This window comes from Pinus tabuliformis, chromosome 8, assembly GCF_031772625.1.
Source record: "Pinus tabuliformis cultivar Carrire ecotype Pingquan chromosome 8, CPIR1, whole genome shotgun sequence".
NCBI classification, from domain to species: Eukaryota; Viridiplantae; Streptophyta; class Pinopsida; order Pinales; family Pinaceae; genus Pinus; species Pinus tabuliformis.
The window spans coordinates 1,671,624,488-1,671,696,576 of record NC_142294.1 but is presented as its reverse complement, the minus strand read 5'-3'; the positions used below and the strand labels follow the sequence as shown (position 1 = coordinate 1,671,696,576).

Here is a 72,089-nt window from a genome sequence, read left to right as displayed (position 1 = left end):
GGTATTTTATGCATCAAATGGAGATCATATGCCAATGTTATGACCCTAGGAAGTTGATGTACCAATTTACCGAAACAAGGTCCATAGTTTGATGCTTCATCTCCTAGAGTTAGGTTTTTGGATGTTTAGGTTTTTCCAATATTTCTCAATAATAAATAGGTCCTTGAGCCTCATTTTAAGATAGTTTAGAGGCATGTAGCTGCCACCTCTCTTCTCTAACATAAGCTACCATCACCTGAGCTAGTTTTATTTCCATTATATTTTCAAGAATACTTCAGTATCTGATATTAATGAAATGAAGTGTTATTTCTGCTGCATCTTTTTGTTTATGGTTATATCTATACTTTTCTTATGTTCTTATTAAAATTCAGATCAATGGAGCATTTTTTTCTTTCTCTGTTTTTCTTTGCATGTCCCCAACGAGGTTGGGATATAAGAATTTACGACTTGAATTGGTCGAATCTTTGCAAGACCAGTCTCACAAATCTTGACGACCTCCCATGGGGGAAGAAATGAGAGATGAGGGAGAAGGACATCCTATCAAAATATTGCTCAGGAGGTTGTCAAGAAACAAAGGAACGTGATGATGGATAAATTTTCCCAGATCCTTCAATGGTTGCCCACCGACGATGAATCCACATCCAACAAGCACTTTGGAGGCACCACTCCTTTTCAAGGTACAAGTAAAATTTGACATTCCCATATTTGAGGATCAAATAGATGAAGACGTCATAGATAAATGGTTAAATATGCTAGAAGGACATTTTTCTACTCATAATTTTTCCAGCCCAAAAAATATTACTTCTTCTCTTCTCAAATTTGCCCCCCACATTACAGACTGCTGGGAAAGCTATTGTGAGCAAAAGGATGAAATTATACCCTCGATATTTCCAGCCACACTCACTTGGAATTCATTCCGGGACACCATCAAAGAGTAGTACTACCCTATCAGGAGCTATGAGGATAAATACATAATGTGGACCACATTGCAGCATGTAAGGGACCATCATTTCCCAGGGTTTACCAATGTTTTTCAAACACTTTGTACAAAGTCAAGTATCAAGGATTCAGAGAAACATTTGGTACTCAAGTACCGTGGCTACCTACAAAAGTACATCTAGGATGAAATGGAGTTCCTGGACATCTCCTCGCTCAACACAACATACCGATACGCTGTCAAGATCGAGAATAAGCTTAAAAAGAAGAAGAGAGACTTTGGATATATGAATCTGAAGCAAGGGAAACGTGCCCCCAAACCTTAGAACAAAGCACAAAGCCAAGGCGGGGTAGCCCAAGATGACCTGCGAAAGCCACAAGAAAAGAAAAACATGATGAAGCTGAAGAAGGACACGGGAAAGTGGTGTGAGTTCCATAAGAGCTTCACTTAGAACACAAGTGAGTGTTGGGCTAAGTAGTCACTAGTGGCCGAGCGAAAGGCTTCTGAATTAGATGCATGTTCCGACTCTGAGTCAGAACTGGACAAGGGGAATGACAAAGGTAAGTAGGTTATCGGTGCATAGGCCAACACCACTGTTCCCACTACGAAGATCTAGAAGCAGGAATCTAAAGATCAAGAGAAGGAGGAGAGCCTCTTCCACTCCTTGATGTGGGTAAAGGGTTCCCCGATATAGGTCATTGTCGATAGCGAGAGTCAAAAGAACCTCATTTTAGTAGAGATCTTGAAGCAGTTGGGCTTATCGACCACAACACACCCACAACTATACATCATCAAGTGGCTTAACCAAGGATGGGACCTTCGCATCAGACAGTAGTGTTGCCTTCCATACAACATCAATCCTTTCATAGATGAGGTATTATGTGAGTTTTCTCCCCTTGATGTTTTTGATGTATTATTAGGCCAAACATACTTGTGGAAGCAACATTCTATATGAGTCAATGCTTCACATTTTTATTGTTATGTTGTGAAATGCATTGTACAAGATACCATAGGTAGTATTACCTACCGCCATCTCTTTGGTTACTACAAAAAAATGCAGTAATATCATTTCCAAAACTGAGATATTTTTTTTGTAATAATGATACACCCTTAGGGAAAGAAGAAGTTGGTGGCCACAAGCTCTAGACAAGGCCCCTCTACAAGGAAACAAGAGATGGAAAATTTCGTGGAGGAGTATAAGGACATCTTCACCACCCCCAAAAGGGTGCCTCTACACTTTCATGTCAAGCACTCCATCAATCTGACCCCAGGTGCGTCGATTCCTAATGGACCAATCTATCAGCACTCTATTATGTAGAAAAACAAAATCAAGACGTAGATTCAAGAGTTGTTGCCAAAAGGTCACATCTGGCTATGTTAATTGCCCCATGGGAGCCAAATTGTGTTGGTACAAAAGAAGGATGGGACTTGGAGACTTTGTATTGACTATTAGGCACTGAACAAGATCACTCTCTAGAATAGGTACCAGATCCCAGAGATTGATGATCTTCTGGACTAACTCAAGAAGGAAAAGTATTTCAACAATATTGAGTGGAAATTTTGTTATCACCAAGTACTAGTCAAACCCTCTGATGTGTGGAAGATTGTCTTCAAAGAGAAGGAGGGCCTTTTCGAATGGATGGTAATGCCTTTCAGGTTGACGAATTGTCCTGCAACGTTCATAATGTTGATGGATGACATGTTGTATCCATTCACCAACTTATTTGTAGTGGTATACTTGGCTGACATCTTGGTCTTCAACCAAAGTTGGGAAAAGCACCTCCACCACATATGATAGGTTATCCACCCAATGTGACAACACAAGTTGTGTGCCAATTTAGAGAAATGAACTTTTGGCATAACTCAGGTTGAGTATCTAGGATACATTATTGATGAATGGGGGGTGCATCTAGATCCAACAAAGATCCAATTCATTCAGGATTGTCTAGTCCAAAACACTCTAAGAGAGCTCCATAGCTTTTTGGGTCCTCTTAATTTCTACCATAGGTTCATGTTTGGGTTCTCTCATATCACTTGGCCCTTGGGTCAAGTCACCAAGGGAGGAGTGAAATAAAAATTATTTTGGTATGAATATTTTCGGAGCAAGAACCCCCAAGGGCTGTTTTGGGGCTAAAAGCCCATGTTAAGTTAGTGTTTCCAATATAATTATAAAGACTCCACATTTTATGGTCGCTGAGTGCAGAGGTGTTATGTGTCTAAAAGGGTAGTACACCCTTAGTTTTGTAAAGTAAATTGAACTGTAAGAGACTTACACATGGTCCGCAAACCATGGGATTATATAAAAAGAGATAAGCTCTAAGTACTTTAGAAGAAGAAGAATCAATAGATAGAAGGACAAAATATGTAAGAGAGTCATAGCTTTAGAGTAGAAAATCTAAATCTTGGGTTGTAGAGTAGGTAGAGGCTCTGCAGCTGAGTGCACATAGGACAAGGGTAGAATTCCACAACTGAGTGTGCAGACCCCTACAACTTTGTGCACAGGGGGAACAGAGTTTGGAACACTTGGAATATATAAATAAAAGGAGTTATTCTGCAATTTATGTGTATTTGTTTTGTTGATGGGTTTGGATATTTTGTGTGTGAGTTTCCTTATTATGCTTATACGATGCATGAAGGACTGCACTTACATTTAATAATTTAATACAAATATGCATATTTGCTTACTTGGTAATGACTTCAAGTATTTGGCAAGATAAGAAAATCACTTGGGATAACTAAGGAATTTGCACGGCACGCTGCCATAGCAGCGTGAAAGTACCTGAACCATAGGTTAGGGCTACATAATGCTCAATCATATACTTTCACGAAGGTATTGAAGGCTAGAATTGAGGGTTTGTATTAGAATCCCTAGAGCAAGACCAGTTGTGTGAAGGCCAGGCTAGAAGAAATCAAACGACATCACAACCATCTCAAGGTGAAAAAACTTGGTTGCAGCATCCCCCCATACTACTTTGGGTGAGACTTCGGTCTGCGCTCCGCGGGCTAACGACAAAAGGGCCAGTAATGTAGGGATTTGTTTGGCTAATTAATGCTAAACTTGGGTGAGGCCCCCTCAAGAAAACAAATAGTTTCGTTGCCAGGACCAGAATCTGCATAAGGGATGTGTGATGTCTTATCATTGGAATCCAACTAAGAAGGAGATTGGAGACTCGTTGGATAGAATGATCCACGAATTCGCAACACAAGAGAACATAAATCCATGACTGACAAAGGCACAGTGGTTGGACAAATACGTGTATATAGAGATACACGAGATTTTTTTCTGCTCCTTCCCTATTGAGCTATATGAGTGGATCGTGAAGCTAGCAGATAACAAAGGAAGGTGGAAGGTTGATGGTCCTACTGTGTGGACCCCAGAGCTAGTACGAAGGTTGTAAGCATTAGAGGATAATATCACATGTGCTATCAATCATTGGCTCGATCTTGTCATAGGAGGATTTGTGACTGAATTCATAGTCGACACCTCAGTCATCTATAGTGAGGAAAAGTGAAACTTTTTGAAAGTAGCACGAGGTAAGTATGTAAATATTTGAATACCTGGATTAAAATGCTATTGTGCGAAAAATGGGTTATGCAACTACCTTGATGTTCAGGACTACGCGAAGCAGAAAACCTTATAGGAATAAAGGAAAAAAGGGTCCAAAGTAGAGTACCTTGATTTCACCACTGTGAGGTGACGAAGAAGTGATAGCAAAGGTTTCTCCATGAAGTGCTATTCAGTTAATAAGACAAGGATTTCCACAAATCCCAACTCTACCCACACCATCTCCAACTTCACCACCCTCACCTCCAACTTCACCCATACTACCTACACCTCCACCAAGGTTCAGTATGGAAAATAGAGTGAAGTTGCCTTTGTTCAAAGGCTTGGGAAATGATGACCGGGACCAATTTTGGTTTGTTGTGAGGGCTGTATGGGAAGCTCAAGGTGTTACAGATGACCATATAAAGAAGGGGACACTGGTTAGTGCTCGGCATGATTTGCGCTAACTTGGTATATTAAGTACTCTAATGATAACCCGAATGTTGGAGTAGTAGACATCGAGGCAACACTGGATAGGGAATTTAGTAGGCATAAATCTGAGGTGCAATCAATTGTGGGATTCAAAGAGATTGTGATGGAATTGAGAAAGACGAATTAGGAACTAGATCAGAAGCTGAAATGTACAACTCGTGAAGCCAACATGAATTTTATAGATGGACAACATAGCGAGTGGTTTGTGGCTTCGCTACTACCACACTTAAGGAGTATGTTGTCGCAGTAGAAGATAACAACTCAGGCAGAGGCCTTGGAGATTTCCATGAGACTACATGAAACTGCAATGAAAGATCCTAATCTGGGAGTTCAACCAATCAATGCACAGTAGAAGAATATATGCCTTGAGATGCAAAGTCTAAAGGATGATAGGACGGTTCGACCAGAGATACATGAGGAGATATGGTGCTTGAAATGCAAGAGTTAGGATCATGACAAAGACCACTACCTAGTCTTTGCAAACTATATTGCAAAAGGAGGATCGGTGCCCTTAATGCCAGAAGCTCAAGTAGGACCTAGTGCGGGGCCTACATTGTGGTGTGCTATCTATCAGGTAGCAGGAAAACATGCCACAGATAACTGTCACTTGCTACATAAGTATGTACAAGCACCACAATAGCAGTTTTGCAACTTTTTTAGGTTGGTAGCGAATGATGAGCATACTTGCAAGAGCTATGAACTAATGATGGATAGAACTCCCACCTATAGGGTTCAGGCCAAAACACAACCCCTTGACCAAAGTGCAGGGATGGCATGGATAGGATTTTAGGGGCACGAAAGAGGCCGAGGAAGAGGAGGACTTGGTAGAGGTCGAGGATAGTTGATTTGCTACAATTGCAGAGGAGAAAGACACTATGCCCGTGATTGCACTAATCCAACGTGTCCATCATGAAAGTATTTCAAATTGTTTGATCATGAAATAGAAGACTTTCCTACACTAATAACTAGGATACATGAAAAAGGGGTGATACCACCTTCGCCGACTCAGAACCTATAGATGATGAGGTCTGAGCTGCGTGAGGAAGATCCTAATGTAAATATAGTGCTCAGAAGTGGAATAGCGATACGAGAGGAGAAGGGGAAACATCCAGAAGATAGTACGTGGGTTCAAAAAGCCCTGGCAAAGGAGGCTAAGTTCAATCTGGAACGTGCACATGAAACCTTCATGGAAGCTAAGAGGAGCTTCATTGAGGCCTCCACCTTAGGAAGCAAAGATAAACCTGATGAGGAGATAGACCCTTCTATGCTCACAACATTTCTTGAAACTTGTATGAATTTACTCCGCGACAGTAAGGCTATGAAAGGGTTACAAGAACTCATCAATAGATGCATTGGAGCCGCGCCAGGAGAGCTGTGGATAGTACGAAACATTGGCAAGCATAAGACAAGGACAGGGATAAGAGATGAGACTGACTACATAGATAGGAATGTATGAAATGGATCAGGTCATTTTGGATCTAGGTTCGGATGTGAATGTCCTACCAAAGCAAACTGGGAGCGAATGGGGAGACCTACACTGAAATGGTCTCTAATTTAGCTAAGGATGGCGAATCAGCAAAATATCATCCCCATGGGGCGACTGTAGGGGTGACCATGGATATTGAGGGAGCAAGCACGTTGGCAAATTTTGAAGTAATAGAGATAGTGGATGAAAATAATCCCTATCATGCGCTCCTGGGAATTGACTGGGCTACTGATATGAACGGGGTAATCAATTTGAAGAAGTAGAAGATGATCTTTGAGAAGAAATCGTTGCATGTAATAATACCCCTCAATCTTCCTGAATTGCAACACGACGACCTAGTCACTATGTTGTGTGTCGTTAGAGGTAAGAAATCTACCTACTTATGATGGTTTGAATGAGTTAGATATGTTTTTGGATGCATTTGTAATGGAGGTATCAGAAAAGCAATGCTTCCAGGCCTTGGACTGGGCACTTGTGCTACACCCACGAGATGGTGGGGTACGCACAAGGGAAGCTTTGATGATTGGTGTGAATGTGGGAGGATGATAAGAACATGATTCGGGAAGCCTAAGATGCAACTGGCAGATAAGTATGATGGGCAGAATGATCCTCACGTGCATATGGCCAAATTGACCCACGCTTATGTAGAAAAGCCCCAACTTGAGTGGATGTACCTGTTCTGTCATACCTTAGATGTTATCCCCATGGATTGGTATATAGAAACAAAGCTCCACCATGGGACAAGCGAATGGGATATCCTGTGCCAGGGATTCATGATGACATTTAGTTATGAGGACGGGTTTGACAGTATTGATGAAGCACTACAAGAAGTGAAAGCAACAATCTTTAGGATACCACTAGATCCTTTAAACCTGATTCAGCTTGAATGGGCTACTCATCTGAGTCACATGCTAGAGTGCTATAATGTAACTACTAAAGAAGTGGACAAGGATTTGTAGAAGATTAACGTTCTAGAAATAGAAGGTCACCATGAGGTTCGTGGACTGCAAATTGAGAACCCTGATGTAACCATGCCTTTTAGAGCGAAATAAGTGAACATTGGTATGGAGGCAGAACCCAAATTTGTGAAGATTGGAGACTATTGGGATGACACGATGGTGGATAAGGTCATTGAATTACTCCACGAATACCGGGACTTTTTCCATACGATGTTTATGGATCTGAAGGGAATAATCGGGGACCTAGTAATGATGAATATCACGTTAAAGCCCGACGCGAAGCCAATTAAGCAAATGCATTACCATCTCAATCCAAAATATAAGGAGAAGGTTTGCTTAGAGCTAGACAAGATGCTTGCGGTAGGCATCATTGAGCTTGTGAAAGAGTCTAATTGGGTAAGCCCAATGGTGGTGCAAGAGAAGAAGCAAAAGGATGAGATAAGGATATGAGTGGATCTCAGAAAACTGAATGACGCTTGTGTGCATGATCCTTTCCCAACTCGATTCATGGATGAATTTTTGGACAATGTAGGTAGCTAGGAAGCATAATCCTTCACTGATGGGTTCTTTAGGTACCACCAAATCAAAATCATGTGGAGGATAGGAGCAAGACAACCTTCGAAACTGAGTGGGGTTATTTTTAGAACCCTCTAATGCCATTTGGATTGAAGAATGAACCTGTAATCTTTTTGTGTGTGGTTGTTGTGGCATTTAAAGAATTTATTCATAAATTCTTGGAGGTATATTTTGATGACTAGATTATGTTTAGGTTTGTTAAGCACCATGTAGCAAGCTTGTGCTTGATGCTGGATACCTGTCGAAGATACCAGATCGCGATCAATATCAAGAAGTGCCTGTTTTGCATTACTTTTGGAAACCTGTTGGGGCATGTGGTTTGTAGGCAAGGACTGATGGTAGACCATGTAGATATTGTGGTGATATTGAACTTAGAAGTGCCGAGGAGTGTGAAACAGTTATGCACTACTCTACGACATAGGGGATATTACATAAAAATTATCAAAAGTTATGCCTAGATCACCGCACTTATGGATAAAGTGTTGAAGAAGGATGTCATGTTCTACTAGAACGATGACTGTAAGAAGAGCTTGGACATATTGAAATAAAAAATGGTTACAACGCCAATTCTAGTCTTCCCAGACTAGGAGAAATAGTTTAATGTACATGTCGACGTGTCATGTATAGCACCGGGAGAAGTACTGACACAAGCTAGTGGAGAAGGCTTAGACCATCCTATCACATTCGCAAGCCACGGATTATCCAAAGTAGAGAATAACTATTCCACCATTGAGTGTGAAGGGCTAGATATGGTCTACGAGATCTAGAAATATCAACACTACTTGCTAGGAGGCTATTTTAAGATGTATACAGACCACTCGACGCTGAAGTACCTGGTCAATAATTCGCAAGCTGCAGATTATCCAAAGTAGAGAAGAACTATTCCACCATTGAATGCGAAGGGATATCTATCGTCTACGAGCTCTAGAAGTATCAACACTACTTGCTAGGAGGCTATTTTAAGATGTGTATAGACCACTCGACACTGAAGTACATGGTCAATAATCTTGTGTGGAGGGGGAGAATATGAAAATGACTCTTCTTGTTCGAAGAGTATAATTTTGAAGTTGTCATGAAGCCTGGACGATTGAATGCGGGTCCAGATCATCTGTCGCACATTAAAACAGGCAATGATCCTACTAACTTGGAAGAAGGATTTCCTGATGTGAAGCTATTTGCAGTGCGTGTTGTGGATGGTTTCTTTAAGGACATAATACACATCCTAACAACATGAACTGCACCGGAAGGATACAATGTCCAACAAAATAAGGAATTAGTGGAAAATTTCTCTATCATTGCTGGACATCTCTACAAAATGGGGACTGATGAGATATTGCAATAGTATGTACCTGTGTTTGAAAGAAGCAGCATCCTCGCAGATGCTCATGGGGGCATCGTGGGAGGACATTATGTAGGGAGAGCAATCGTATAGAAGATTCTACACACAGGGTTATGGTGGCGAACCTTTCATTAGGTTTCAAAAGCATATTTCAAGGTGTGTGATGTATGTCAAAGAATGGGTAGGCCATTGCAAAGGGATGAAATGCCTTTGAATGCACAAATGATGTTGCAATCCTTCGAAAATTGGGCAATTGATTTTGTAGGACCCATTCAGCGACAAGGAAAGACAGGAGCAAGATACATTATCCCTGTGACGAAGTACTTGACTCGCTGGGCAGAAGCACAACCGATGAAGGATTGAACGGGTGCGACTACCATGAAGTTCTTATTGAGCATGTACTAATGCGATTTGTATTTCCAAAGATCTTGATGAGTGATCGTGGTACCCACTTCTTGAATGAGACGAGCAACGCACTAACGAAGGAATTTTAGGTATATCACTAGAAGAGCACACCTTATCACCCATAGGCTAACGGGATAGTGAAAGCGTTCAAAAAAGTGCTCGAAAATGTGTTGACCAAGGTTTGCAATGCTCAACAATGTGATTGGGACCTACACATACCTACAATACTATGGGCTTATCGAAAGACATGCAAGAAGTTGACCTGACAAACCCCTTTTAGGCTTGTCTATCGTGTGGAAGAATTGATGCCTATGGAATACATCATGCCTAGTCTGTGCATAGTAGCACTCATAGGTATGATAGATTGAGGAGCCCTGGGGGAGGGTCTTGAGTAGCTCAATGAGCTCGAAGAAGAAATATTTTTCGCTGGATTTCACCAGCAAGTCCAAAAGCAGCGTGAAAAGGCATGGCATGATCGACACATCAAGTTGTGCACATTTAAGGTAAATGACCTAGTTTTGTTATATGATAGTAAGTTTGATAAATTTCGAGGGAAATTCAGGATGCACTGGTTAGGGCCTTATGTTATTAAGGAGATTACTGATGGAGGAGCAATATAATTGGTCAAATTAAATGGAGAAGCCTTCCCAAGAAAGGTGAATGGCAGTTGCTTAAAGCCATACACTGGTGGTCTGACCATGTGACTAAATGAAAGAAGCACAGTCTTAGTGCTCCAGGCAGCTAAAAGGAGGTGTGGGACTATAAACTACACTACCCAGGTTGGGGAGCTTCACGATTGGAAGATGGTGTGAAGCAAGGATGTGTCACTCAGTTTGCTACAATGCGGAGGGAGTTGTGCTACCCAGGGAGAAATCACCGGGGTTGGGCAAAACGTCACCATTAAAGTTACTGTTCATGAAAATATGGTAGAAGTGAGGCCAAATGGAATAGGCAAATGACATTTAAGATGAAATTTATGGCTTGTATATGTGAAAATCTATTTCCAATCCAGCATTAATGAACCAATTTTTGGGGAAATGGTTGGATTTGAATTAAAAATGCCCTATAAGTTACAAGAGGCTGCCCAAAAAGAAACACTTGGTGTTTTGAGTATTTTGTTGTTCCACTCTCAGATGCCTATGGACCCAGAGTTCTTCAAGGCTCTCAAACATACACTCCTGCATTTCCAAACTTGCTCGAGATGTTGCGCGCACTAATAGAGAGTGTTATGTTAGCATCCCCAAAAGTTATCAATGCACAACAGGAAGTAGAGGAGCCAACATAGGAAATGGGGAGAGAGGCTAAAGTAGCTACCCCGGAAGTGGCTGAAGTACTGGCAGAGGTCACTGAATTCTTGAGAATGTCGAGACCGAAGCCAACCCCAACCAAGGAGACTATGAAAGATAAGAAGGGTAAGTAGCCACCCATAACGCTGTGCGCATCGCGAAGACATAACCCACCAAAGCCCACTACCCAGAAGAAAGGCAAAGGCTATAAACCTAGAAGTAGAGGAGGAGGATATCGAAGACATCCCCATGGATGATGAGGATGTGGGAGTGGAAATAGAGGATGTTGAAGCCCAGGGTGTGGACCTTATTACACAGTTTCCATAGTATGTCCACCCACACAAGCCTAATTCCAAGGTCCCAAAGGACATTAATGAAAGTAAGATTCCCATGCAAGCCCATCTACTATCGGGTGAAATCTCTTTTGATAGTCTGTGTTTGGCATGGGTGCCCATATTAAAGCTCGAAGACTGTATCTTGGTAGACCACGAGAAGTTCCCACAACTGGTGACTGAACAGCTGATGTGCCACGTCATAGACACAAATACAGGTATGACTGCATTGGAGCCATGGAAGTGGCTCAAAGGCATAGAGAAGGTAGGATTACTCAACCTGCTCTGGGTGCCACACTATAACCGAGCCCCCATGATAGTGTTGGTCATCAAGCAGCTACTGTGCCTGGTGCATGATGGGTGTCTGTGGCTGGAGAAGCCGATACCCATCACCCATATGTTGATTCACCACATAACGTGGCTACCATATATAGGCGAAAATATGGAAATGATCTTTGGCGACAAGGGTGGCGATCAGGCACTCGTAGAATCAATGAAATAGAAGTTCAAACTGGTGAAGAAGCCACATGCATGCACCTTCTCCAACATCTGTGACCTCGCTATGAAGGTGGAAATGAAAATCCTTGAAGGGAAGGTGATGCAGAAGTGTCATGCCAATGTGGTGTTGATGCTTGATGTCGCACTCGCACAACAATGCGTGGAAGGAGTCTAGTTTAACTAGTCAAACTACCTTCGCGGAAAGTTCTTGCCGAATTGTCATGAAGTGTAGGAGAAAAGAATGACCTTCCACTATGTGTGGCTCTTGCTTTCGATCATGCTAGTAGCGTGGGAGCTACAAGAGGAAATCCAATTCCCCTCGATCGTGCCAGACCTTCTTGAAGTAGTGAAGTACACTTTGCTGTGGGTGACTAAGGATGTGGATCACATTTGGGACATCAAGATCTTCTGGATATTGAAGGAAATGAATATCAAGATGGCCATCAATTGCATGCCGCGATTTTCACCCATAGTATATGCTAACCTATAGAGCTATGTTGAATTTAATGTTGATTTCCATCAGATATCAGTCAGGGCACAGAAGGACCTTATGCAGAAGTGGTATGATTCATTGTACCTAGCCACAAATGATGCCATCGATGTGGTGTTGGATAAACGGCCGGTGGAGTGGCGCTCTACCACAGATGTGGTGGTGGGTGGAAGTAAGTATGCTACAAAAAATAAGAAGGAAGTGGCTAAGCTGAAGATGGTGCATCTCGTTGAAAAGAGGAAGACGGAGGCCACTGAGAAGGCCCAGGCGGAATAGGAAGGAAAGGAGGTGGAAAAATAGATAGGGGGCACAGAGCAGGGCTTTGATGAAGGTGCATGGTCACCTTCACCGGAGACCGAAGAGGAGGACATAGAGCAGTACGATGAGGATCCTCAGGAGACATCCACCCGCATTAAGCACCTGAGAGAGTTGGAGAAGGGAGGGTCCAGAAAGAAATCCAAGGGGACCAAGACCTCACTAGACCCTTTCACACTAACAGAGGGTGACTTATTTGACATTGATGACACAGTTAGAGATGTCACCATAGAGGCACTACAACCATTTGAGGAGCAACAACAGATCATCCCAGGCACCATCCAGACCAGGTTGTAGGAGTTGCAGACTAGCGCAACACAAGCTGGTTCGCTATCCACCAACTTGGCTATCGGCACGTCAGAGGTTACTGATATGATGGGCACGAAGGCTTCCATTGTGATAGTACTACCATATGGGGCACTGACCATGGAAAATGAGGCTGAAACACACATTGTCAGTGCCTTGAAGGGAGTTTGCCTAAAGTTGGTAGAGCTTATGTGCGAGGCACTCCACCACTTGCAAGATGGAGTAATTGCAGAGCCAAGGCCCATGAGAATTGTGCCCTCCAAGTGATCAATGAATAGAAGATAAACAACGAGTAGATGGACCTAAAGATGAATGCTTCCATTGCTGTTGAGGCTAAGGTGACCAGCCAAAGAAAGAGGATCATACAGGTCATGGAGGAGGCATGAAAAATGGTCCAAGAGTTGGACACTCTCGACAAGGAGCTAGGTTAGGTCCGCATTCGTAAATTGGCCACACGGGTGCACGACAGTCAGACAGATATGGCGTGGGTTTAGTTGGAGCTAAACCTACAGATTACAGTGGGTGACCATTGTCACAGAAGGAGTTGCAGCGGTGGAGAGTATAGTAGCAGACTGCACACAGTTGTTCGGGCAATCATTTGAGGTTCTGACCAGCTTGCAAGAGGACCCAAAAATCTAGAGGCTAGAGACAGAATTGTGAGAACTCCAACAGAGCTATGACGAAGTTAAGGGCACAGCACGAACCGTCATGCTAACACAAAGGTTAGCCAAGCTACAGTAAGCCATGCAGCTGAAGGAACAGGTGGATGTAGCACTGCACAGGGAAGAACTGTTGAAGGCATGAATAAAGCCCCGGCCAGAAGAAACTTACATAGTCACAGGAAACATTGAAGGCAAGCTTGTGAATCTACAAGAGATGCAACAAAAGCTTTAGGCAGACAACACAGGAGCAGTAACCGAGAAAACCGTTGAAGATGTGAAGCAAGTAGCAGCTCAGTGCACAGTCGAAGTTGCGGTCATCAGGGTCGAGCTGGACGAAATTTGTGCAAAGATCTTTGTCCCTACTGAGTGACTCGAGGGTGAGTCATGATGTTTGTTGGGGCCCTATTCGGGGTGGGATCCTTGAAGGGTAGTTTTGGGGTTAAAGTCTCATGTTAATTCATTTTTTGCAATATAATTGTAAAGACTCAACATTTTGTGGTCATGGAGCGCGGAGATGTTATGTGTCAAAAAGGGTAGTCTACCTTTGTTTTTGTAAAGTAAATTCAGCTACAAGAGACCTACTCATGTTCAACAAACCATGGGATTATATAAAAATACCTAAGCTCTAAGTAGTTTAGAAGAAGAAGAATCAATAGATAGAATGAAAAAATATATAAGAGAATCATAGCTTTAGAGAAATAAGTCTAAGTCTTGGGTTGTAGCATATGTAGAGGCTCTACAGCTGAGTGTGCAAAGGCCTAGGGTAGAAGTCCACAACTGAGTGCGCAGACCCCTGCAGCTATGTGCGTAGGGTGAACAGAGACTGTAACACTTGGAAGATATAAATAAAAGGCGTTATCTTGTGATTTCTATGTATTTGTTCTATTGATGGGATTGGATATTTTGTGTATGAATTTCCTTGTTGTGCTTATATGATAAGTGAATGAATGCAATTACATTTAATAATTGAATGCAAATATGAATATCTGATTACATGGTAATAAATTCAAGTATTAAGCAAATCACTTAGTATAATTGAGGAATATGCATGGAACGCTACCATAGCAGCGTGAAAGTACCTAAACCATAGGTTACGGTTGTGCGAAGGCTGATCATATACTTTTGCAAAGGTATTGAAGGCTGGAATAGAGGGTTTATCTTACAAGCCCTAGATCGAGACCACCTGCATGAAGGTTGGGATAAAAGAAATAAAACGACATCACAACCATCTCAAGGTGCGGAAACTTGGTTCCAGCATCCCCTCATACTGCTTCAGGTGAGACTTTGGTCTGTGCTTTGCGGGATGATGTTGAAAGGGCCAGTAGTGTAGGGATTTTCTTGGCCAATTAACATTCAATCTAGGTCAAACCCCCTTAAGCCAACATAATCTCAAAAGAAGGCATTCATAGAGTTGAAACATCGCCTCTACTATACACCAGTGCTCACATTACCAGACTTGCAACAACCATTTGAGATCAAAACAAATGCCTCTGACTATGCTATTGAGGTATTCCTTACTCAACAGAGGCATCTACTAGCATACCACAATGAGAAAATTTCAAACACAGTTCGGAACTATCCAACTTATCACAAAAAGATATATTCCATTGTTCAGGCCTACTGACAATGGAATCATTACATTTTGGGGAAGGAAACAGTCATCCACATACACCACCAATCCCTTCCATTCATATAGATGCAAGGGAAGTTTCAGAATTATCATCACAAGAAGTACTCCACATACTGGCAATAGTTCCATTTGAATATCACGTACAAGAAGGGAAGCACCGATAATGTTGCAGACTACCTCAGCTGACCACTGATCATGGCGTTAACCATCGTGCTCAACTCCTATGGGTACGAGACTTTTGATTGGCCACTTCTCTACAAAAGTGACTCAGAATTTGACCACACATACCAAACACTCTTGGAGGATCAACAAGTTCCATATTTTCACCTCTAGGATGCATTGTTATTCCACCTTGGACACCTTTGTGTTCCTTCAAGTGAGAGTGCGAAGATGATTTGGGAAGCACACTATAGTCTGGTCACTGGCGATTTCGATGTCGCAAAAATTGTGGCCATACTGTAGAAGTGATTCTATTGGTTGAATCTTCGACACGATGTAGGGAAGTACAACAAATCAGGCACTGTCTATGCCATTGGAAAACTAACCATTTCCTACCCTTAGTCGACCTTGGGAATCCATCTCCATGGATTACATGTCAAGCCTTCCTTCTACTAAGCATGGAAACGACTGTGTTTTGTGATTTTCAATAGATTCTCGAATATGGCCATTATGGCAGCCTACAAGAAGAACATCACAGCAAAGTCCATTTCTAAACTCTTCTTTGAATGAGTGTGGGTACACATTGGGATCCCATAGTATATCATCTCAGATTGGGATAGCAAGTTCCTCAGTACAATTTGGTCTAGTCTCTGGTCAATGTTGGGCACCAAGCTCACTAATTCCACAACTTTCCATCCCCAAACTAATGGCCAGACATAGGTCATCAACAGGATGATCATACACATTTTATGCATGTACAACTCAAAGTATCCATGTACATGGGATGGTAGCCTCCCATATGTCTAACGCGGCTATAATCAGGCTCTCCATTGCTCGACTTGCCACGACCATTTTCAGGTGGGCTTGGGATTCCATTCATTGTGTCCCATTAATGTCGCCATACCATATGCAGCTACTCAGGTAGATTTGGCTCATGTCCAGTCCAATGACGAAAAGGAAAACAACTTCATTGAGCACATCCAACACATCTTCCAGCAGGTCCATCACATTCTATAGAAATCAAATTCCAATCACTATTAAGATCGGGTGCCACACAAGTTTCAGGTGGGTGAAAAAGTCTAGTTTCATTTGCAGAAGGAATGCCTTATTGGAGCTTATCAGAAACTCAGACCACTCCAATATGGTCCTCACACCATTACCAAGGCTGTAGGTGAAAATGAATTTGAGCTCAACATTCCCCCATTCCTTGGCCTACACCCAATGTTCAATGCAGACCCCATTTGACCATACTTTCCAGCATTGATGGACAAATTAGACATTACAGAACAGATCACATCTACAGAGTTAAATCTATATTGCATGGAATAAGCCACAACTAATCAGATCATGGACATGCAGTTAAAGAACACCTGGCAATAATGGATCCAACTATATAGACTTCTCAAAGTAGAACAACTCCTTCACCAAGGCAAGTGGCTAACCGGGGACGAAGTTCAATAGAAGTTTCCTCATCTCATGGAAGAACTCAATGTAATGGGGATCATTACTTCCCAAGGGGGGAGGAATGATCCAAGTGGATATTGGTGGCCACTTGCCTATTCCACTTGGACCTCCACCATTGTTTCTTTTAGTTTTTTATTTTCCTTATTTGTAGCACAATTTATGATTTTTGGATTTTTTTTGAGTTGTAGACTTTTGGAGTCGTTTTGACGCTCTAAACGATGTTTTTTTGAAAACAGGGGCCTACATAGGTATTTCATTGATGTTGTCCAAATGAAAATTTTTAGTCCTTGGATAGGTGTTTCCAACGAGGTATTGTACTCATCCAGTGGAGATCGTGTGCCAAAGTTACGACCTCGGAAAGTTGATGTACCACTTTACCCAAACGAGGCCCATAGTTTGGTGCTTCATCTCCTACGATTATGTTTTTGGATGTTTAGGGTTTTCCAGTGCTTCTCAATAATAAATAGGCTTTTGATCCTCATTGTAACACAGTTCATATTCATGTAGCCGCCACATCTCTTCTCGAAGATAATAAACCATCGCCTGAGCTAGTCTTATTTCCATTCTATTTGTAAGAATACTTTAGTGTTTGATATTCATGAAATGAATTTTTATTTTTACTTCATCTTTGTATTTATGGTTATATATGTAATTTTCTGCATTACTATTTAAATTCAGTTCAACCTTAGTAAGTGCATTCTCCAAAATCTTATTAAATGAATCTAATATTCCATTGGCCTGAGAATGATGAGGGGTACTCTTCTAGTGAAAAAATTGGAAATCCTTAGTCAATATTTCAATAGTCTTATTTAGAAAATTTGAACCTTGGCCACTCATCAAAACCTTCAGGCATCCAAATCTAGACAACATGTACTCAAAAATAAACTTCACAACAATCTTTGTGTTTCAGCCGTTTACTGATTGTGCTTTGGCCCATCTTGTCAAGTAATCAGTTGTTGTAATTATGCACCTTGCACCAGTCCTCTTTCTAGGTTGGTTGATGGGTCTAACAAAATCAATTAGCCACTTCTCAAAGGCCTGCAATGTATCTTCTGGTACAAATGGTATCTCATCTTTTCTAAAATGATTCCATATTCTTTGACACACTTCATATACTAAACAATACTCCTTCACATCTTATATAGTGAGGGCCACCACAATTCTACTCTTAAAGTCTTATGTGAAGTATTTTTTCCCACATAGTGTCCACAAGTTGCACCCCCATGAGCCTCTACTAGAATCATCTATCTTTCATGTTCAGGAGGATATCTACACAGTATATCATCTAGTCCAATCTTATAAAATTTTACTTCTATTAATGAAATGTCAGTTGCCTTAACAACTAATTCTTTCTTTTACGACATAGTATACTCTGAAGCTACCGTTGATGTGGTAAAAAATTGAATGATATCAGCGAAATCGATAAATGCACATCAGAGAGATTATCCTCTATGCTGGTTGGTTCTTCCCCTATTTCCAGTCTTGACAGATGGTCAGGTCCTGCATTCAGTTTCCTTAGTTTAACAATGATCTCAAAGTCATATTCCTAGAATAAAATTAGCCATCTACAAATACTTCCTCCTAAGACAAGCTTATTAACCAAATACTTTAGTGTAGAATGATCTGTAAATATTTTAAGGTGTGACCCCAACAAATAGTGTCTAAACATCTACAAAGCATATACCATGGTGAGTCCTTCCCTTTCTATAGTGGTGTAATTCTATTATGCTTTAGATAACTTTCTACTTGCAAAAGTGTTGGCTTGAGGGAGCCTAACCCAAGTTTAGCGTTAGTTAGCCAAACATATCCCTACACTACTAGCCCTTTCGGCATTAGCCCGTGGAGCGCGGACTGTAGGTTTTAACCCTGTACAGAAATTACCTGCATAAGAATTCTAAAACACAAAAAATAAACAATGCAAGAGAATAACACACTTAACATATATACACTGAGATTTTCCCCCGAATCCCAAAACCGGGACTACCAGCTTGATTTTTCATTATTAATTAATATATTAATAATAATAATATATAATTAATATAGTTAATAATAATTAGTATTAATAATATATTAATAATATTTTAATTAATATATTTAGGATTAATAATATATACAATAAATAATTAATAACAATAATTAATATCATTAACATAATTATTATTAATTAATTAATTAATATAATAATATTAATATTAATATAATCAATTTAATTAATATTAATAATATATTAATAATATAATTAATTAGTATTATTAATATTATTAATAATTTAATTAAATTATTTAGATATTATTTTCTTATTAAGATTAATATTAATTATCATATCAAAATAAATATTTTAAAATTTTTTATAACATATTAATATTATAAAAATAAAAAATAAAAATAAAAATAAAAATTAAATAAAAATAATAAAATTATTAATTTAGCCGACTTGTTTGTTTTTCCTAAATGTTTCATCCTCATCACTATTTATTACTTCTCCGCTGCTCTTCTGTTATCATCATTCTCTCATCCTGAAGATGGATCCCACTTGGGATTCGAAACGTCGATTCAAAAATGATAAAACTGTGGATTCTCCGGTCAATTATTCAAAAGTTACAATACATATTTATACATGCTGAAGCATCTAATATCATGGACCAAAAACCATGCCGTCCAAAACCATGGACCGAAAACCATCGCATCCAAAACCATGTGCAAAAATCATGCACAAAACCATAGGTAGGTACGCCCAACGTAATATAGGGTCCAAAAAACAAAATTTTTCGGGCGCTTCCCCGAACACCATAGAGTGGGGTTACCTGCACCCCTCAAACCCCCTGTGACCCCCCCACTATGCAATCGGCACAATGAAGGGGGGGAGCCACCCACCCTCTAACCCCCGGTTAACAACCTTGGCTAGTTATGGAAATAATATAACACAACCCAACGTTCTTCCACTTATTGTTCTCTTTCCATACATGGCCACAAGAGAGCTTAGTCATTTATCTAGCACTACAATGCCCATTGTTTCTCTACACCAAGAGAACTTGTCAGAGATCATAGATTTTGTAAATGCATCTACAATATTCTTCAAAGTGTCTACCTTTACCAGTAGCACCTTTTTGTCTTCTATCATATCCCTCAAAAAGTGGTACTGAACATCAATGTTCTTTGGATTTGAATGATATGCAGGGTTCTTTGCCAAGAAAATTGCACTTTGGCTATCAGAGTCTATCCTTATAGCTGTTGTTGGGAAAAGTATCCAATACGGAATGACCCTATCCCACTCTAAGGGTCATAGTACCTCAGCAACAACTGAATACAAAGCTATTCAAGATTACTTCTTTATGAGATGTAAGAGAGAGGAGAAAGGGATCCACTAACCGTTGTCTTCCGCTAATGGTTGATCCAATCTTCCCTCTTTGCTGCTTGCTCCCAGCTCCTTGCTCTTTCACCGGCCCAGCTACACAAAGATCCTGCAAAAGCACAAGAAAGGGAAACTACAAGAAGCATACATCCATAATTGATTCAAGGATTAGAATAAATCAAATATACAAGCATCAATACGCCACAGAGACACATGCATATAGAAGAACCTCAAATGCTTTATTAATGGAAGAAGTAAAGTTCTGAGAGTGTTACAACCATAAGAGGCCCAATCCAGCAACACCTCCCAGCAGAAAGAAATCTCCTCTTCACCTCCTTCAAAGCAATCACCCAATAGTTCTATGCACAAACCAACAACACTTCCTTACATTCACCAAATTCCAGCCTCCTTAGACCTCATGAGAGAGCTCTATATATAGGAGATTTGGAGAAAGGATGAGTCAGCTTGAGGCTGGCATGAAGCTGACTAGTGTCCTCTCCCACTTTAGTTAATCTTCAGTTCTTGAGTCCACTTGGAGATTCTTGCTTCCACTTGGAGATCAAGACCCTTTGACTCATCACAAGGCGAATTCCTTGACCCAAGTGTCAGTTTGGAAGCTTCCTGGGCAATTGACACCTTGCAGAATGACTGTGCCACTTGGCCAATCTCGCCCAGCGTAGGTAGCCTTCATTAGTTTTGACATTCAGCGCAGGTACAGAGTGGAGCAGTTGACATTCAGCGCAGATGCTCAGTGGAGCAGCTGACATGATCCAGAAATAACCTGTTTTTGAGTGTATTCAGGTGGAGAACTGATTTTCAGTGCTGTGGTTTGCTGACCTTGTTCCTCTAAGGGTAAGAACAACATGTTTAGGGACTTTGGATCCCTCAGATTATTGACATTTCATGCTCCATGTTGTTAGGCACAAAAATGTCTATAACAGTTGCCCCCTAAAGTATGAGGTCGTTTATCGGGTGAAATGCTTTATCAGGAGGATCCGAAGTTCATTCAATTGCTGAGAGGTGCCCTGTAATAAAATACAATACAATACATTATTTTTCATTCTTCTTTCATGATCTGGCTGAGGCGGGCATTCCCATGCTCAGCTTTATAAATTCATTTTGGTACATAGAACAGACGATCGTCTGATGGTAGACTGATAATTCTCTGCTGAAATTATCATCCTTTGAGTAGGATGATCATCTGTTGCAATGATGTACATAACAAATGTCTTTATATCCTGAATATATATCGCAGCCCGGATGGATGAAACTAGATCCGGGGTCTTCAAACTCGTTCGATCTTCACTCTAAGTACAAGTCGATCCATGTGAGAATTACGCTGAAGTCGAACATGGAAAGACATTGCTTGATTACCGATCAATAATGTAAACCGTTAACAAGTGCGAGAGGAATCACCAATAATGACAATGACCCTCAAGGTACTGCAGTATAGTTCACGTGGTGTGAATAAAGGACTTGGCGTCGAACACCACGCAAAATCTTCTGGTCGAAGGTCATTGATGTATACCTGTCGCCGGAAGTGAGAAACTTGCCATTGAGGCATGCAAGCTTCAAAGTACTGGGGGGTTTGTTCCTAGATCAACTTCTTGGATAATGAGCTGAAGTCGACAAGAAGCGATCCGTCAAAGGAGGGCCTTAATGAATCCCACATCAGTGACACGGAACGGAGCTAATGATTTTAGTGGAGGTGGAAACAATCTGTGAAATATGATTCAGGGTGGCGATCATGGGTGGATGAAAGATAATGTATGGCAGTGGATGGGACATGGTTGACTCTTTCTGAACAACATCTCTTGAACATATAACGATACTGATGTGATGGATCGGTAGCATTACCCCAAATGTGGATGGTTTGGCGAGGACCATGGTGATGAGACCGGTGAATGAAACAACCCAACCTGATGTGATACGGAGGACAAAGTGTCATGTTCAAGAGCGACTTGCTACCATTAAAGTTTTGAGGTTCTCCCAATTTTTCCCCAGTCATTTCTGACCAGTACCTCTTTATTTTTGTCAAGATTGAGGAGGATAACATATGCTTGTTCTATAACCTGCCCTTCGGGCAAGCCCATCGCTATGTTTTAACGAGCCTAGCGATAGGGAAACTCGTTCTCGTCTAAAGACAAGTTTGTCGCTATTTAATCATTTTAACGAGTCTAACGACAAGGAAAACTCGGTCCTTTTCATTTTTAGAGAGTCTAAAAAGGTACAGAAAGTTAACTCCAAAATTCCTTTTTCGTCATCTAATCCCTTAAGTCCGAAAAACTATAAAACAATACAGAAGGGATGATTTTTCGATAATTTTAATGAGTTGAATAAAACAAGCGCTCGACCTTTTTGTGTAATAATCCCTCAGGTCCAAAAAGATTAAAATCTAGAGGAGGGATAGCTCTTCCGGTCACTTTAACGAGCTGGAAGGCCAAAACTCGACAAACTTTTCATATTTTACGAGTCAAATGAAAAGAGCTCAAAGAAGACTCGTCTTTTGAGGAACGAGTGATAAACAGGGATAGCAGCAGATTCCAGGTACAGGTTGGAATTTTCCAATCACGGTAGTGTCACAAGGATGGCTAAGTGAAATCACTCTTCGCAGTTGTTCCTCAAAATGGGTAAACAATCATATGGAGGTGAACGATTGGCCAAATGAAACGGAGGTGGCGGGTGCAAACACGACCAAGGCTTTTGTGGCTAATAAATTTACGATCACAATGGTTATTTACCGGAATAGGTTCATTTTTTAATGAGCTTGAACTCTGGAGGAAACTCTTTGCTCAAAAGCTTATGTTTATTTTTTAACGAGCATGAACTATGACGCTAAAACTGCTCGGATCTCGCTTTTCTACTTTTTAATGAGCATAAATTCCGCGGTAAAACTGCTCAATATACCAGTCATAGGATAAGAAATGTCTTCCTGCAAGATTCCAATTTTTATAGAGCTTGCACCTCACATAAGCTATGCTCTAAATTTGGCAATTTTTGACCTTTGCCCCCCATCCTTTCTTTATATAAGTTAGGAAACGATCAATGACCGCTCTTTGCTTACACTCCAAAAGGTTTGCATGCCCCCAGGTATAAGGTACAATTTCAAGGCTGCCCCTACTTATCCTCCAAAACATTTGTTTTGATGGGTGAGGCTTGCCTCTTTCAGGTTATCCAAAAAATGGTTTTATTTGCTGCCGCAAATGAAACTCTTTCTTTGGCGATGTCTATCATTAGGTTATCCAAAGATGGTTACTACTTGTTGCAGCAAAGGAATCCCTTTCTTTGGAGGCTGCCCCTACTTATCCTCTAAAACATTAGTTTTAATGGGTGAGGCTTGCCTTTTACCCAAAGATGGTTACCATTTGCTGCCGCACTAGAATCTCTTTCCTTGGTAGCCTACCTTTTTAGACAAAGGTGAATGACTAAAATCATCAAACACATAACTTTGACAAAAGAGTCCTATTCTAGAACAACCCCTCTTCCATCCACGGATGGGGTACGGACTAGTCATACTTTTTCGCGGAAATTCTACCTTATACCCAAGGTTTCCTCTGCCTGAAGCAGACCGGGATGCATGCCCCCTGGGTTCCAGCCCTATCTTTCCGAATCACTCGCACTCATCGGGAAGGAGGACTGGGGGTGGAGACATTTCTTGGGTGAATAGACCATTCAGGGTTGGTATTTGACTATTTGCGATGCGTGATCCCAGAAATGAAAGTTGGTCTACGAGCTTGACCATTCTTCCTTCGTGTGGAAAACACATTACTCTAAAGAGTGAGGAGACTATAGCTCCCATGCAATATATATAGTCTCGTCCAAGGAGTAGGTTATAATCCAAGGGTCCTCGAACGACCATCACGTTCAATTGAATGGTCTTCCCTTTCAATGTAACAGGTACATTGGGGAGGATCCCTAACGGTCGACTAGTTCCTTTATCAAAACCTGAGAGATTTCTTATCTTAGGCAAAAGCGCCGGGGAACCCAGTGCTTTCCAAGCAATAGAGGAAAGGATACTCACAGATGCCCCTTCATCAATGATAGTTCCAGCCATTACCATTCTGTAGATTTGGACTATGATTCTGAACAGTATATTGGCTGGTAACCGGGGTCTGCCTAGTTGGTTCCAATCAAAGGATACGACCAGGTTGCTTGGTGGTGGGACCGAATACATGGCCGGATACGATCCTGATGATGTTCCTTCCTGCGATAAAGGAATGGGTGCATTGCCCTGATGCTCATCAGAATCTGTGTTGATGAAAAGAATCTGGATGGTGTCATCCTTTTTCTCTTCAGTGAGGGTGTCACTTGAAGATGAATCTTCAGTGACGGTGTCATTTGAGGATGAAACCTCTGAAGGAAGAACCGGGTCAATTGCCGTATCGACCTTTAGACTCTCGTCTGGTCTGGATTTAGTAGGTTCATTTTCAATGACTGACGTTTCAGCTGACCACTTGAGCGGGCCAGCTGTATTTTCAACCAACGAAGGACTTGGCACGAGTTTTTTGTATCCAGGGGGAAGTATTACCGGTGAAACCGGACGATCTTCCAAAACTCTCTTCGCTTCGTCTAAGAAGGGACAACGGTGGATGGCGTGACCGCCTTCACACAGTCTGCAGGGAGATCTTGATCCCCCTCTTCGTCTTGAACCTTCACTTTTGCTGGTTGACGGTAAGCAATCAACATGGCTATCAGAGGTTGATGCTCCCGAATTGTGCAACCGAGGGGACCAGTCCCTTAGTATCCGGGGAATACAGGGACAATCTCTATGGAAGTGGTCTCCTCTACATATGACACATGGCGATTTAGGCCCAGTCTGTGTTGTGTGTGGGTTTTTGTCAGATGTCTTTTGCTTGCCCCCAGTCGCCTTAGGCTCCTTCTTCTTCTTCTCTTTCTTCTTCTTTTCCTTCTTCTCCATGGGAGCTTGGCTTTTGCCAGCCTCACCTTGCGAAGATGGAGGATTAGAGGAAGAGTTATAAGAAGTGGAAGGCTGGTGGGCAGCTCTAGACTGATCTAACTGTTGACTCGACTGATCAGGAACCATGGTGGTCTGAACTACATTAGTTGAGAAAAGCCAAATAGGCAGGCCAATTGTCAGTCCTGGAAGCGACAATGTGGCCATGTGGGGCGCACCAACTTCTCCCCAAGAGGAGAATGGACTAGGATTTCCATCATGTGGAGTTCCTTGGTTGGGGCGTTCCATGTTCTAAACTTAAGATCAACGCAGGAATAGGAGGTGATTATGTTCCGTTTAAAATAAATTTTATAACGACGCTTAGACACAACTTGCTTTTTCACTTTTTAAGAGTCGAGAAAAAGCTAAAGATGACTCTAGTCTCCTTCGATGTTTTAACGAGCCTGAAGTGACAAATGCTCGGATGGACTTTTTCAGTTATAGAGTTTGAAAAAGGCCAAAAGAAACTGCTCTGGAGTTCTAGGCAGAGGGTGTGCCAAACTTTTCGCAAAACCACAGAATACGTTTTACGGTACGAGTGGTCGATCTTCGTGAATGCTGTGTTCACTGCATTGCGATCAGTAGGGCGGCCGACACGGTTTCCTATTGGATAAAGGCTTTATTCCTATAGGAGTCTCCCAATATATACGCGACGGTACGTGGGAGCACAAGTCCGTATTGATACTTATCGCTTCACCGTGGAGGAATCACCCAACCACTCAACGCTAAGATATCACGTTTAACGACGCCAGAACACGTCTCTAGCTTAGACCTCTAGATGTTTGGGTTATGTTTCAATGCGTTGTTATGTAAATTCAATTTATTTTAAGGTTGATCTTGTTTAGCAGTTTGCCTTTATGGATCACCACGAGATGTATGATAACACTCCTAAATGCAGTCTAAGATGATAAGCAAGCTTTTCAATCTTTCAACTTTGAAAACCTTAACTACTGAGGGAAAAGAAAGATAACACCTTTTCACACAGATCATAAAACACACACTAATGCACTTTTTCCTAAATCAACATGCAAGCTGTCATAATGCACATGCACAATGCAAGTATTTCTTTTCTCTTTCTTAATGTTGGCGAAATGCAAAAATAAAGCTGTTGTATAATTTTGAATTCAATTTCAAGTGAAAGCAAACAAGTTTGTCCAAAATCAAACGACACCTTAACATTTACTTGTTTCGACACTAGAAATATATAAACTCAAACCAAATGATGAAAGCAAAAGCTCAATCAGCCATGAACAGCAAATAAACTAACTCTTAAGATCAAAACGACACTTTATCACAGGTCTAGATCTAAGAGGCCACAGCAAGACTAGTTCACTTTCGTTATGGGAAACTGTAAATGTACAAGAAATACATAAATAACAAACACAGTTTCTTTATACAACTGAGGTGGAATAGTGACAAGGAAAGTTGGTTTCAGATAGGCCTACTGACTGGTAACAAACAGCAAAACAAGAGTGAAAACAGGGCAAGACACAGCAGGAAACCCCAGCAGCACAAGGCAGGACTAGTCCAGCGCAGGTGGAACACTGCCTGTTTGACCTTCAGCGCAGGTAGCCCCTTCGGGAACTGCGCTGAAATGCAAACAACCTTTGTACAGCCTGCACTGAAGAACGAAACTTTCGTTTCTGGTGGTTTCCGGGTCACAGATTGCTCAAAAATTCACAGTTTTTGCTCAAATCAGAAGCTATCAGTCAAGGACACACAAAGGGATGACAAGGAGGATGAAAAGCTATCACTAAGAGCTTATTAGAGTCCTTGTGAATCAGCTCTTCAAATCATAAACTTGCCCAGAAACTGAGCTAGAGTAGCTGCCCTCTACTTTGTATTTGAAAGATTCAAACACAGTTCGATTCAATACTCCCTTTGTTTATGAAATGAATAGCAAAAAACACAAACAACCAACAAGATACGCTCCCCACTGGAGTCGCCAATTTGTTGTTGGGAAAAGTATCCAATACGGAATGACCCTATCCCACTCTAAGGGTGATAGTACCTCAGCAACAACTGAATACAAAGCTATTCAAGATTACTTCTTTATGAGATGTAAGAGAGAGGAGAAAGGGATCCACTAATCGTTGTCTTCCGCTAATGGTTGATCCAATCTTCCCTCTTTGATGCTTGCTCCCAGCTCCTTGCTCTTTCACCGGCCCAGCTACACAAAGATCCTGCAAAAGCACAAGAAAGGGAAACTACAAGAAGCATACATCCATAATTGATTCAAGGATTAGAATAAATCAAATATACAAGCATCAATACGCCACAGAGACACATGCATATAGAAGAACCTCGAATGCTTTATTAATGGAAGAAGTAAAGTTCTGAGAGTGTTACAACCATAAGAGGCCCAATCCAGCAACACCTCCCAGCAGAAAGAAATCTCCTCTTCACCTCCTTCAAAGCAATCACCCAATAGTTCTATGCACAAACCAACAACACTTCCTTACATTCACCAAATTCCAGCCTCCTTAGACCTCATGAGAGAGCTCTATATATAGGAGATTTAGAGAAAGGATGAGTCAGCTTGAGGCTGGCATGAAGCTGACTAGTGTCCTCTCCCACTTTAGTTAATCTTCAGTTCTTGAGTCCACTTGGAGATTCTTGCTTCCACTTGGAGATCAAGACCCTCTGACTCATCACAAGGCAAATTCCTTGACCCAAGTGTCAGTTTGGAAGCTTCCTGGGCAATTGACACCTTGCAGAATGACTGTGCCACTTGGCCAATCTCGCCCAGCGTAGGTAGCCTTAATTAGTTTTGACATTCAGCGCAGGTACAGAGTGGAGCAGTTGACATTCAACGTAGATGCTCAGTGGAGCAGCTGACATGATCCAGAAATAGCCTGTTTTTGAGTGTATTCAGGTGGAGAACTGATTTTCAGTGCTGTGGTTTGCTGACCTTGTTCCTCTAAGGGTAAGAACAACATGTTTAGGGACTTTGGATCCCTCAGATTATTGACATTTCATGCTCCATGCTGTTAGGCACAAAAATGTCTATAACAATAGCTCCCTATACTAACCCCATATTTGAACACAATCCTTGTAACCAAACTACTTCCTTGCTTGCATGAGTGGCTACCATGTATTCTGCCTTTGTAGTTGATCGTGCCACTACAGGTTGTTTCTTACTCATCCAACTGACTACACCTCCAAATAGGTTAAACACATACCTACTTCTAGATCTTCTCTGATCCAAATCTCCAGCCCAGTCTGCATCAATAAAGCCACGAATATCCAACACTCTATCCATTCTTGGTCTTCCTGGGTAGCACAAACCATAATCATTAGTGCCATAGAAATACTTGGAAACCCGATTCACTGTTGTCCAGTGCTCCTTCCCTGATTTTGACATAAAACTACTCAATACTCCCACTGCATGTGCAACGTCTGGTCTATTACATACCATTTCATACATCAGCCTACCGACTCCACTTGCACATGGAACATGGGACATGTCCTCTTCCTCTTCTTGTGTCTTGGGACACTTTTTAGCATATAACCTCACACCTACATGAATAGGAACCTTCACAGGTTTACTATCCTGCATATTAAACCTCTGTAGTATTCTCTTAACATACTTCCTCTCATTTAACTAGAGCTTCCTCTTTTCCTAGTCTCTTTTAATTTCCATGCCCAAAATATAGTTTGCAGCACCAAGATCTTTTATGTCGAATTTGTAGGACAATTGGGTCTTCAAATCCTAGATAATTTCTTTGTCATTTCCAACTAGCAACATATCATCCACATACAAGACGAGATAAATAACATGGTCACAAATTAATTTAAAATACACACAGTGATCTCCTTTGCCTTTGGTGAAGCCAAGACCCCATATAAATGTATCAAATTTCTGATACCACATCCTTGGTGACTGCTTTAACCCATACAGAGACTTCTTTAACTTGCATACCATTTCTTTCTTACCCTTCACTGCAAAACCTTCAGGTTGCTTCATGTAGATCTCCTCTTCTAGATCCACGTGAAGAAATGTTGTCTTCACATCCAATTGTTCTACCTCAACATCAAAAGTAGTAGCAATAGATAAAAGTAATATAATAGAAGCTAACTTGGAAATAACAGAAAAAATATCACCAAAATCAATTCCTGGCACTTGGGAATAACCTTTTGCTACCAACTGAGCTTTGTATTTCTCCACCTTTCCTTCTGCATTTGTATTCTTCTTGAACACCCATTTGCTGCCAATGGGTTTCCTTCTAGCGAGCAACTCCACCAGATCCCAAGCCTCAATTTTGTGCAAAGATGGTATTTCATCAACCATGGCCTCTTTCCAAAGTTTGACATCCTCTGAATCTACTGCTTCCTTCATAGTTCTAGGATCATCATTAGTAACAAATAAAGAAAAATTTGAACAGAAAGCAGATGGACTATACATTTTCGACTGCCTTCTTTCTTGAAATGATCTTCTCACACCCAGATTTTGTGGCTCTTAATATTTTTATTCCTCCTCTAGTATAGAGTATGATTCTTCCTCCTTAAGCTCAACCTCTATCTTCTCAGGTTCCTTTCGTTGGACTTCACATTTAATAACATATTTCATCTCTCTGAACACCACATCTCAACTATACACAACCTTCCTGGTTACTGGGTTCCAAAGATTGTAACCCTTTAAACCATCCTTACACCCAATATAGATGGACTTTTCAGATTTACTATCGAACTTGGTTATTTTATCCTTTGGAACATGTACATATGCATGAGATCCAAATACCTTCATATGTGAAAGAGATGGTTTCTTACCAATCCATAACTCTTGTGGTGTCTTATCGTCCAACACTGATGAAGGTGATCTGTTGACCAGGTAACATGTTGTCTCCACCATCTCTACCTAGAATTCATGTCCTAACCCAACACCACTGAGCATGCTTCTTGCCTTTCCATCAACGTCTTGTTCATTCTTTCTACAACTCCATTTTTCTCAAGTGTGTATGGAGTAGTCTTCTACCATGCTATACCACACTTCTTACAGAATTCTTCAAATTCCTTGCTGCAAAACTCTCCATCGATATTTGTCCTCAACACCCTTATCTTCTTCTCTTTCTAGTTTTCCACCAAAGCCTTAAATTCTTTAAACCTATCAAAGACTTCAAATTTCTTCTTAAGGAAATATATCCATGTATTCCTTGAGAAGTCATCTATCCATGATACGTAGTACACAAACTTACCCAGTGATGGAACCTTCACAGGTCCAAACACATCAATTTGCACAGGTTCAAAGATATGTTTTTCCCTCTTACCACCAAAGGGGAAACTCACCCGATTATGCTTCCCATATACACAATTTTCACAGAAATCAAAACCCAGAGAACTATTACTCATAAATTCTACCATACTTTTACCATGAAGTATTCGAAGGCCCTTCTCTCTAATATGTCCAAGCCTTTGATGCCACAACATGGTCTTCTCTCTAGAGACCACTAGATTTTCTGCTCCACTTTTGGGAACCACAAAACTATTGCACCCATCAACAACAGTGCTACCTGGAAGCTTGTACAAAGTTCCAACTTGAATTCCCCGCATCAATACCAGTGCCCCCAGAACCATCTTACAGGTATCCTTCTCGAACAATGCTTTTACACCTGCATCATCCGTCTTGCTTACAGAAATTAGAATTCTGGCTAATGTAGGAATATGCAGAACACCGAAAAGTGTTCTAACCCTTCCCCCTTGCAACTTCAACTTTACTTTTCAATGACCAATGATTGTAGCCTTCCTATCATCCCCCAAGAATAAATCACCACCATGATATTTCTCATACTCACAGAGCCACTCTCTATGGGGAGTGAAGTGAAAGTATGCACCTGAGTCAATCAACCATGCCTCATGATCTACATGTGTACTTGAAGAAGCCAAGTACACGTCCCCACCTTCATCTGAGGTGGTTTTTGCCTCTGCAAAAGGAGCATCATCAGATCCCTTTCCTTTATCAGGAGCTTTAGATTTACAGTCCCCTTTTTAGTGCCCTTCCCTTCGCCATTTCTAGCACGCCACCTTTACAAGTTTCCTGGAGATTTAGATCTCCCACTCGATGACTTATTTTTGTTTCTATTCTAGGACCACCCTCGTATAGACAAGGCATCACTATTTTGGCTCTCCATATTTTCTTTGTCATCTCCTCCGTTAGCGGGGATGAGAATATTTCATCAAGTTGAAAGGTAGTTTTACTGCTACCTATTGCAATAACCAGTCTATCCCACATATCTGGTAGAGGAAAAAACAAACCAATGCACTTATCTTCTTCTGAAATTTTAATATCAATAGATAATAACTGAATTACCATAGTTTTAAATGTGTTCAGATGCTCTGTCACCGAGTCTCCATCTTTCATCTTTACATTATATAGCTTTTTCCGCATGAACAATTTATTGACCAGGGACTTAGATTTGTACAAAATCCCTAACTTGTCCCACAAATCCTTCATCGTACCTTCCCCTGATACACTTAGCAATACTGAATCGCAGACCCACAATCGTATTGTGCTCTTTGCCTTTCGATTCAACTTCTTCCATTCTTCATCAAACACTCTCATTGGTTTATTACCTGGATCTACCGTGATCCACTGATATCTATCCACCAACAAATCCTCCATCTTTGGTTTCACCAACACAAAACTTTGACCATTAAATTTCTTGATCTCTATCTTTCCACTGCTCACCATCTTCTTTCACCACCATAATTGATCTCACAAATCTCACACTGAACAGGGTCTACCATAGGCTTGAGTGAAACCCCTCAGCAACAAAGGCATCCCCTTGAATCCAAAACATCTCTAATACCAAATGTGGGTTTTAACCCCGTACAGAAATTACCTGCATACAAATTCAAAAACACAAAAAATAAACAATGTGAGAGCATAACACATAAAACACATATACAAAGAGATTTTCCCCCGGATCCTAAAACCGGGACTACGAGCTTCATTTTTCATTATGTTCTTTTCAATGTTACAATACATATTTATAGATGCTGAAGCATCCAAAACCATGGACCGAAAACCATCGCGTCCAAAACCATAGATCGAAAACCATCATGTCGAAAACCATGTGCGAAAATCATGCATAAAAACAAACTTTTCCAGGATCCAAAAACAAACTTTTCTAGGGTGTTGCAACAGACCCCATAGAGGGGGGTTACCTACACCCCTCAAACCCCCTGTGATCCCTTCACTACGCAATTGGCGCAATGAAGGGGGGGCTCTGCCCCCCTTCTAACCCCCCAATGAAATACGTGGGCTAGTCATGGAAATAATATAACACAACCAAACACAGGTTGAAGTATCACGCGAATCAGTATGGGGGGTGTTAGAGCCTAAATCTGCCTTAGGCTAAAAGAAGGAAAAATTTAGGGTAACCAAAAACCATGCTTAGTCTGGTAGTGAGCCCTACCAGAAAAGGAAAGGGCTCTCTCCGGGTCAATCTCAGTGAGAGAAAATCAATGGGGTTGGAGATGACCGAAATAGGAAATTGATTTTAGGCTAGTAAACAGATATGAAAGAGGTATTTTGATGAATGACTGAGTTTTCTGGGCTGTATGGGGACAAAGGACAGCATGAGCAGGGAAATTAAACCAAAGACGTAGGGTGTTTTGTGAGGCAAGATAGGAAAGAGGTTTAGCATTCAAATTTGTAGATAATATGGAGTGCAAAGACTGTTGAGAGGTCGAAAAGGGCATAATACATGAATCCTTTTCAACAGAAGAAAACATAGAACATGAACACTTTCCCAAGGCAGAGCAGTAAACTGAATTCTACCTTTTCTACTTAAAAAGCATTCAATTAGAAATGAAAATGAATGAACTGTCAAACATAATAGGCTACGTATGAAACAGAAAGAAAGACACATGCTAAACTCTCGCCACATGAATCTCATAAACCAGAGCTGCAACCTTTCATTATTTCTCTGTCAAAGTTGTACAATGAAGTGCTGAGTTTTTCTCCCCTCTACTCCCAGAAATTCCAACCTCTTATAAATGACTTTCAATACAATAAATAAGCTTTGCCATGAGAAAGTGGATCAACTCGGAATAAGGAATCATTTAATCATCATTAACAAAACAGAAACTGAAGAGCCATCCACCTGTTCTGAAAAGAAGCAACGTTACATGTGAAATCTGTTGCTAACTAATGAAGAGGCAGACACTGTAACGTAGACCCCCTCTAGATCGTAACTGAAGACAAAAATAGATAATCGAATCCTATTCTTATGCCATGGTAGATGTCTTCATTCTATATTTAGATTTCAATATTTTCACCTTCTCTTTTGCCATTTGAATAGAAACCAATTTTTTTTTTTAATAAAAATAGCTCTTTGACTTTTCATCTCCTGCTTCCTTTGTGTCTTGAAGAATTCTTTTGAGTTTCGTTGCACGTTGTACATGTGTATTTGTCTAAAATTTTCTCTACAATCTCTCACAAGAAAGCTTGTACTTAATTTTCAACATAACAGTAATCACATTCCTTTGCTCTCCAAATGCCATCTTCTTATCTCCAGTGACAGGTATAAGTAGTCAAAATACCCAGGACCTGAGTCGTGTCTCAACTTTAGCAGACAATACATCAAGGATCCTCTTGATAGTGCTCAAAAATAACCCAAACTAACTGGGAACACTGTAAAGACATACAACATTGCCTCTCATTAACTTTTACATGTACTGAGGGCCAAATTTCTTTGGTATCATACCATATTTCAAAGGAATCAAGATCTCAGAATACTTTTTCTCCAAGGCTCACCACTGCCCTCTCAACAATTTTGATTGCATTTTCCAAATCAAGTGAGTTTTCAGTCCAGCGATTAACAATTACTTCGTACTCATTCAAAGTTTCTTTGATGCATTCATACATTTCCTCAACAAATTGCAAGGTGAAGTGTTGTGTGGCTATTCTTATCCATCTAACCTTATCAATCAAGCACATCTCCTCCAGAAACACAATTTACTAAGTTTTTGGCTACTTTAGAGTGCTGGGCCTGTCCAAATTGATCTGAGATTAAGCGCAATGCAAAATTTTTCATGGCAATCATTGAAGCCAACGTGGGTATAAAAGGAAACCCATATTAAAATCTGGAAGCTACATCTTTTTCCTGTGAGGATTTTCAGGACAAACTCTTTATCAAACGTAACAACATCTCCATGAACTCCCGGTACAGTCTGTAGAACTTCAACTCCATTTCCTCTTTTAACGGTCACTTTGTCTGAGAACAAGCTCTGCAAACATCTAAGTTGCGGTTGGTGAAAGCTGATTGGCATTGGCTTGCATATTGAACTGAGTTTTCGGCAGCCACTTGTATAGCTACAATTCTATAATAATCCTAGTCTACATTTCCATAAGATGATTTCAGAATTAAATAGGACAAATATGATTCAGAATTAAATAGGACAAATATGATTCAGAATTAAATAGGACAAATAGGACCGAGACATTTGAATTTTATGGTTGTAATGATGAAATTTTGTTGCTCCGGCCATGTGCGCCATGTGCAACCCCAATGGGACGCACCATATGGGTGCACCGCGCCAGTGTTATATTACACTGTGTGTTCACTCCCAGCGCATCGCACACCCTATGTGCGTCGCAATCAACTTCAATGTGCCGCACCAGGATTTCATACACAAATTTCGGCCTTCATACCAGCCTTTGATTCTTTCACAATTTGTTTCAGCTTCTTTGCGGACTTGTTTTACAAATGAACCATTTAAACATAAAAATAGTTCATATACATAAAGGATTTTGATTTCACCTGGAAAATTCTCTTTCCAATAATGTAGAACTTTGGCATTTTGAACCTTTCAAATGTGAACTATGTTATTTTTTTTTTTTATTTCCATCCGACTTTCTGACTTAAATTATGGCTCCTTCTTGGTTGATTTTCTGAAGAGATGATGGCATTATACTTCGGCGAAAGATAACCAGAGGTTGCATTTGAAGTACTCCATGATGGAAGACTTTGAAATACCAATTTATTACGAAAGCAAATTTGACGATTTCTTCTCCCTTGATGCTGAGTGTATCGCACTCATTTAAAATATTCTCAACACGTTCATAACTCTCTTTAGCAGGATTCGTGTCATTCAAAGCGTATGATTATGCGCTCTTTATTCCTTATGAGCAAAGTATTGGTTTACAAGAGCAGCCTTCACGTGCCTGATAAGGAGATGACAACGTGGATCAGGAGAAACATGCATCCATACGTTTTAAATTTGAGTGTTCGGTCTTTGACCGTTCGCTTTCTTTTTGTTGTTTGCATAGACACTAATTCTTAATAAAAATAACTTTGACCGAAGATTTTGCCTTTTAATGTCCAGCATGTCATCCACTGCTTGAATCACCTTCGGTTTGGGTTTCTCAAATTTATCAATCTGATATGCACTTAAAACTTCATTGTAATGTTGAATATCCGGAAAAGCACCAACTGGCAAGTGGTACTCCTTTTGCACCTTCACGAAATCTTCCTCCAGATTCTGAATGAGACGTTGTTGTGCCTTAGCTTTTCCCAACATATCAAGCATCTCTTTCTTCAAATGACTGATAATATATACATGAATCTTGGCTGCTTGAGCACGCTTGACAAATTCATTTATACGACGATCACATGCTTTCCTAGGAATGTCTTTCAAATCAACTAAAAGATCCTCCTGCTCTTTCTCGAAAAGCTCTTTCCCCATTGAACCTAAAGCAGCCTCATTTATAGGTTTTTCATTGAATGAACCAATGTACACCCTTGTAGCTTCAAGAGTACTCAATACTTTCCCTAGGGACCACATCAAAGCTCCATATACCCTCATTAGGTGTTTTTTATCAACTTGATCAGCTTTGTTTTAGGACCACTCTTATCTTGTCATCATGGCCCCGAAGAGATCCAATAACACACTTAAACTCATCATTGATATCCAGTTTGTAAGGATAGAAAAAAAACAGAAGAATAAGATCACACTTTGCTGCAAACCACAAAGTCACACTAGTGAAGTCATAGTTGCGTTGAGTTCTCTGCTTTTCTCCAGCAATAACTCCTGGAGTCTCTACAAAGGTAAAATGATCCAAAAGAGGATGTGGAATTTGTGAACACTCAAATTTTGAGAGAAAAATGCAGAGCCAAATCTGGTAAGTGCACTAAAGGGCTTATCTACTTGCACTGCAATTGTATTACCAAGTATACTTCTTCCATCGGGCCTGACATGACAACAATAAAGCGATCTGTAGTAGGTTCTGATCCAACATGAGAACCTGGATAACTAGTTCCTAGTAAATGCTTGATGAATGTAGTCTTCCCTGTAGAATATTGACCCAACAGCATGACCATCGGTTTTGCATCAAAGTCACTATCTGTCATTGTAGGTGAGCCAAAATCATCGTATCTATAAGTGGCTTCCAATGGCTTCAATTTATCTCAATAAAGCCTCTTCAGACCATCAATTATTGTTGTCACTAGAGTCATGGGTATCTTCTTTGATTTTTTTGATGTAAACCAATAAACTGCTTGTGCCTGCCATCTGTTCCTGTTAGCAGTTCATCCAATCCTTCCATGACTGGGGTGCTAATATTCTCTAGTTCTACATTCTTCAAAATATCATCTCATTTCTAGTTTGACAAAGAGAGATTATCTGCATTGCCAAGACAAACTCTTTGAATCTAAGAAAGCCTTGACGTTTTGAACCTGCTACAACGCTAACCTGTTTTGAGTTCAGGCCTTGACAACTCAGAAAAGAAGAAGAATTAAACTACATCATTTCCAGTAATGCGGCCATCTCCATACCACAGGATTTTGGCATGACTATGGTTGCAGTAACATGTTTTAGGCCTGTTATCCCTAGCAAACTCGCAAATTTGGACAATTCTTAGCAGTTTCGAGCTTTTTTAAGAGTATGCGCCGCGCAGGAGACCCAATGCGCCGCGCCTCCTGGATGCGTCGCGCCCATATAATTTTACACTGGATGGTCATGCCCAGTGCGCCGCGGAGCCCATGTGTGCCCCGCCACCTATTCTATGCGCCGCGACTCCTTCCAGCTCACATTTTCTGCATTCAAATATGAAATTCCTTCTTCCACTTTTAAACCCGACTTCTGTGATGGTCTTTGTCATGCGGATTCGTTGTAAAAACTACGGAATTACCATATATAATTGATAACTTTATTTCTGCTTTGTACAAACGCATTTTGTAATGTTTTGGCTTCAGCTCTTTTCACATTTGAAAACAAACTTTTTTCCTTTGTTTCCTCTGATTATCTGACTTGAATGATGCATCTTTGACTATTTTTGCAGAGATGGTGGCATGTTTGAAAGCTTTAAAAATTACATATTCACTACAAAAAATAAATTTGACAATTTCTTCTTCAAAACTCTATTTTGAAGAAGAATCATTCTCGAGCCTTATTGATGATGAAATTCTGAAATGAAAACTTATTTAGATCCTCCCTCTGGCCTGTTGGCATTTGGACACTTTTGACAACCAAATTTGCAAAACCTTAGAGCCGATGACTAAAATAACCTTTTCTTATTAAGAGACTAAAATAGAACTGTAAGTGACTTTACGACTTGATTTTGATGAACAGACCTGAGCTAGGAGGGCAAGGAATGAGGGGTAATGACTGACAAGGTCCTTCCGTCGGATTATGGCATGCCCCTAGAAAAATGCACCTGAGTGAATTGAGCGAGACACCTAAAAATGAAATGCAAAAAAGGGTTATGATCTCGGAGGGAGGACTGACAAGACCGACTCTAACATTGTATCCAATGGGGATGGTAGCTCTTTGGAGGTGCCAAGAATGGCAGATCTCTGGAAGAGCTAGACAGTGCCTTCATCCATTGGGCTATGGAGTCCATTATTTCAACAAACAACGCTAAGACTTGGACTCATTTATTGACAAAAATTTTGACTCAAACTAACTCAACTTTAAACTGAAATGACTGCTAAAATGACTGAAAAAACTTTGACTTTAACAAACTAACTCAAAATGACTAAGACCTGAACTTAAAACTTAAAGCTTGGTGATACTACATGACCACCTTTGTTTTTGACAAGACAATATGCGATCAAACTATATCATAATGCCAATGCAACCAATCAAGCAGATGCCTTCTTGATTGATTTTACTGATCAGATCTCCTGGTCCACAATAAACACTGGTAACTGGGCATCCAAAAACATAATTGACCAACCTCTCCTTCATCACTGAACACTGCAATAATCACCTTCACTGCTGGCTGCAACAAATTTTCTAGAGGATCTTGAAAAACATGAAGATTTACCTCCTGCTGAAAGAGAAAAGTGTATTTTTCTCTTGCTTCTGATTTTTCTTCATACTGTACTTTAATAAGAGTATGTTCCTGGTCTTCAAAAAATTCTAAACAAGTGGATGGGCAGATTTCCTTTTCAAAGAACATTTCAAAACATAAAACATAGGAAGAAGAATCTGAAATGGAATCCTGAATGGTCTGATCTTTTGTAGTCTGAATATATTGTAGGTCATCTTCATATGATATGACAGCCAGATTCTCATTACATTCATGAAATTCATCAATCATGAGAAAAGAAACTTCAGATGATTCTTGAAACCGAACACTAACATTTATATCATCTACGACAAATTCATCCAGAGAAACCTTTTCACTTACTTGACCGTAGATCTCGTCTTGTTGTTCATGAACTGACTGGATTACCTCTTTATGAAGGCTTTGTTCTGATGACATGAAAACATTTGGATCCATAACTATGTCTTCTTCATTCCAGATGATTTCAACAGCAGAGTTCTCCTTTATGATATTTAGCACAAGGTTTTCTTGGTCATCAAAATCTGAATCTACATCTGAAATGGCTGTTTTAACATTATCACATTCTGAATTTGACACTTGACTTCTCTACATGCTGTCTTCTTCTATGGACAGATCTGAAATGACACTTCTTTTTCATCACTTTCAGCCATATGGAAATCTTCAACCTGCTGATCTATAAAGCTTCTTACAGGACTGTCATCATTTTTGAAAGAGGAAGAAGATCCACTATCACCTTCTTGACCATGTGCACACTACAGATCTGCGTTAACTTGAGCTGGAACATGACCATTCAAGAGTTGATCTATCTTGTCTTCAAACAGAGGAGATAATACTTTCTGTTTCCTCTTGCTCAAACAATGATTGTCTTCATTAATTTCAAGTGAAGGAGTGTACAAATTTTCGTCATACTGCTGATCAATTACATGTAATCTTTGTTGACTATCAAGATGCAAAATTCCTTCATCTTCCACCATACTAAAATCTTGATCACGCTGCAAAGTTTCTTGAGCATCTTGATGGGACTCCTCTAGTTTCTCTTCATGTTGGTGAAATGGATTCTCATACAGAGCCTCCATGATCTCATCATCCATGAGATTATCATCCTCATAATATTTTTCTAGACTTCCAATAAAACCATAAGCATGCTTACAACAGTCCTGAGTTAAATGTAATGATGGATAAGGGTCTTTATATCTTTCAATGAATAGGGCATGAAAATCCTTTAAATAGTAAATACAGGCAGGTGGTAAATTTTCATACCAAGATTGGGCTTCACCTTCCAGAGTGGCCAGGAATATCTTCATTAAGCAATCTTCAGGAAATCAACCTTCAACTTGCGAATATGCATGTGAAATCGAACTAGATGTAAAGCAACGTCCTTCCTACCATCATCTTTAAACGTAGGCAAATTATTTGACCAATCTACCTTCAAAATTTTATTTGGGAAACTTGGAATGTGATCTCAGCTCATGGGAGCGTATCGTCTTGCAACTCGTTCCATCTTGAAAATCTCAAAGCTACTGATCTCTCTCCAGTGGAGTCACCATGAAGCACTGACTACTCGATTCTTCAGTGAATGGAGTTTCCAGGTGAATGATTTCATCATTCTTATGTCTGATTGTTGTCCACCATCAACCATTAGATCTGAACTTGAGATATGTACTGGGGCAAGACAATCTACAAGAAAACCATTTTCGTCCCCAGTGGAGTCGCCACTATGTTAGAGCCTAAATCTGCCTTAGGTTGAAAGAAGGCAAAATTCAGGGTAACCACAAACATGCCCAGTCTGGTAGCTAGCCTTACCAGAACAGGAGAGGGCTCTCTCTGAGTCAATCTCAGCGAGAGAAAATCAATTGGGCTGGAGATGACCAAAATAGGAAACAGATTTTAGGCTAGTAAATAGATATGAAAGAGGTATTTTGATGAATGACTGAGTTTTCTGGGATGTATGGGGACAAAGGATAGCATGAGCAGGGAAATTAAACCAAAGACGCATGGTGTTTCATGAGGCAAGATAGGCAAGAGGTTTAGCATTCAAATTTGTAGATAATATGGAGTGCAAAGACTGTTGAGAGGTCAAAAAGGGCATAATACATGAATCCTTTTCAACAGAAGAAAACATAGAACATGAACACTTTCCCAAGGCAAAGAAGTAAACTGAATTCTACCTTTTCCTCTTAAAAGGCATTCAATTAGAAATGAAAATTAATGAACTGTCAAACACAACAAGCTACGTATGTAAGAGAAAGAGAGACACATGCTAAATTCTCACCACATGAATCTCATAAACTAGAGCTGCAACCTTTCATTATTTCTCTGTCAAAGCTGTACAATGAAGTGCTGAGTTTTTATCCCCTCTACTCCCAGAAATTCCAACCTCTTACAAATGACTATCAATACAATAAATAAGCTTTGCCATGAGAAAGTGGATCGACCCAGAATAAGGAATCATTTAATCATCATTAACAAAATAGAAACTGAAGAGCCAACCACCTGTTCTGAAAAGGAGAAGCGTTACATGTGAAATCCGTTACTAACCAATGAAGAGGTAGAGACTGTAATGTAGACCCCCTCTGGATCGTAACTGAAGACAAAAATAGATAATCGAATCCTATTCTTCTGCCATGGTATATGTATTTGTTCTATATTTAGCTTTCGGTCTTTTCACCTTCTATTTTGTCGTTTGAATAGAAACCATTTTTTTTTTTTAATAAAAATAGCTCTTTGACTTTTCATCTCTTGCTTCCTTTGTGTCTTGAAGAATTCTTTGAGTTTCGTTGCACATTGTACATGTGTATTTGTCTAAAAGTTTCTCTACAATCGCTTGCAAGAAAGCTTGTACTTAATTCTCAACATAATAGCAATCCCATTCCTTTGTTCTCCAAATGCCATCTTCTTATCTCCAGTGACAGGTATAAGCAGTCAAAATACCCAGGACCTGAGTCGTGTCTCAACTTTAGGATGCAATACATCAAGGATCCTTTTGATAGTGCTAAAAAGTAACCCAAACTGACTGGGAACACTGTAAAGACATACAACATTGCCTCTCATTAACTTTTACATCTACTAAAGGCCAAATTTCTTTGGTATCATACCATATTTCAGAGGAATCAATATCCCAGAATACTTTTTCTCCAAGGCTCTCATCACTGCCCTCTCAACAATTGTGATTTCATTTTCCAAATCAACTGAGTTTTTGGGCCAGCAATTAACAATGAATTCATACTCATTTAGAGTTTCTCTGATGCGTTCATACATTTCCTCAACAAATTGCAAGGTGAAGTGTTCTGTGGCTGTTCCTTTCCATCGAACCTTATCAATCAAGTACATCTCCTCCAGAAACACAATTTACTCAGGTTTTGGCTACTTTAGAGTGTTGGGCATGTCCAAATTGATCTGAGATTAAATGCAATGCAGCATTTTTCATGGCAATCATTGAAGCCAACGTGGGTATAAAAGGAAACCCATATTAAAAGCCGGAAGCTACAGCTTTTTCCTGTGAGGATTTTCGGGACAAACTCTTTATCAAACGTAACAACATATCCATGAACTCCTGGTACAGTTTGTAGAAATTCAACTCCATTTCATCTTTTAATGGTCACTTTGTCTGAGAACAAGCTCTGCAAACATTAAGTCGTAGTTGATGAAAGCTGATTGGCGTTGGCTTGCATATTGAACTGAGATTTTGGCAGCCACCTGTACTGCTGCAATTCTGTAATAATCCTAGTCTACGTTTCCATAAGATGATTTTGGAATTAAATAGGACAAATATGATTTGGAATTAAATGGGACAAATAGGACCGAGACATTTGAATTTTATGGCTTTACTGATGAAATTTTGTTGCTCCGGCCATGTGCGCCTCGTGGAACCCCAATGCACCGTGCCATATGGGTGTGCCACACCAGTGTTAATCTACACTGTGTGTTCGCTCCCAGCACATCGCGCGCCCTATGTGCGCCACGCTCAACTTCAATGCGCTGCGCCAGGATTTCATACACAAATTTTAGCGTTCATACCAGCCTTTGATTCTTTCACAATTTGTTTCAGCTTCTTTGAGGACTTGTTTTACAAATGAACCATTTAAACATAAAAATATTTCATATACATAAAGGATTTTGATTTCACTTGGAAAATTCTCTTTCCAATAATGTAGAACTTTGGCATTTTGAACCTTTCAAATGTGAACTCTGTTTTTTATTTCCATCTGACTTTCTGACTTAAATGATGGCTCCTTCTTGGTTGATTTTCTACAGAGATGATGGTGTTAGACTTTGGCGAAAGATAACCAGAGGCTGCATTCGAAGTACTCCATGATGGAATACTTTAAAATACCAATTTATTGCAAAAACAAATTTGACGATTTCTTCTCCCTTGATGCCAAGTGTATCCCACTCATTTAAATTATTCTCAACACGTTCATAGATCTCTTTAGCAGGATTCATGTAATTCAAAGCGTATGATTATGCTCTTTATTCCTTATGAGCAAAGTATTGGTTTACAAGAGCAGCCTTCGCGTGCCTGATAAGGAGATGACCACATGGCTCAGGAGAAACATGTGTCCATACGTTTTAAATTTGAGTGTTCGGTCTTTGACCGTTCGCTTTCTTTTTGTTGTTTGCATAGACACTAATTCTTAATAAAAATAACTTTGAACAAAGATTTTTCCTTTTAATGCCCAACATGTTTTCCACTACTTGAATCATCTTTGGTTCAGGTTTCTCAAGTTTATCAATCTGATATCCACTTAAAACTTCCTTGTAATGTTGAATATCCGGAAAATCACCAACTGGATAGTGGTACTCCTTTTGCACCTTCGCGAACTCTTCCTCCAGATTCTGAATGAGACGTTGTTGTGCCTTAGCTTTGCCCAACATAGCAGGCATCTCTTTCTTCAAATGACTGATAATATATGCATGAATCTTGGCTGCTCGGGCGTGCTTGACAAATTCATTTATAAGACGATCACATGCTTTCCTAGGAATGTCTTTCAAATCAACTAAAAGATCCTCTTGCTCTCTCTCGAAAAACTCTTTCCCCATTGAACCTAAAGTAGCCTCATTTATAGGCTTGTCATTGAATGAACTAATGTACACCCTTGTAACTTCAGGAGTACTCAATACTTTCCCTAGGGACCACATCAAAGCTCCATATACCCTCATTAGGTGTTGTGTATCAACTTGATCAGCTTTATTTGAGGACCACTCTTATCTTGTCATCATGGCCACGAAGAGATCCAATAACACGCTTAAACTCATCACTGATATCCAGTTTGTAAGGATCAAAAAAAAGAAGAATAAGATCACACTTTGCTGCAAACCACGAAGTCACACTAGTGAAGTCATAGCTGCGTTGAGTTCTCTGCTTTTCTCCAGCAAGAACTCCTGGTGTCTCTACAAAGGTAAAATAATCCAAAAGAGGATGTGGCATTTGTGAACACTCAAATTTTGAGAGAAATGCAGAGCCAAATCTGGTCAGTGCACTAAAGGGCTTATCTGCTTGCACTGCAATTGTATTACCAGGTATACTTCTTCCATCGGGACCTGACATGACAACAATAAAGTGATCTGTAGTAGGTTCTGATCCAACATGAGAACCGGATAACTAGTTCCTAGTAAATGCTTGATGAATGTAGTCTTCCCTGTAGAATATTGACCCAACAGCATGAGCATCGGTTTTGTATCGAAGTCACTATCCGTCATTGTAGGTGAGCCAAAATCATCGTATCTATAAGTGACTTCCAATGGCTTCAATTTCTCTCGATAAAGCCTCTTCGGACCATCAATTATTGCTATTACTGGAGTCATGGGTATCTTCTTTGAGTTTTTTGATGTAAACCAATAAACTGCTTGTGCCTGCCATCTGTTCCTGTTAGCAGTTCATCCAATCCTTCCATGACTGGGGTGCTAATATTCTCTAGTTCTGCATTCTTCAAAATATCATCTCATTTCCAGTTTGACAAAGAGAGATTATCTGCATTGCCAAGACAAACTCTTTGAAGCTAAGAAAGCCCTGACGTTTTGAATCTGCTACAGCCCAAACCTGTTTGAGTTCAGGCCTTGACAACTGAGAAAAGGAGAAGAATTAAACTGCATCGTTTCTAGTAATGCGGCCATCTCCATACCACAGGATGTTGGCATGATTATGGTTGCAGTAACATGCTTTAGGCCTGTTATCCCTGGCAAACTCGCACATTTGGACAATTCTTAGCAGTTTCGGGCTTTTAAGAGTATGCGCTATGCAGGAGACCCAATGCGCCGTGCCTCCTGGATGCGCCGTGCCCATATAATTTTACACTGGATGGTCGTGCCCAGTGTGCCGCGCAGCCCATGTGTGCCGCGCCACCTATTCTATGCACCGCGACTCCTTCCAGCTCACATTTTCGGCATTCAAATATGAAATTCCTTCTTCCACTTTTAAACTCGACTTCTATGATGGTCTTTGTCATGCAGATTCGTTGTGAAAACAACGGAATAACCATATATAATTGAGAACTTGATTTCTGCTTTGTACAAACGCATTTTGTAATGTTTTGGCTTGAACTCTTTTCACATTTGAAAACAAACTTTTTTCCTTTGTTTCCTCTGATTATCTAACTTGAATGATGCATCTTTGACTATTTTTGCAGAGATGGCGGCATGTTTGAAAGCTTTAGAAATTACATATTCACTACAAAAAATAAATTTGACGATTTCTTCTTCAAAACTCTATTTTGAAGAAGAATCATTCTCGAGCCTTATTGATGATGAAAGTCTGAAATGAAAACTTATTTAGATCCTCCCTTTGGCCTGCTGGCATTTGGACAATTTTGATGACCAAATTTGCAAAACCGTAGACCCGATGACTAAAATAACCTTTGTTGATCAAGAGACTAAAACAGAACTGTAAGCGACTTTACGGCTTGATTTTGATGAACAGACCTGAGCCAGAAGGACAAGGAATGAGGGGTAATGACTGACAAGGTCCTTCTGTCATATTATGGCATTCCCCTAGCGAAATGCATCTGAGCGAATTGAGCGAGACACCTAAAAATGAAATGCAAAAAAGAGTTCTGATCTCTGATGGAGGACTAACAAGACCAACTCTAATAGGGGGATGGTGGAACCAAGTTTCTGCACCCTTGAGATGGTTGTGATGTTGGTTTATTATGTCTATAGATGCCCTCGCACAGGCTTCTTAGCCCTATGTTTGACTCTTTAGTGTCTTCGCAAAAGGATACGATCGGCTTTTGCACAGCCCTAACTAGGGGCTAATATACTTTCATGCTGCTAGGGTGGTGAGCTGTGATATCTCCCAAACTACACTAAGTATCTTACCTGTATTATTAACATATCTTAGTTATCCTCTCCTAAACAGATGTTCTTACTTGCGTTACTTAACCAACATAATCACATATATTCGCTCATCATATAAGCATTATAAGTGAAATTCATACCCAACATAACTAGATGCATAAACAGGAAATAAAGACGCATAGATTGTAGAATTCTTCTCTTTATTGTTAACTATGAACAATTACAGACTCGACCTGCCCTGCGCACTTAGCTGCAGGGGTCCACACACACATTTTCAGACTTCTAGGCCTCTGTGCACTTAGCTGCATAGCCTCTACCTATGCTACGACCCAAACTTAGACTTCTACTCTACCGCTAGCACTCAATCCTTCATGATTATTTCTCCCTCTTAAAACTACTTAGATCTTAGGTCTATTTATGCAATCCCATGGTCAGCGAACAAGGGGTAGATCCTTTACAGCCGAAATTACATTTCCAAAACAAGGGCAGACAACCCTATGACTCTTTAACATCTACGTGCTCTGTGACCACAAAATGTGGAGTATTTACACTTAGATTAGAAAATTGGACCAAAGTATGGGCCTTAAGCCCCAAACTACCATTGGGGGATCCCATGCCCAATAAGTCCCCAACACAAACATTGTGACTCACCCTCGAGTCACTCTATAGGTGCGGAGACCTTAGCATGAAGATATCCCAGCTCCATTTGGATGAACACAACCTCAGCAGCACACTGAGCGACTGCCTATTGGACTTGTTCCACTCGGTGCTTGGTGACTACTGCTGAACTACTGCCCTGAATCTTCTGCTGAGCTACCTATAGTTGTGCAATATTTCCTTCAATGGAGGTTGTGATGGCATAAGCCTTGTTTATCCATGGTTGTATGTTCACTTTTAAGACTTCTTCTTTATGCTGAGCAGTCTCCATCTGTTCCTTGAGCGCCTTTGCCTCCTGCATTCGTGCAAGCCTCTGTGTAGGGGCAACTATCTGTGCGGTCCCTTTCACCTCTTCATACTTTTGTTGTAGCTTTTGCGCTTTTGTCTCCAGGTGCTCTACATTGAGGTCCTCCTGTAGGGTAGCTAGGACCTTGAATGACTTTTCAAAAATTTGCATGCAGTCTGCCACTACACTATCAACTACCACTATTGCTGTTGTAACAATGGTGGTATGTTGTTCCCTAACTCTCGATGAATTTGAGGGTTGAGCCATCAACTACAATTCTACAATTTATAGGTTCAACTCCAAATGAACCCAAGCCATCTCTGCTTGAGCGTCATGCACACCTGTGGCCAACTTACTGATGCATGCCTCTACTGATTCTTCTGCCTGAATTTCCAACTCCGGGACCATTTGGTAGGCTTCCTCCACTACCTGCATTATTTTCTTATTTTTCTCCACTGACTCGTTGTGCTGGAGGGCCAAATACTTGATGTTAATGTGCTACTCACTCATCAATTGCAAAGAACGACCCTTCCAGGCCCTAAGTTCCATGATGACTCCATCCTGCAAGAGGTACAGAGTCTCTCAAGGGAGCGTGGCCATATTCAATCTTACCCCTTTCAAGGTGCTGACCATGGGCCTGTCGGCCTCATTGTCTATAGTAAGTGCCCCATCTAGTAGCACTATCATGTTGGTCACCCTTATGCACAACATCTCCTCGGCAGCTGAAGTGTCGATCGTGAGGTTGGTGGACACCGTGCTAGCCTCTGAAATGTTAACCTGCAACTCATGTAGCTCTGTTTGGAGAGCCCCCAATACCAACTGCTCCTACTCTTCAAACTATTCGAGGGCTCTGTGGTGACATCCCTCACCATTTCTCCGATATCATGCAAATCCCCCTTGGTGAGGGTGATTGGGTCGAAGCATGTCTTTGATTCCATCGTTTTCTTTCGTGGCACTTCCTACTCTCGCGATTATGGATGGTTGAGTTGGGTGGACATCGTCTTAGTTCCAAGGGAAGGTGACTTCTTTCCTTTGCGCTCTTCTCCTCCTTTTTTCTGTTGTTCTGCCAATTTCATGGAATCGCACTCTGTCTAGGCCTAAGCCTTTGCTTCCTCTTTTATACACTTCTCTGCTAGTTGTGCCATTTGAATCTTTGTTTCTTTCTTGTGCTATGTGAAAAACTTGTCCATTTCCATTGCGGAGTCAGTTAGAGCATGCCACTCCAGTGGCCAAGACTTGAGGACTGTGAGAATTACATCGTTAGTCACCAGATATGGCAGGTTATGCCATGTCTTTGTAGGGTCTTTCTACGCCCTGATTAAGACATGGTGCAAATCTGATTTGAATTCCACAAAGCTCTGCAAACTGGTGTATATCGTGGGTGGAAACCATAGCTTGCCATTAATCCCCATTTGGATACTCATCTCCAACAAGATCCAAAAGATAAATTTCTTTCTTTTATTCGTTGCATGTCCTTGGTCACCCATAGTGAAGCATACTTTTCTACCCCTCGAAGGTCTAGAGAAATCGAAGGTAATTAGCTATCTTCAGGTAGCTCCCATGCCGCCAGTACGATCGATAGCATGAGCCACACGTAGTGAAATATCTTGCCCTTCTCTTGTGCCTCATGACAAATGTCATGGAACTCACCGCATAAATAATTTTCCCAGGTGAGCTAGACTACTTCAGCACATTGGGGTGCCAGCGCAATCATAGGTATGGGCACCTCATCCACACGACACTTCTACATCACCTTCCCTGCTAGTATTTGTGTTGCGACCTTGACTGCATGGTTGTTAATGCTAGAGATGGCATATCCTCACTTATTCTTATCCAACTTGAACTTCTTCTTCAACGCTTTTGCAAGGTCCAACTCACCACCTTTTCCTTCTAATATATTGGCTGGATCCTCCCCTGAGTAAGGAATCCATTTGATCTGATGAATCAAGTGGTTTGTGATGGGAATGGGATCCTCCAGCCACAAACACCCATCATGCACCGAGAAGAGCAGATGCCTGATGTTGAAGATGATCACTGGGGCATGGTGGTAATGTGGCACCCAAAGAAGGTTTAGCAACCTAGATTTATCTACATCCTTGACCCTTGTGCACAACTCCAGTTCAATCCTTCTAGTCATCGTGTCAATCCAGTGGCACATTAGCTACTTAGTCATTAAATTTTGGAATTTCTCATGATCTGCGAGGTCCCAATCTTCAAACTTTAGGATAGGAACCCAAACTAAGTGCGGCCCCTCAAAAACAATATCATCTGGGAGCAATGGAGTTTACAGGGAGCTCTTGCTCTCGTCTATGCCCTTCAGCACCTTGGATTTTCCCTTGCACGGAGGAACATATTCTGGTATTTGGGTAATAGGGTCCGCACCCTGGGTTTCAACTTCAATTTTAATGTCCTACTCGTCCACCAGGATTTCTTCAAATTCTTTCTCGCTGGCCTCCAAATTAAGACCTTCCCATTTTCTTGCAAGGTGAGCTTGGTCCTCTGTGGGTTTCTTGGTGAGATGTGCACCAGAATCATAGACTTCTTATCCTTCTTAGGTCTCGATGTTCTGGGTGATTTAGGGACCTCAACTATCACTCTGGGCTCTCTAGGGCTTCTACTATCACAATTTATTGTGCGACTTCCTTGGGCATCAACATCATTCTAGTCAGGAGGTGTTCTGTCTCCTTCGGAAATCTCCCAAACACTGAAATTTCTCTCAAAGCCTCGAAATTTGAAAGGTCCATACACAATTGATAGCACAACAATAGAATTTTTAAAATGCCAAGTGTTTTTCACTAGACAACCACTTGAAATTTATAGGGATTTTTGAATTCAAATTCGACCGTTCCCCCCACATTCGTCCCATTAATGCTAGATTGGTGATAGATTTTCAAGAATCTAACCCATAAATTTTGCCTTAAATGCCTGCCGCTCACTCTATTCCACCTCGAATAGACCATCAAATCATGAATAGTGACTTTAACGGTCACTTTCCATTAGTCCTGCATGCTAGCACAACTATCTTCGCACTGTCACAGACACTGTGACACTTCACTGTTTTGCACTATCCTGAAATCATGCAACTCCCCAACTTAGGCAATGTAGTTTATATTCTCGCACCTCCTTTCAGCTACTTGGAGGACTAACCATGTGCTTCTATCGCCTAGTCAAATGGTCAGGCCACCAGTGTATGCTTCAATCAACTACCATTCACCTTTCTTGGGAAGGGATCTCCAATCAGCTTAACCAACTGGACCATGCCACCCTCGGTAATCTCCTTAATAACATACAACCCTAACCAGTGCATCCTGTATTTTCCAGGGAATTTATCGAACTTACTATCATACAAAAAAACTATATCGTTTTCCTTAAATGTGCATATCTTGATGTGTCAATCATGCCACGCTTTTTCACGCTACTTTTGGACCTACTCATGAAATCCAACCAAAAATCATTCTTCTTGAAGCTCATCCAACTGCACAAGCCTCTCTTCTAGTGTTACACAATCCATCATACCTATGAGCACTTCTATGTGCATAATAGGCATGATGTATTCCATAGGCATAACCGCTTCAACCCCGTATACTAGCCTAAATGGTGTTTATCCCATTAACTTCTTTCATGACATACGATAAGCCCATAATACTAGAGGTATGCGTAGGTCCCAATGACTTTGCTGAGCATTGCATACCTTGGTTAGTGCGGTTTCAAGAATTTTGTTGAATGCCTCGATTGTCCCATTAGCCTGTGGGTGTCAAGGTGTGCTCTTCTGGTGATACACATGAAATTCCTCCATTAGTGCATTGATCGTCTCATTCAGGAAGTGTGTACCTTGATCGCTCATCAAGATCTTTGAACATCCATATCACATCAGTACATGCTCAAATAGAAACTTTGTGGTAGTCACACCTGTGCAATCCTTCATCGGCTACGATTCTACCCAATGAGTCAAGTACTCTGTCACAGTGATAATGTACCCCGTGCCTATTTTTCCTTGGAACTGGATATCCTACCAAATCTATTGCCAACTTTTTGTAGGGTTGCAATGTTATTGGTGGATTCAAAGGCATTTTGTTCCTCCATGATGGCTTGCCTGTTCTTTGACATACATCACATGCCTTACAATATGCTTTTGAATCCTGATGAAGGTTGGCCACCACAACCTGACGTGTAGAATATTCTGCGCAGTTGCTCTTCCTACATAATATCCTCCTGTAGCACCCCCATGAGCCCCCATAAGTATGCTACTTCGTTCAAACTCAGGTACATACCATCGCAGTATTTGATCATTCCCCATCTTGTATAGATACCCATCAATGACAGAGAAGTTTATCGCACCCACCACTAATTCCTTCTTTTTCTGGATAGAGTATCCTTCTGGCATAGTTCCAATTGTTAGAAAGTGTATTATATCCTTGAAATGTCCATTCGCGACGTGCACAACAAAGAGCTATGCATCACGTAATCCTTCATCCAAATTAGTAGGTTCCTCTCCTGTTTCGATGCGCGACAGATAGTCTGGCCCCACATTCAATTGTCCAGGCTTCACAACAAATTCAAAATCGTACTCTTGGAACAATAAGAACCATCTGCAAATTCTACCCACAAACAGAAGCTTATTGACCAGGTACTTCAGCGTGGAGTGGTTCATATACATCTTAAAGTGGCCTCCTAGCAAGTAGTTTCGGTACTGCTGGAGTGTGTACACTATAGCTAGCCGTTTGCGCTCAATGGTGGAATAGTTGTTCTCTTATTTGGATAATCTATGGCTTGTGAATGTGATAGGGTGGTCCAAACCTTCTTCGCCATCCTATGTTAGTACTGCCCCCAACATTATACATGACGCATCAACATGTACATGAAACTATTTCTTCCAGTTTGGGAAGACTACAATTTGACACGGTAACCATCTTTTCTTTCAATATATCCAATATTTTCTTATAGTCATCATTCCAGTAGAACGTGACATCCTTCCTCAACAATTTTTCCATCGGTGCAGTGATCTGGGCATAACCTTTGATAAAATTTCTGTAATATCTCGTATGTCCAAAAGTAGCATGCAGCTGTTTCACACTGTTCGATACTCCCAAGATCAGAATCATTGTGATCTGGTATCTTTGACAGGTATCCAACATCAAGCGCAAGCTTGCTACATGGTGCTTAACCAACCCAAGTACAGTCCAATCATCAAAATAGACCTCCAAGAACTAATGAATAGATTCCTTGAATGCCACAACAACCATGCGTGAAAAGATAGCAAGTGCATTCTTCAATTAAAATGGAATTATAATATATTGAAAGCAACACCACTCAGTCACGAAGGTTATCTTTCTCCTATCCTCTGGCACGATTTTGATTTTGTGGTACCCATAGAACCCCTTAGTGAAGGAGTATGCTTCTTGGCCACCTACATTGTCCAATACTTCATCCGTGAATGGAGTTGGGAAAGGATCATGCACACAAGTGTCGTTCAGTTTTCTGAGATCCATGCATATCATTATTTCATCCTTTTGCTTCTTCTCTTGCACCTCCATTTGGCTTACCCAATCAGACTCTTCCATAGGCTCAATGATGCCTACTGCTAGAATTTTATCTAGCTCTAATTGGACCTTCTTCTTGTATTTCGGATTTAGGTAGTAAGGTCTCTGCTTAACTAGCTTTGCATCGGGCTTTAATGTGATCTTTATCACTCCTAGATCTTTGATTATTCCTTCGAGATCCATAACTTGGTAAGGAATAAGTCCTGATATTCATGGAGTAATTCAACGACCTTATCCACCATTGCATCATCCCAGTAGTCTCCATTTTTTGTGAATTTGGGTTCTGCCTCTATACCAATGTTCACCTATTTAGTTGTCATCGACGCGGTTATATCAGGGTTCTCAATTTGCGGTCCTTGAACCTCACGACGACCTTATATTTCTAGAATGTTTATCTTCTATAAGTCTTCTTCCTCCTCTTCAATAGTTAAATTATAGCATTCCAGCATGTAACTCAGTTGAGTAGCCCATTCAGGTTGAATCAAGTCGAAAGGATCCTGCGGTATCCTAAAGATGGTTGATTTCACCTCTTGTAGCACTTCATCAATACTGTCAAATCCATCTTGAAAACTGAATGTCATCATGAATCCTTCGTGTAGGATACCCCATTCACCTGTCCCATGGTAGAGCTTTGTTTATATATACCAATTCATTGGGATAACATCCAAGGTATGACAGAACAGGTGCACCCACTCAGGTTGTGGCTTTTCTCCATAGGCCTACGTCCATTTGGCTAGATGCATGCATGGATCATCCTATCCATCATACTTGTATGTCAACCGCATATTAGGTTTCCCAAATCGTGCTATCATCATCCTCCTACATTCATGTCAATCATCAAAGCTTTCTTTGTGCATATCCCACCATATTATTGGCGTAGCATGCAGTACCCAGTCCAAGGCCTAGAAGCGTTGCTTTTCCAGAACATCCCTTTAAATGCATCTGAAAAGGTATCTATTTCATTTAGACCATCATAAGTAGGAATATTTCTTACCTCGTACGACACAAAACACAACTATCAGGTCATCATATTGTAATTCAGCATAGTTACTTCATGTAACTGATTCTGGAAGCGTTCTATTTCTTGATCAGAATCTGAAGTGCAGGAACTCTCGCTATCCCATGTAATCTATCCATCCGTGGTGTGATTCACCTAGTATTGGTCTTACGCTGTTATCTTATAGATTCATTCCATATAATCATCACTCTCATAGTTGCGGATTGGTTCCATAGAGTGTGATCCTTCAGCAGGATCCAGATGTATTTTTATGCGTAGTGATCTCTTATCAAAGATTATCATCCGCTTCTTTAGGCTGATTACCCCATTCACATCAGTAGCCCAGCCAATTCCCAGGAGCACAAGGTAGGGATTGCTATCATCCACAATCTCTATTACTTCAAAATCTCCTAGCACACTTGCTCCCCCAATATCCAAAGTCACTCTCTGTAGCTACCCCATGGGTATGATTTTCTATTGATTTGCTATCCTTAGCTGAATTGGAGACCATTATAGCACAAGTCTCCCCATTCACTCACAAGTCTACTTTGGTAGGAAATTCACATTTTACCCTAGGTCAAAAATGACCTAATCCATTTCATACTATCCTATTTATGCGGTCAGTCTCATCTCTCGTCCCGTCCTTATTTTATGCTTGCCAATCTTTCACACTACGCGCAGTTCACCTGGCGGGGTTCCAACACATCTATTTATTAGTTCTTGTAGCCCTTTTATAGCCTTAGCATCATGCAGTAACTTCATACAACTTTCCTGGAAAGTTGTGAGCATAGAGGGGTCCATTTACGTCTCATGCTTATCTTTTGTTCCTGAATTGGAGGCCATAGTGAAGCTCTTCTTAGCTTCCATGAATGCTTCATGAGCGCACTCCAAATCAAACTCAACTTCTTTCTTCGGGGATTTTTGAATGCATATGTTATCTTCTGGTTCTTTCCCCTTTTCATCTCCTGTCGTGATTCCACTCCAGAGCACTATATTTACATTTGGATCTTCCTTGCGCAGCTCAGACCTCATCACCTACAGGTTCTAAGTCGGGGGAGGCTATAGTGCCCCTTTGTCACGTATCCTAGCTATCAACATAGGACAACCTTATGTTTCATGATCAAACAACATGTAATACTTTCACAATGGGCACATTGGATTAATGAAATCGTGGGCATAGCATCCTGGTCCTCTACAATTGTAGCAAATCAACTATCAGCGATCTCTACAAGGTCCTCCTCTGCCCTAGCCTCATCCGTGCCCCTAAAATCATGTCTGTGCCATCCATACATTCTGGTCAAGGGGTCACGTTTTAGCCTGAACTGTGTAGGTGGGAGTTCTGTCCATCATCAATTCATAGCTCATGCAAGTACGCTCATCATGTCCTACCAACCTACAAAAGTTGCAAAACAATTGTTGCAGTGTTTGCACATACTTCTGTAGCAAGTGAAATTTATTGGTGGTATGTTTTCCGACTACTTGATAGATAGTGCACCATAAGGAAAGTGTCATGCTAGGTCCTGCTTGAGCTTCCAGCATTAAATGAATTGATCCTCCTCTTGCAAGGTAATTTGTAAATACTGAGAAATGGTCTTTGTCATGACCCTAACTCATGCATTTCAAACACCATACCTCTTCGCGCACCTCTGGCCGAACCGTCCTATCCTACTTCAAGCTTTGCATCTCAAGGCACAAATTCTTCAGTTGCACATGGATCGACTGAACTCCTATATTAGGATCTTACATCAGAGTCTCATGTAATCTCATGGCAATCTCCAAGGCCTCTGCCTGAGTTCTTATCTTTTGCAGTGATAGTGCACTCCTTAAGTGTGGTAGTAGTGAAGCCACAAACCACTCGCGATGTTTTCCATCTGTCAAATTCATGTCGGCTTCGCGAATTGTACATTTTAGCCTCTGATATAGTTCCCAAGGCATATTACCTAGTTGCATCGCGATCTCTTTAAATCCCACAGTCTACTGCGCTTCAGATTTAGGCCTGCTAAATTCCCTATTTTGTGCTGCTTGGATGTCCGCTACTCTAGCATTCGGGTTATCATTGGAGCACTTAATATACCAGGTAAATGTGCAATCCTACAGAGTGCTAAAGAGTGTTGCTTTCTTTATATTGTCATCTGTAACACCTTGAGCTTCCCATGCAGCCCTCAAAATGAACCAGAATTAGTTCGGGTCCTCATTTCCCAAGCCTTTTAACAAAGGAAACTTCAGTGTGTTTGCCATACTGAATATCGGTAGAGGTTAAGGTGGTACGGGTGAAGTTGGAGGTAATGGCGGTGAATCTAGTGGTTCTATGGTTAGCGGTCTCATGGGAATCCTTGTTTTATCAATAGAATAGCACTTTTTGGAGAGACCTTCATGATCCCTTCCTTGTCCCCTCGCAGAGGTGAAATCAAGGGGCTATGCTCTAGGCCCTTATTTCCTTCATTTCTGTAAAATCTTTTGCTTTGCATAGTCCTGAAAATAAAGGTAGATGGATAATGCATTTTTTGTACAACAAAATATTAATCCAAGTATTCAAATATTTTATGTACTTACCTCGTGGTCCTTTGAAAAAGAATCACTCTACCTCGTGATACCTGATTGAGGTGTCAATAGCGAATTCAGTCACAACTCCTCCTATGATGCAATCAAGCCAATGATCAATAACACAGAAAATCTTATCCTCTGATGCTTCTAACCTTCACACTAGCTTTGGGGTCCACACAATAGGATCGTCAAGTTTCCACCTTCCTTGGCTATTTGCTAGCTTTGTGATCGACTCGTATAGCTTTGTAGGAAAGGATGTGAAATATATTTTGTCGATCTTCATATATAGGTACTTGTCTAGCAACTGTTCTTTCGATAGTAGTGGGTTTCTATTTTCCTATTCTGTGAACGTGTGGATCCTTCTGTCCAACTAGCCTTCAATTTCTTTCTTAGTTGGATTCTAGTGATACGAAATCACACATCTGTTATGCAGATTCTGGTCCTGACAATGGAACCATTTGTTGGCTTGAAGGGGCCTAACCAAGGTTCAGCGTTAGTTAGCCAAACAAATCCCTACACTTCTAGCCCGTTTGGCATCAGCCCGCAGAGCGTGGACTGAAGTCTCACCTGAAGTAGTATGGGGGATGCTGGAACCATGTTTCCACACCGTTGAGATGGTTGTGATGTCGATTCATTCCGGCTATACCTGCCTTCGCATAAGTTACTTAGCCCTATGTTCCAACCTTCAGTACATTTGCGAAAGGATAAAATCGACTTTCGTGCAGCCTTAACTAGGGGCTAATATACTTTTGCATTGGTATGGCAACGAGCTGTGATATCTCCCAAACTACGCTAAGTATATTACTTGTCTTATTAACATATCTTAGTTATCTCTGTGTAAACAGAAGTTCTTACTTGCATTACTTAAACAACACAATCACATATATTCGTCCATCATATAAGCATTATAAGTGAAATTCATACCCAACATAACTAGATGCATAAACAAGAAATAAAGATGCAAAAATTGTAGAATACTTCTCTTTATTAATAACTCTGAACAATTACAGACTCGACCCACCCTACGCACTCAGCTGTGGGTGTCCACGCACTAAGTCGCGGACTTCTAAGCCTATGCGCACTCAGCTGCATAGCCTCTACCTACACTAAAATCCAAACATAGACTTCTTCTCTACCGCTATGACAATCCCATGGTCCATAGACCATGGGTAGATCCTTTACAACCGAAATTACATTTCCAAAATAAGGGCAGACAACCCTATGACTCTTTAACATCTTCGTGCTTCGCGGCCACCAAATGTGGAGTCTTTACACTTGGATTACAAAATTGGACTAAAATATGGGTTTTAAGCACCAAAACGGCCCTTGGGGATCCCGCACCAAATAACAAACTATAAGATGATCAATCTCTCCTCCACCAGGTTGTGCTAGTACCACTCCCAAAGTTATACAAGAGGCATCCACATGGACATGGAATTCCTTATTCTTATCAGGGAACAGTAGTATAGGTGCAACCACCATTTTTTTTTGAATATGTCACAAATCTTTTGATATTCTTCATTCGACTCAAAAGTTACATCCTTCTTAAAAAAATTATCCATAGTCATAGTGATATGGGCATACCTCTTAATGAACTTCCTATAATATCCAACATGTATTAATGTAGTGCAAAGTTGTCTTACTATATTAGCTTGAAGCAAGTTCACAATGATAGCCATCTTAGTAGTGTCCACCATGAGTCCTTTCTTACAGACAATATGTCCCAACAATATGTCAAATGGTACAAAAAATATGCACTTCTTTAGGTTCAAAGAGATCTGATATTGTCTACATGTCTCGAACATAATTCTTAAACTTCCAACATGTTTTGTCAACAAATCAAATATTGGCCAATCATCAAAATATACCTCTAAAAACTTGTGGATGTATTCCTTAAAAGTTGCAATGACCACCTTAGAAAATATAGCAGGGGAAGTTTTTAATCCAAAAGGCATTACTGTGTGTTTCTATGAGCCCCATTCTGTAGCAAATGTCGTCTTATGTTGATCTTTAGGTTTAATCCTAATCTCACGATAACCTAAGAATCCATTTGTAAATGAGAAAGCTTCCTAACCTCCTACATTGTCATCACTTCATCTATGAAAGGGGTAGGGAATGGATCATGTAAACATGCATAATTCAACTTTCTCAAATCAGCATAGATCCTAATTTCTCATTGAGACTTCTTCTCTTGCACCACCATAGGACTCACCCATTTTGATTCTTCTAAAGGTTCAATAATTCCTTCTACTATGATCTTATCAAAGTCTACTTTCACTTTCTCCTGTTAGGATATTCCGACACATAGGAAATAGTTAAGTATAACTTATTCTAATGTAAAGTTAAGTAATGTGTATTTCTTTACTATGTACATTTTCACTTACAATCTGACGGTTACGATATGTTCTAGACATGAAGTGATCTGATGGTTGATTCTCTCCTCGGTATTAGCAACACTTGATCCATGGCTTAACACCCGATTGGTCCATGATCTCTAGTTAAAGAGTATGGAGGGTCATTTGTAGGGTGACCCTTCATGAGAGAAACTTATGTAAATTTTCTTTCTTTTATTAATAAATTACCTGAAGTGGCCTCATTGGCTGAGGCCATGGACTATTTCCCTCTTTGAGGGTTTTAACCATGTCAAGAATAAAGGTGTATTGATCTGTGATCTATTTGTGAGTAGTTTCCTTTGGTGTTATATTTGAGGAGCTTACCCTATACATTTCTACATGGTATTAGAGCTATTTAAGGGTCGCATCCATTGGTGATCTAAATCGGAAGCCGGTACAACTGCATCCGACTATCATTTCCTAGATCTACTATTTATGATTGATTTGAAGCTGATAGGACTACTCTATTTGTTAGGAGAATTTGTTCCAGTGAGGAAGCCCTTTCGTTTCAGGTGGAAAGGTTTTTGGTAGCCCTAGCTAAGTGATTTTTAAGATGTGGAGGTATACAGTCTTTATTTGCAGTTCTAGTTATTTATCTCTTTGTTTATTTTGCTTTATTTATCTCTCTGTTTTTTTCTTACCTAATCTATAGATTTCGTTTCTGCGTATGCTCTTTTCCTCATGACTCTGTGCAATCTAGGCAAATCAGAAACATAAATGTACGATTTTTCTCATGTGTATGTTCTTTTCTTCTGCATCTTAGTGTGATCTCAGAAAATTAGAAATATGGAGGAAAATATTTAGCTTCTGGAAAATCTAACTTCAAAACATAAGGTTTAGTTTTTTTGTATGTTCGTGTTGGGTTGTGTGGGTTTTTTGGGTAAGCATGCACCCCAAAGATTTAGTGACTAAAAAGAAAAAAATAAAAAACCCTTCCTCTTTTCCAAAAATTACTGAGCTTTTAAACTAGCTCACTTGGTCCAAATTTAATTTATAAGAATAGAGGTCTTGAGTTCATCTTTCTTTTTGTTGAGTTATTTTTTCATTTTATAGTTACTTTATGTAAAAGTGTTCTCACCCATTATAAAAAGTGAGTCACTTATAATTCAAAAGTCTCTTTATCCTTTATTTAAGTTTGTGTTGAGTTACTTTTTCATTTTAAAGTCACTTTATGTAAAAGTGTTTTCACCCATTATAAAAAGTGAGTCACTTATAATTCTAAAGTCTCTTTATCTTTTATTTAAGTTACAATTTAGTGGGTAGCTCATAAAGTACCATTGTAAAAGTGACTTTCACTTATTTATAAAAGTGGATCACATAATTTATTTTTTTAAGTGAGATAATTAGATTAAGTTTGCAAATGGGGGGGGGGGATTTTTTTAAATATAATATTATCTTTCAATTCCACACATTCATGCACTTCCTCGACATCTTCAACTACTTTTCTTCAAAAGGTCGTAACTTCTTCATCCAGAAGTTGTTGTTAGAGCTGTTTTTTCTAAATTGGCCTAATTTTTCGAGATCTTTCCATTGGAACACTTAGTTTTAGCACCTACAGCTTCAGTTTATGTTAAATGGAAAGTCCATGCCAAGTTATTCTTGAAATCACCAACTACTTCCAATGGTGGTCCTACATTGTGGATTTAATTAGAAGTAAAGGTCTTTACAAATAACCTTAGGCCAGGAAAATAAACCTAAAGATGAAGATAAGGTAGTCAAATGGGAAAATAGGCAAGATCAAGAATGTGGGTTGATAGGGATGTCTATTTCTCCAGATCTTAGATTCCATATCACAGAATTTGATACCCCTAATGAAGCAATGAAATGGCTCACTAAATTTTTTGGAATTAAAAATGAAATTAGAGCCAATCGACTCGAAAATGAGATGCTTAGGTTGGACCCCAATAAATTTTTTTGTATTGAATATTATTTGTCCAAGTTCAAGACCCTTAGACTTCTGTTGGAAGGTGTTAAGGTTCAAAAAGAATATAGTAGCCTTATCTATTCCATTCTTACGAAGTTGGGACCAGCCTACTTTGTGTTTATTTCCACCTTTCATTCTACCAGAGAAACCTTTATTTCTCAAGGACAAGACTACAAGTCTCCCTCTTTTGATGCCTTTTGTGATTCTTTAATAAGATAACAAGAAAAAATCTTACATCTTGGTATTCTTAATCTTGGAAACTCTTCTAAGAAATCCTTAGCATCGAGCAACAATCAATTTCAAAGAATCCTAAGAAGCGGCATCCTAAAAAGAATGGTCTTAAACCAAACAAGGGTCCTAAGAAATTTCAATCTCAAAATGAAAAATTAATTCAACAAAATGATAAGGAAAATAAAAACAAAGGGAAGAATAGTAATAGACATTGCAACTTTTGTTATCGAAATGGCCACTTAGAATCTGTTAGTCCCTTACAATTTCCTAGGCTAAAAGGGAGAACGAGTAGGGTAACCGCAAATGACTTTAGCTTAGTAGCTAGCCCTACTGAGCAAGAGAGGGATCTATCAAACTTTTTTATCAGTGAAATGAATTTAAAGCAAATAAATTTTAGGATAGATATGTATAATTCTTTGTGTGTTGGTGAAAATTTTGATTTTAGGGTTTGTTGGACTAAGGTTTGGAGCCACAAATAGGTCTAGGCTATCAGAGCGCATAGGCGAATATGGAAAGGAGCTAGATGTCAGAAGACCATGGTGTATTTAGAATGTTGTCTATGTAGTATAGAAGAGAAGGTGAAGATGAAACTAATGAGCATAAGTAAACATGATCTCATTAGCTTAGGAAGACATAAACATAACTATGAGAACCAGATAAGCAAAGCTTGAGAATAAGAATTATGTATATTTCACGATAAGGAATCCATAGAAAGAAGAGACATATTGTAGATAAATATGTTTTAACCATTATAAAACAAATAAAATTAAGAAAAAACACCATGAACTCAACAGGCTAGCGTTCCTTAAAAGTAGTTGCATTTGTCTCTATATTAGCTAAAAGGATGACTACTTGCAACCCTCTTCCACAAAAATTCCAAACCTTCTCTTTGAAAGAGAAATGATACATATAAACTGACTTAGACGACTTCCCTACCTTCAGGAGTCGAATTCCTAGGTGCTAGAGCTGACTCTAGGATTCTCTCAACCAATAGGTGAGAGTGAGAAGGTGAAGCTTAAACACTTCTTGGAGAGTTTGTTTAGGAGTTTGCTTCCTTAATGAGGCATATTAAAAATAAAAAACAACATACCATGTACATTTATTCATGCCTACATCACCTATCCTAAAACACCATTACATTAAGATTTTTGACTATGAGCAAGTCAAACTGAAAGCTAGAAATTTTACACAATGAAATTTACAATTCAAAACACAGGAAATTGCAGAAGCATGACATCGACTTTGAGCTCACTTTTAGCTGCCTTCGTGAGGTCCAAATGAATATATAAGAGAACAATGAACTAGCCCTTCATGTCTAGTCTCCAAAACAATTTTAAGTTTTTAAAATGACCCATGGAAAGGCCTTCACAAATCCATTCTGCCAAGGTGGCTTCAGGAGTACAACGCCTATCAAAAAAGGGTCCAAAAAGCTAGTTTTTGGCCACTTTTTTCAAATTTTCTCAAAATCAAAGCCACTTCTGGAAAATTTGAGAGAATGGGTTTTTAGAGGATGGCAAGAGATTTCCAAAAATGTATATTTTTCTTGAAATGGATTCCTGAAGAAAAGTTGCAACGCCACTACTGAATTTCTGAAGTAAGCCTCAGAATTTGCAAAAAACAAAAAATTCTTAAAATTTTCTCAAAATTGGCCAAGAACTATAGAATTATGCATGTTAAGCCCTCATAGATGCTTCTGTAAGAATTTCCAAGTTTCCTTTAATGTTTTAGTCCTTTCACCGTTTTTGAGCTTATTCTCCAACCGCTTGACCTTGACATTACAGATCATGTTTTGGACCTAGTAATGGTGCGTGTTGGGTAGCGGAAGCCCCGCGCAACAAGTATGGGGCATGAAGCTCGAAATTTTGGGTAAGAGCAGGGTAAAGACTCCGTGAGATGTGCGGAGCGCGAGTTGTCATAATTCAAAGTCAAAAAGGTAGTCTGCCCAAAAATAATGTAAAGAAATGTAAGTTGAGTCGGCCCGCCATGGATTGCGGGCCATAGAAAGGTATAAATAGAGTGAGGCTCTATAGGTAGAGTAGCTAAGTGTTTGGTATGATTTTGGGATCTGAAACGTAGCGGGTGTCTAAGAAGAACATTCTTGGAGTGTTTGTAAGTCTGAGTCAGGGGTTTGGGCCGGAGATAGAGGCTCTGCAGTTGTGTGTGCAAAGGCCTAGAAGAGTCTGCAGTTGTGTGCGTAGTGTTGGAAATAATACTGAGAGGGGGCGTGAATGAGTATTATCAAGTTATTTTAAATAAATCTTCCTTATTTACACTTTGAATTATTCTTGTATGTCAATACCATAAAATAATGAGCATGAACAAGAAAACCAGATAATCACACCAAAGAACACCAAATATAGGGTGGAAACCCAATGTGGGTGAAAACCACCTGCTGCAATATGTCTCTATCTTCTTTCAATTAGAAACTCCTTTTACAATGATTTTGTACTAGTGCAGTCCTTTACCAGTACACAGGTTGCAACCTGCAGAGAGCTACAACTCTCTCTCGTTTTCAGTCTCTCCTGGAAGGGAGCTACAACCCCCTACTTTTTTTCTTTCAAGGACCACTTTTCATAAATTTTCAAACTGGATCCAAGAATATCAAATAATCATCAAGTACATGCAAATTACCCAAACTCCTTATATAATCAACCAAGAATCACCCAACTTCTCATAATGTTGTAAACAGAAAGATAGTACCAGAAATATAAACCCAGAACTCTGCAACAAGAGATAAAAGATAACCAACAAATGTTTTTAAGACAGATCCGTAGTTTTTCCTTATCTGGATTGCGTGACTCCGCACCCCGCCTTTTGTTTTCATGCGTATCCACGCAGACCGTCTTCTGCTTCACTGCGTATCACCGCAACTCACCTTCTGCCTTTCTGCGTACGTTTACTGTGCCAACGCACCTGTTCCTTCTATCACGCCGCGTACTTGTATGTAGCTACGCAGGATTTCCTTCTATCGCGTCGCGTACCTCTGATCTTGCTCCACACTTCTTCTTCTGTCTCACTGTGTGCGTTCACACTGTGCCCTTTTCTTACGCTGCGTACCTCTACTGTATCTACGCATTGCGTCTTCGATCGCGCTGCGAGCCCCTGCACTGTGCCTTCCTGTGAACCGCGTACCACCGCACTGGACCTTTCACTGAGCTGCGGTCCTCCGCACCTGAATCGTGAAATACCTGCGAACCTTTGATTTGAACCTAATTAACAACCCTCCAAACTGCCACTGACAGTCAGATGCCCAGATCAGATCATGCACCCGAGAGATCACACTTTATAGATTCACTTTCAACTTCACTTTTATATAGATCAAGCATTTAAACCGATAACCCAATATTTCAGATCTTAAGATATTCAATTTTCAAATATGCTCTGGCCAAGTGATCTCGTTCGCTATTTATAGTCAAGCCCTCATTCACACCATGGGACAAAACCATTAAATAACCAAAACAAGGGATCAAACCGGGGCTAAATTAGATCCTATACCACGAGCCAAAACCATAGGAACATGAACGATAGGCTAAATACCATGAGCCAAACATTAGAAACCCCATATGAGCACGCTTCTCTACCTTGAAGAGAGTGAACTAGGGGACCGCACCTTCTGAACGGGTAACCTGCTGGTATGACCGCATTTCCTGCACGGCGTACCTGCGGGTCCACACCTTTTGAACCATTCACCTGCGAACCTCTTAATTTCCAACATTTTGAGATCCTGAACAAAACATTGCCACTAGAGTGAGTTGCCATCAAGTACAACACCTGTAACATAGAGCCGTACCAGAATCATAATTCCAACAATCTCCCCCTTTGGACTTGATGGCAACCTCAAGATCCTCAATGTCATTCTCCCCCTTTGACATCAAGGGCAAAGGGTTATGCTCCCCCTAAGAACATGCTCCCTCTGACTATAAACCAGATCTGCACAGAAGAACCCTAATCCAGCAAACACCATAAATGACCATGAAAGAGATAGAGACATATTGCAGCAATATTCAAACCAACATCCATGATCTCCTTCTGTACTTCCTCCATAATGCCAACAATGCATTATATGCTTCCCCTGAACTTGTGCCAGCATATGTACGCATATATCCCAGACGATCCTTGCATACAACCAACAATCAGAAGAGATTCAATAACAAGATGATGCATCAACAACCCCCAGCTTTTGTCTGAGGTATTCAAAGGTCTCCCTTGGCAAAGGTTTGTTGAGTATATCAGCAACTTGTTCCTTAGAAGGAACATACTCCAACTTGACCTTTTGTTCAAGCACTTGTTCCCGGAGAAAGTGATACTTGATTGGTATGTGCTTGGTTTTTGAATGCATGATTGGGTTCTTTGAAATGCTGATTGCACTTGTATTATCACATAAGATGGAGATGGGTGGTGTACAAGTAATTTGAAAATCCTGCAAGGTCTACATCATCCAAAGGAGTTGAGTGCAGCAAGATGCAGCAGCAACATATTCCACTTCAGCTGTAGACAAGGCAATCGAATTCTATTTTTTGCTTAACCAAGATACTATTCTGGAACCCATAAAGAATGCACCACCACTTGTGCTCTTCCTGTCATCCACGCTTCCGGCCCAATCTGCATCAGTGTAAGCATGAAGTGTGAGATCTGTATCTCTAGGATACCATAAGCCATAATTTTGAGTCCCTTGAACATATTTTAAGATTCTCTTCACTGCCTGAAGATGAGTTTCCTTTGGATTTGCCTGAAATCTTCCAACTATTCCCACTGCATGCATGATGTCTGGTCGGGTACCTGTCAAATAAAGTAGACTTCCAATCATAGATCTATAGGTTGGTTGATGCACTTCCACTGATTCATCATTTGCACTGAGGCTACATCCTGTGACCATGGGTGTACATACTGGTTTTGCATCTTCCATGCCATATTTCTTCAAAATCTGCTTGAGATACTTGGTTTGAGACAAAAAGATCCCTCCTTCTTTTTGTTGGATTTGCAAACCAAGAAAATATGTCAGTTCTCCAAGCAAGGACATTTCGAATTCTTTCTGCATCACCAAGGCAAAGATTTGACTCATAGCTTCTTCATTGCTGCCAAAGATAATGTCATCTACATACACAACAAGTATTAGCAATTTGTCATTTTCAACTTTTATATAAAGATTTCTATCTGCTGATCCTTTTGAAAAACCTTGTTGATGAAGATATTTGTCCAAATGATAGTACCAAGCCCTTAGAGCTTGTTTGAGACCATAGAGAGCCTTTTTCAATCTGCATACAAGATTTGGATCATTTCCAAGAATGAAACCATCTGGCTGCTCAATGTATACTTCTTCTTCTAAGTCTCCATTCAAAAAGGCTGATTTCACGTCCATTTGAAATACTTTGAAATTTTGAAAGCTTGAGAGAGGAAGGAACATTCGGATGTCATCAAGTCTTGCAACAGGAGAAAAAGTTTCTTCAAAATCTATTCCTTCTTGCTGCGCATACCCTTTACAAACAAGTCTGGCCTTATTTCTAATTACTTCCCCATTTTCATTCAACTTATTTTTGAAGACCCATTTTGTCCCTATAACATTCTTATCCTTTGGTCTAGGGACCAACTCCCAAGTGTTGTTCTTTTTTATTTGCTCAAGTTCTTCATCCATTGCTTTGACCCAACATTCATCTTTGCATGCCTCTTTCACATTTGGTGGTTTAGTGGAAGAGAGTAATGCCAAATAGCTTGAAGCTTCTGCAATTGTTCTTCTTGTTTGTACACCTGCTTCTTTCTGCCCCAAAATCTGAGATTCTAGATGATTCTTCTGAACATACCTGGATGGAGTCTTCTCTTCTATCCTTATCTATTCTTCTGATGCTTCTTGAGGTTCTTCTTCTTCATCATTCTGTCTTTGAGGGTAGTCTTCATCTTCTTCGATATTTTCATGATTTACTTGCCTAGGAATGTATCCCTTTTCATGAACCACTACATCAATGTTGTCAACAATTCTTCCAAGTCTTTTATTGTAGCATTTATATGCTTTGCTATGCGGAGAATAACCAAGAAGAATGCCTTCATCTACTCTAGGTTCAAGTTTGCCAAGTTGCTCATCAGTATTCTTAGTATAGCATTTGCTCCCAAAGATTTTGAAGTGCTTTACCGAAGGAGTCTCACCATACCAGAGCTCATGAGGGGTTTGAGTGCTGTTCACCTGGACATTTGTTTTGTTGAGAATAACAACCACAGCATATGCAACTTCACCCGAGAAAGTTGCGGGAGTTCTAGACTCATCAAGCATAGCACGAGCCATTTCTTGGACTGTTCTGTTCATTCTTTCCACCACTCCATTTTTCTGAGGAGTTCTAGTTGTAGAGAATTCTCTTCTTATTCCATGTTCTTCACAGAAATCGAAAAATTCATTTGAGGTAAACTCCCCACCTCTGTCGGACCTGAGGCACTTAATTTTGTAACCTGACTCATTTTCAACCAAGGCTTTAAAGGATTTGAATTTTTCGAATGCTTCATCTTTGTGCTTCATAAGTCCTAACCAAACAAACCTGGAGAAATCGTCAATGAATAATATCAAGTATTCTTCTCCTCGAGGTGTCCTTTTCCTAAATGGACCACATACATCTGTATGTACTAGTTCAAGAGGCATGCTAGCTGATCCCTCCTTCTCCGGAAAGTTATTTCTAGTTTGCTTTCCAAACTGACATGATTTGCATATGGTGTTGTCTGGAATTTTGATATCTGGAAGACCACAAACTGCCTGATATTTGCATGCTTTCCTTATTTGTGAAAAGCTTAGATGCCTCAACCTCCAGTGCCATAACCAGTGTTCATCATCCTTGCTCAAATAGCATTGTTGTTCTTTCCTCAAATATGTATAGATTGTTTGGAGTTCTTCTACCTTTGATCACTATTTCACCTGTATCAAGATCACGAACATGACATCCATTTGATCTAAATATCACCTCGGTTCTTTGATCACACATCTGGATGACACTCAGAAGATTATGCTTCAATCCATCAACATACAAAACATTTCTAGCTTTGACCTTCTCTTTTAACTGAGCAGTGCCTTTTCCTTTTATAGCTGCAGGAGTATCATTTCCAAAAGAAACTTTCTTTCCCTTTTCTAAAGTAGAATATGATTCAAGTTTTTCTTTATTACCTGTCATATGCTTCGAACATCCACTGTCAATGTACCATAGATTTTCCTGTCCCTCTGCATAAAATGCTATCCCACATCTTTCTATTTGTGGTTCCTTTATTCTCCATGTTCTGGTGCTTGAGGCTTGCTCCTTTGTCTGCTGAAACCTGCTCCTGCATTCAGAATCTTCATGACCAAAGTTATTGCAGATATAACATTAAACTTCATTTTCAAGAGCCGAAAAGTTGTTATAGGTCCTTTTTGTAATCCCGGTCATACTTCTTTGTTTTTGAGCTTCTCTAGTCATGATTGTTTTATATGCAACACATTGAGCTGCTTTGTGACCAAAGTTATGGCAAGAGAAACATTGCCCATTGAAGAAACTTCTTCGATTATCAAATCTACCGGCCAAATGATTGTAATTTCTATTTTCATCCATTCTTGAAGCAAATTGAGAAGATTTTACCTGTGGCTGGTTGTAGCTTTTGTTCACCCTTAAGACAGATTTCCCCTGGTTTACCTGATAGTCTTTGTTTGTTCTTGATGTAATTCGTCCCTACTTTACCTGGTGATCTCCATTGTGCCTTTGCTCATTCCTTCTTTCTGCATGAAGATAACTCTTTAAGGTGGATGCTTGCGATGTTTCTCCATTATACCCCATACCTGTCTTGTTTAGCGGAGAACGCTGTACATTGATGATCTCATCCAGAGTTTCATATCCTTTGATAAACTTAAGATTAATAGCCTTTGTTTTCTCAATTTCTTTTCTAAGGCCAACAATTTCACCTTCTAACTTTTCAAGATATTTTTCTTTTTCATCAATTTGAAATTGTAGAGTATCAATGATCATATTCTTTTCTTCTATACATGTCTTGTGTCTAGAAATCTCTTCATAAAAACTATCCACATCTATAGCATCCGTGTAATCATCATCTTCAAATGCCATTAAAAGTTTATAGTCATTACCTCGTTCATCTTCATCACTATTTGATAGACCATCACTGTCTTCATGAGTGTAGTAGCTTTTCTTATTTGCATTCTATTTCTTGTTCCATCTAGCAGGTTCCTTTCCTTTGTCAATCTTATCCTTATGAGGACATTTGGCAGCATAATGACCTACTCTTCCACAAGAAAAACATTTAAAAGGTAGCTTACCTCTGAACCTTCCAGTACCCCGTTGAAGATTTCTGACAAAATTTGATTCTTCTTCTTCTTCTGGCACGTGACTTGATTCATAGTAGTCTCCTTTGCCTGAAGCCTTAAAAGCAGCTTCTCTCCTGTCCGATGGACCTCCTTTTCTCATTTCATAAGCAGTTAGGATTCCGTGTAGCTGAGACATAGTAAGAGTTCGTAGACTTACCTTTTCTTCCATTGCAGACACTTTAGATTCAAACTTGGGGGGCAATGATCTTAGAACTTTTTCAACCACAATAGCCTCTTTTATTTCTTCACCCAAGTTTTTCATGCAATTAACAATCTCGTCTACCTGAAGGAAATAGTTAGCCATACTTTCATCATTATACATTCTGATATTCTCATACTGAATCCTGAGGGTTTGAAGTTTAGCACGCTTTACCTGTTCATCTCCTTCGTAGCTCAAGACAATCTTGTCCCATATTTCTTTTGCGGATTTATATTGCATAACCTTCACGAATTCTGTTTGAGATAAGCATCCCAACAGAGTATTGACTTCTTTAGCATTTGTTTCATATTTCTTCTTCTCGGCTGGATCTGTAGGAGTAGCTGAAGGAAAAGTGTAGCTTGTATCTATGATATCCCAAACTTCTGTACCAAGAGATTGAAGATAGGCAGTAACTCTTACCTTCCAATAATTGAAGTTTGTCCCATCAAAAATTGGTGGCCTGATTGATGCTTCCCTCTCGTAGTTTCTCATGATGAATGATCTTCCTTCAAGCGAACAAGCTTCTCTGAAGGACCCGCTCTGATACCAATTGTTGGAAATAATATTGAGAGGGTGGGGGGGTGAATCAGTATTATCAAGTTCTTTTAAATAAATCTTCCTTATTTACACTTTGAATTATTCTTGTATGTCAGTACCATAAAATAATGAGCATGAACAAGAAAAACAGATAGTCACACCAAAGAACACCAGATATAAGGTGGAAACCCAATGTGGGTGAAAAGCACCTGCTGCAATATGTCTCTATCTTCTTTCAATTAGAAACTCCTTTTACGATGACTTTGTACTGGTGCAGTCCTTTACCAGTACGCAGGCTGCAACCTGCAGAGAGCTACAACTCTCTCTCATTTTCAGTCTCTCCTGGAAGGGAGCTACAACCCCCTACTTTTTTTCTTTCAAGGACCACTTTTCATAAATTTTCAAACTGGATCCAAGAATATCAAATAATCATCAAGTACATGCAAATTACCCAAACTCCTTATATAATCAACCAAGAATCACCCAACTTCTCAGAATGTTGTAAACAGAAAGATAGTACCAGAAATATAAACCCAGAACTCTGCAGTAAGGGATAAAAGATAACCAACATATGTTTTTAAGACAGATCCGCAGTTTTCCTTATCTGGATTGCGTGACTCTGCACCCCGCCTTCTGTTTTCCTGCATATCCATGCAGAGCGTCTTCTGCTTCACTGCGTATCACCGCAACTCACCTTCTGCCTTTTTGCATACATTTACTGTGCCAACGCACCTGTTCCTTCTATCACGCCGCGTACTTCTATGTAGCTACGCAGGATTTCCTTCTATCGCGCGACGTACCTCTGATCTTGCTCCGCACTTCTTCTTCTATCTCGCTGCTTGCATCCGCACTGTGCCCTTTTCTTACGCTGCGTACCTCTATTGTATCTACGCACTGCATCTTCGATCACGCTGCGAGCCCCTGCACTATGCCTTTCTGTGAACTGCGTAGCACCGCACTGGACCTTTCACCGAGTTGCGGTCCTCCGCACCTGAATCGTGAAATACCTGTGGACCTTTGATTTGAACCTAATTAACAACCCTCCAAACTACCACTGACAGTCAGATGCCCAGATCAGATCATGCGCCCGAGAGATCACACTTTATAGATTCGCTTTCAACTTCACTTTTATATAGATCAAGCATTTAAACCAATAACCCAATATTTCAGATCTTAAGATATTCAATTTGCAAAGATGCTCTGGCCAAGTGATCTCCTTCCCTATTTATAGTCAAGCCCTCATTCACACCATGGGATAAAACCATCAAATAACCAAAACAAGGGATAAAACCGGGGCTAAATTAGATCCTATACCATGGGCCAAAACCATAGGAACATGAACGACAGGCTAAATACCATGGGCCAAACATAAGAAACCCCATATGAGCATGCTTCTCTGCCTTGAAGAGAGTGAAATGGGGGACCGTACCTTCTGAACGGGTAACCTATGGGTATGACCGCATTTCCTGCATGGTGTACCTGCGGGTCTGCACGTTTTGAACCATTCACCTGCGAACCTCTTAATTTCCAACATTTTGAGAGCCTGAACAGAACATTGCCACTAGAGTGAGTTGCCATCAAGTACAACACCTGTAACATAGAGCCATACCAGAATCATAATGCCAACACGTAGACCCCTACAACTAAGTGCGCAGGGAAAATCTGGATGTAAGGGTGATAAGTAGAAATAAAGATAAGTTTCTTTTGAATTCTGTGTTGAATTTGAATTATCAAAAATCTGGCATTTTTTATGGTTAATAAAATTGTTTGATTTATGCGCACTGCTTATTGAATGTTGAAAAATGTGCAACAAGAAATGCTAAATTTATAATGTGCTAAAAATAGACTTGATAAAAATAGTATGTCCAAAAATAGCAGTTTGGCCAGTGAGGTCATTGGCCACATTGGGTGAGAGGTGAAACTGCTAAAAATAGAAAGTTCTAAAAATAGAATTTCTAGGTCCCCTCCTATTTATAGCAATCCCTAGTCTATGTATAGGAAGTAAAATTAATTTTGGTCTTAACAGTAGTTGGAAATAGTAATTTATTAATTCAGTTGAGTTAATTAGTTAAGGAAATTCAAATTTGAAGTCTTTGTGAGCATGCACATGATTTCCTCCACTGGTTGAGGGAATAAGTATGACTTCTATAATGAGAGAATCAGTTGACTTAGTTCTAACTAGTCAAGTCTAGTTAGATTATTTTAACAAGTTGTTAAAATAATAAAATATAGTTTGTTAATGCTTGCATGCATGTGACAACTATTATTTTAGATAACTGAGGATTCACTCATGGATAGCTGTTGCATGTCAGTTCTGTCAGAGACCAAGTTGAGATCGGATGTGGGACAGTGTACTATTAGATGCTTGGATATTTCTAGTAAGTATTCATTGCATGGAGAAGGATATATTATAGGAGATTGGAGGATTTGTGGCCTATATATTGTGGCCTAGGTATTCCATTATTTTCATCTTCTGATTGAAGATCATCAGAGTACAGAGAGAGTAGGATAGCTTGAGAGATGATTCTTTTTGTATGTGAAGAGGATTTCCACTTGATTGATAATACAGTGATGGGGTTTTATGCTGGTGCTTTCCCCAGTGATATATTATATGTAACGTGTGATTGATTTCTCTTGATCAGTTATGCATGTTTCTACTTGATGTTGCTCATGAATTCGACTATGCTT

General features: G+C 40.1%; 3 pseudogenes; all 3 read right to left on the bottom strand.

Moving 5' to 3' along the window:
• Positions 1 to 35,404: 35,404 nt before the first annotated feature.
• Positions 35,405 to 35,989, bottom strand: LOC149242606 (EH domain-containing protein 1 pseudogene; annotated as a pseudogene).
• A 7,060-nt stretch (positions 35,990 to 43,049) lies between these two features.
• Positions 43,050 to 44,361, bottom strand: LOC149242604 (EH domain-containing protein 1 pseudogene; annotated as a pseudogene).
• On the bottom strand, positions 43,669 to 44,285 carry LOC149242605 (EH domain-containing protein 1 pseudogene; annotated as a pseudogene).
• Positions 44,362 to 72,089: the final 27,728 nt, after the last annotated feature.